Source organism: Pristiophorus japonicus, unplaced genomic scaffold (genome assembly GCF_044704955.1).
Source record: "Pristiophorus japonicus isolate sPriJap1 unplaced genomic scaffold, sPriJap1.hap1 HAP1_SCAFFOLD_33, whole genome shotgun sequence".
Classification (NCBI taxonomy): Eukaryota; Metazoa; Chordata; class Chondrichthyes; family Pristiophoridae; genus Pristiophorus; species Pristiophorus japonicus.
In genome coordinates, this window is record NW_027253106.1 from 9,165,814 (window position 1) to 9,237,902 (window position 72,089).

The following is a 72,089-nucleotide window of genomic DNA, read 5'->3' on the forward strand; positions in this document are numbered from 1 at the left end:
TTTTGAAATTGCATCAAACTTTTGCAAAGAAGGACTTGCATTTCTGCAGTGCCTTTCAGGAACACATGACGCCCCAAATTGCTTTACAGCCGTTGAGTTATGTTTGAAATGTTGTAGTTTGGGGAAATATTTGCCCTGATCACCAAACATGATCCTCAAATCTTTGCAAAGGAGTTTGGTGCAAATAATCAGGCGTCTCAGGGACTTGTACTTTCTTTGAATAAGTTTTGCTTTTTCCCGCATTCAAGCTTGAAACAGAAACTGGTCGTCCATCTCATGGGAGGTTTGAGGCTGATGTGTTTCGCTTTCAATCTTTGAAATTTCACCAAGCAAAGAAACGGTGAATCCAACTGTCCCTGGAAGCATTATTTCCCGTTTAATCACAGGAATATCCGCAGTCAGGAGATGAAAAGGAATTAAAACCTAATACCGGCTTCAGGACAATCAGAATACTTTGTCACAGACAAGGCACCGGAAGGCTGGAAGGTCGATTACACCGGTTGCGAGAGAGCTGGTTGGTGGTGACATGGAAGTGTCTGCAGTGTGCGGGATCAGATTGCTTCCACGCATCCAGTATGAATTTCCCTCCAGTTAGTTGGGAAATGTCCCACTGAGAGTGAATAAGTTCCACACCATTCGGAGAAATCTGAAGCTTTAACTGACAGACACCCTGGTTTTAGATGTTTGCACCTGGTATCTCCATCAGTCTCTGTGGCGCAATAGGTTAGCGCGTTCGGCTGTTAACCGAAAGGTTGGTGGTTCGAGCCCACCCAGGGACGAAGTATTTAACTGGTTTTCCCCGAGAATTCGGTGCTGCACAGTCCCAGGTTGTCATTGTCATTTTTGGCTGCACGAATCCATTCCGCAAATGTTGCCAGCTGTGCAATAATCCAATTGGTTCCCACTCCAATATTTTATGAGCATTCTGTTCCATTAAAACGATAACAATTTTTTTCATGGATCATGTTCCTCCTTCCAGCCCACAAGAAATAAATTATGTTAATGGGTTTAAAGAAACTGGTGGAAATTGATTCCATTGATACATATTTTGAACTGGAACTTCGGTCTCAAGTGCTCCTCCTATCAAGAATCGGCACATACACAATCAATGGTTTTGCAACTGAGTCAAAAACACTTACAAATTTAAATCATTCCCATACAGCGTATAAATGAGATAGGGATAAAACTTCATCACATGTAAAGAGAAAATGAATGATTGAAGATACCACTGTTCCTCAGTCATTATATTCTTAGTTGTTTCATTCTGAAGAAGGTTATAGGCTAATTAACGGTGATTAAAATAATTCTTACTTTTGCACGTTGGCTGCATGTCGTCAATTTTTAGAAGGTTTTGAATTAAAAAATGGTGTTACAAACGTTATCGCCGAGACCTGGAATCAAAACTGTTTGTCGGTGGCATAAGGAATCGTTTTAGCCAATCATTAAAAGATGATTTCAAAGAATCATGTGGCGTTAAATTCACATCATGGTTACCATTTGTTTCGGTGTGAAACAAGTGGATTGAAAAGGACCATAATGTTAAATACAGAATAAAGCTACCACGACACAGTCACATCAAAGCCTCCCAGGGCAGGTACAGTACGTGATAGATACAGGGTCAAGCTTCCTCTACATTGTCCCATCAAACTCTCTCAGGACAGGTACAGCACGTGTTCGATACAGAGTAATGCTCCCTCTACTCAATCCCATCAAACCCTCTCAGGACAGATACAGCCCGTGTTAGATCCAGAGTAAAACTCCCTCTACACTGTCCCATCAACACGCCCAGTGCGGGTACAGAACGGGTAATATACAAAGTAAAGCTCCCTGAACAATGTCCGCTGAAACTCTCCAAGGGCAGGTACAGCATGCGTTAAATACAGAGTAAAGATTCTTCTAAACTGTCCCTTCAAACGCTCCGAGGGCAGATGCAACACGGGGTTAGATATAGAGGAAAGCTCCCGCTACATTGTCCCATCAAACTCTTCCAGGGTAGGTGCATGTTGCATATGCAATAACTCAGTAGGCTTACTACAGTGAACTCAATCTGGTGCATCCTGTACTTACTTTTATAGCTGTCGAACTAAGGATTAAACATGGAGGCTTTCTTTATATACAAGGGTTGCATGTGTGTGCCTGTGGCCCAATGACCTTCGACGGCGGGTCCCCCTGGTGGCACGTAAACCCTGGCATATATACATTACAGTGCAGCACGTGTTTAAAACAGAGTAAATCTCTTTCTACACTGTCCCATCAAACCCTCCCAGGTAAGGCACAGCACAGGAAAGATACAGAGCAAAGCTCCCATTATACTGTCCCATCAGACAGGCCAGGGCAGGTACAGTACGGATTAGATACAGATTAAAGCTCGCCCTACATTGTCCCATCAAAGAATCACAGAGCATGTACAGCCCAATTAAGATATACAGTAAAGCTTCCTCGAACCTGTCCCATCAAACCCTTCCAGGGCAAGTACAGCATGGGTTAGATACAGAATAAATCTCCCTCTGCACTGTCCCATCAATTTCTCCCAGGGCAGGTATAGCACGGGGTTAGATACAGAGTAAAGCACCCTCTGCACTGTCCCATCAATCTCTCACAGGGCAGGTCCAGCACGGGGTTAGATATAGAGTAAAGCTCCCTCTACACTGTCCCATCAATCTCTCTCAGGACAGGTCCAGCACGGGCTCAGATACAGAATAAATCTCCATCAACACTGTACCATCAAATCCTCCCAGGACAGATCCAGCACGGGGTTCGATACAGAGTAAAGCTCGCTCTACACTGTCCCATCAATTTCTCACAGCACAGGTCCAGCTCGGGGTTAGATACAGAATAAATCTCCATCAACACTGTACCATCAAATCCTCCCAGGACAGATCCAGCACGGGGTTAGATACAGAGTAAAGCTCCCTCTGCACTGTCCCCATCAATCTCTCCCATGGCAGGTACAGCACGGAGTTAGATACAAAGTGAAGCACCCTCTACACTGCCCTATCAAACACTCCCAAGGCAGGTACAGCACGGCGTTAGATACAGAGTGAAGCTCCCTCTACACTGTCCCATCATTCTCTCCCAGGATAGGTCCAGCACCGGGTTAGATACAGAGTGAAACTCCCTCTAAAATGTCCCATCATTCTCTCCCAGGGCTGGTAGAGCACGGGGTGAGATACAGAGTAAAGCTCCTTCAACACTGCCCCATCAATCTCTCCCAGGACAGGTACAGCACGTGGATAGATACAGTGTAAAGCTTCCTCTACACTATCCCATCAATCTCTCCCAGAACAGGTCCAGCACGCGGTTAGATACAGGGTGAAGCTCCCTCTACACTGTCCCATCAATCTCTTTCAGGCAGGTCCAGCACGTGGTTAGATACAGAGTGAAGCTCCCTCCACACTGTCCCATCATTCTCTCCCAGTGCAGGCACAGCACGGGTTATGTAAGCACAAATGTTTTCCTGGAAGAATCACTCGACACTCGGGGTCAGTTCCAACGCCAAAATGGCCTTTATTACACCGGCGAGGAAGAAAGCCTCTGGACCAACTCCAGGCACTCCACTCCACTAAACAAAGAAATTCATCGATATTTATATGTTTTAACAACAGTTTATTACAATTACTTAGCCCATGTCGGCTGGACACAATCTAATCATAACGACTATAAATTACAAATCGATTCCACTGGGTCAATATAATTGGCCACCAGGCACCAGGGGACTGCGTGATCAACTCATGTTTTAGCTGGGGCTTATTCATGGCCTTGTGATATTCTCCAGAAACCCTTATCTTTACTGTCTTTGGGTTCTGTCTGCACCGCACCCCCTTATCCTTACACAGTCACAGGAATTTCTTTGTTCAGTATTTTGCTAGGACGTCTTGTCTGTGGTTTATTTGTTTAAGGTCGTTCTGCTGAGCTCGCTCTTTCCAGTGTTCCTGTACAGAGAACTGCACTGTCATCAGCTACCCAAAAATGTAGTCAAGCTAACTGTTAGCTCAAGTCCCCTAGTGCTATGCAGAATCCCTGGCAGCCATTTTATACTGGCGACCATTTTACACATACATATATGCATACATATATTCAGAAGGTGCCTTTGCCCTACAACAACCCCTCCTTTCGGTAATGGACTGATCCAAGTCTCCTTTAACCGACAACATAAGTTGTTGCTCGACTTATATTTTTATGTACCACCCGATAATTCCTGCCTCAACGCACTGGCCAGTCACGTGGTGTCAGAAGTCCCAGTTGCTTCGATCAAATTGATATAGTTCAGATTCCACTTTCCCTCTGCTGGACAAGTCTCTTTATTTACTTGAGCCCTTGTTCTGATACTCCTTTTCGTGCATAATGCCTGCAGGATCGACAGGCCGTGACTCTCCATGTTAGTGCTAAGACCAGCTGTATCCCTCCCAGTATGTGTAATATTATTGCAATCCAGGGGTAGATGTTTACGTTCATGCCCCAGTCCCAGACACTCCTCCACCAACTCTGGTTTTGTAACTCTTGGTCAGTATCCTTCTCCAGTATTTTAATCTTTGTCTGATAGAGTCTGACACACTGGCCTACTCTGAGTCTTAGGTCCCTTAATACTTCAACTAAAAGTGGGATTGGGGCCAGCTCTGGCTCGTCATAATCCTGCAGGTGATCGTGGAGCTGATCGCTGGCGTTAATGATTTTGGGCCTTTTTCTCGAACCTGGATAATGCGGGCTTGTCCTATTGTGATGGGTCGTCGGGGTGTGAAGCAAAAGTTTGGTTGTGAGATCTGGCATTGTAAGTCATTGTACCGATATGAATGTGCCGTGGTAGAGAAACACTATTTCTCTTTGCCCCCGTAACCTGTTCTGGCAAAATGTGTGGGGGCAGGTATTATTACCAATACACACCCATCGGTTGGATTAAATCCACATTCGACTAGTTCTCCCTGTCCCACCGGGTGAGGGTACACCGTAATGTCACCCATCTGCTTGCATCCCATCAGGAAGATCCCATAGAGTGTGTTGTCTCTGCGGATAGCAGGAGCTGCAATCAGACAGTAATGGAGGGAGGTGTTTTCCAGTATGATCCCGAAATTCTACAGTTGATAAAGGGGAAACGGTCCTGAGTCTCATGTGACTATAGGTATCATCAGGACTATTACCGCTCCGGCAGCTTTGCCCATTCGACAGTTTAGGATCACTGGACATACTCTGGTTAGTGCCTTCAGAGTGCAATTATCCAGTGTCCCCTTCAGTTTGGCCAACTGAGCCAGATGTGGGCTGTCTATCCAGTCTGGCAACTCCCCCCTTTGGATATGATCGAGATTGTACCGTATCTGTCCCACCATACATAGGCTATAAGCGTGACAGAGTTGTCCCTGTCTCAGTTCTGCGTTATCTTATCAAACTCTGTCGATAAGTTGATTGATTGTTTTTGCCTGAGCTTCCAGGACCGAGAGGCCATCCAATTGCATTTCGGCACCCTCTCTTCCGAGTTTGGCTTGATTGTCCTGATTCCGCTCTGCCCGTTCTAATAATCCCTTCATCACCCCTTTATTCTGCTCCACTCTTTCATTTAGCCTTTGTATGTCCAGTGAGTTTACTATGGAGGTTCCAGCATTAAAACCGGCAGCAACATCATTAACTATTTCCCTATTAGTCCTATGCACTGGCTCCTGTCCTCGGAATCTACTGGCACCTATGGCATCGGCAGCCTGCTGCATTACAACTTTACTTAATACATTAGACATTTTTCTTGCCAGCTCTGTAGAATATTCCGGCATCTGTATACCTGAGATATTGATCAGGACAGGCACAATTTCATGCTTAACATTATCATACAATCGTTCACCCTCGTTGGACAGCACGATCCCATTTTCTGGTCCCCTTGTAATTGTTGGACATGGCAATTCCATGGGCAGTGTGGTGGTTCTTATCGGGCGCGGTGTCCGAATGGGTGAGAAGCATACATACAACCTAATTGCGGCAGCCTCTAACTGCTCATAGTATCCACACAGCTCCACCCCATTTTTGTGGGTGACTAACGGTTGTGGCTGGGCAGGAGGCGCGCAAATTATTCCAAAGATACATTCATCGGGCCCCCCCGGCCTCCCTTCATCTAATGCTTCTTGTGCCCGTGGAGCATTGCACACAATCTCTATTCTTATCCGGATTCATTTGCAGCCATGCGTTAAAATCAGTTCTGTCCATGCTCCAGTCCTTGGTTCCTGGAATGCATATTCCGTCAGTCAAAGTAAACAAAACCCCATCGTTGATGCAGTTGTGTCTTTCTTGCGTGTGCTGTATCTCTCGTAGTCCGTCTGTATTATCCAATGCTTGTGTGGGCCTCAAGGTTCCCAGTATCATGAGTACCCAGAGTCGAAGTCCCCGCTGTGGTCCCATCTCGGTGATGGTTTATCTGCAAATTTTAAACAGATAGCCTGGTCGTCACCAGGTGATAGGTTCTGGTCTACTTGGGTCGTGGTCACTCTGTGAAATCGGAGGTAAGGGTTAGGTGATCCATATTCTTTATAGTCGTAACATCTCGATCACTTCATGTCCCTGTCTGGGCTGCCGTCGGTTTTGTATTTGAGCCTGCTGTGCTCGAGCCTGCACGATGAAGCATCGAAATATTATGCAAACTCTAATTAACACCACTATTCTTCCAAACATCGCAGTCTGCTTTACTGTTTAGTTGGGTTTGTGGACTCGACCGACCCACCGTGGGATACATTGGCTCGATTGCCATAGGTGATGGTGCTTTGTCGGCACAATGCACTATCCGTCTGGTCCTGTTTTTTAAATCTCTTCCAGCTTATTTATCTTAGCTTTTAACTCTTGACCAGCTATTTCTGTTTTATTTTTATTCTGACTATCCCAGCATTTCCACTGTCTGTCAGGTGAGTCTTCTCCATTTTAGTAAGAAATTCAAATTACTAAGTTCCAGTGTAAAACAGCTGTCAATGGAAATGGTTAACTCCTTTACAGGTTTATAAGAAAGCCTGATGTCATTACGTGACTTCGCGTAGTCATCCAAATCTTTGTGCCTTCAAGACTTGCTTAGAAATTAGGAATCCGTTAAAACAGCAGAAATCATTAGTAAAGTGGTCATAAAAAAATTTTCTCTTCGGGAAAGACAGCATTTTAGATTAAACTCAATTTTTTTCCTTAACATCTAATTGAAGTACTTGCCAAAGATTTTTTTTTAAATGAGAGCACATATTTTTAATAGCTATATTGTTTCCAGAAATCCAATTTTCACACAAGCCGGAAACATGCCAACATTTCGGTTTTTTTTAACGGTCCCGTTCAATGGGCAAATCTTGTGTTTTATTTCTCTCTCTGCTGAGTTCGCATAGCTTATTTATTTTCTCCTCGTTATTTTCAAAACCCTCCTGCTTGTTTCGACTGTTCGTGACTTTTCTTGAATAATAACGTCTATTCTGGAAATCTTTTCAAACTGCAGTGAAACTTTCTCGTAATTTCAAATCATGAATTTATGAAAGGGAAATCATGCTTAACGAATCTTCTGGAATATTTTGAAGATGTAACCAGCAGAGTGGACAAGGGATAACCAGTGGATGTGGTGTATTTGAATGTCAATAGGCATTTGACGAGGTCCTACACAGGGGATTGGTGTGCAAAATCAAAGTGCATGCTATTGGGGGTAATGTACTGAAGTGGGTAGAGAACTGGTTGGCAGACAGGAAGCAGAGATTCGGGATAAAAAGGTCCTTTTCAGAATGGCAAGTAGTGACTAGTGGAGTGCCGCAGGGCTCAATGCTGGGATCCCAGCTCTTTACAATATACATTGATGATTTTGATGAAGGAATTGAGTGTAATATCTCCAAGTTTGCCGATTACACTAAACTGGGTGGCGGCGTGAGTTGTGAGGAGGACGCTAATAGGCTGCAGTGTGAATTGGACAGGTTAGTTGAGTGGGTAAATGCATGGCAGATACAGTATAATGTGGATAAATGTGAGATTATACATTTTATGGGAAAAAACACAAAGGCAGAATATTATCTGAATGGCGATAGAGTTGGAAAAGGGGAGGTGCAACGAGACTTGTGTCATGATTCATCAGTCACTGAAAGTTGGCATGCAGGCACAGCAGGAGATGAGAAGTCAAATGGCATGCTGGCCTTCATAGCTAGGGGATGTGATTATTGGAGCAGGGAGGTTTTACTGCAGTTGTGCAGGGCCTTAGTAAGGCCTCACCTGGAATATTGTGTTCAGTTTTGTTGTCCTAATCTAAGGAAGGACATTCTAGCAATTGAGAGAGTGCATTGAAGGTTCACCAGACTGATTGCAGGGATGGCTGGACTGTCATATGTGGGCAGAGTGGATCAACTGGGCCTTTATTCACCGGAGTTTAGAAGGATGAGAGGGGTTCTCATAGAAACGCATAAGATTCTGACGGCACAGGTTAGATGCTGGAAGAATGTTCCCGATGTTGGGGAAGTCCAGAACCAGGGGATATAGTCTTCGGAGAATTGGAGAAACTTATTCACTCAGAGAGTTGTTAACCTGTGGAATTCCCTGCCACAGAAAGTTGTTGATGCCAGTTCATTTGAATATATTCAAGAGGGAGTTAGATATGGCCCTGAGTGCTAAGGGGATCAAGGGGTATGTCGAGAAAGCCGGAAAGGGGTACTGAGGGAATGATCAGTCATGATCAGCCATGATCTTATTGAATGGCGCTGAAGGCTCGAGGCGCCTGCTCTTGCAACTATTTTCTTTGTTTATATGTTTCTATATTACACTCAATTCCTTCATCTCAATCGATAAACTATATTTAACGCCCTGGGGTCCCAGCACTGAGCCCAGCAGCACTCCACAAGTCACTGCCTGCCATTCTGAAAATGATCCATTTATCCCGACTCTCTGCTTGCTCTCTTCTAACCAGTTCTCTATCCACGTCCGTACATAACCCCCAATACAATACGTTTTGATTTTGCACACCAATCTCTTGTGCGGGACCTTGTCAAAAGTCAAAATACACCACATCCACTGGTTCTCCCTTGTCCACTCTGCTGGTTACATCCTCAAGAAATTCCAGAAGATTTGTCAAGCTTGATTTTCGTTTCATAAATCCATGCTGACTTGGACCGATCCTTTCACGGCTTTCCAAATGCGCTGCTATTTCATCTTTAATAATTGATTCCAACATTTTCCCCATTACTGATGTCAGGCTAACCGATCCATAATTATCCGTTTTCTCTCTCCCTCCTTTTTCAAAACGTGGTGTTACATTAGCTGCCCTCCAGTCCATAAGAACTGATTCAGATTCGATAGACTGTTCGAAAATTATCACCAATGCATCCAATATTTCTGGGGCTACTTCCTTAAGGAATCTGGGATGCAGATTATCAGAGCCCGGGGATTTATCGGCCATCAATCCCATCTCTTTCACTAATAAGTATATCATTAAGTTCGTCCTTCTTACTAGACCCTCGGTCCCAATACATTCGGACGGTTATTTGTGTCTTCCTTCGTGAAGACACAACCGATGTATTTGATCAATTGGTCTGCCATTTCTTTGTTTCCCATTCGAAATTCACATAAATCGACTGCAAATGTCTTCACTAATCATATTCTCTTCACTTATTTACAGAAGCTTTTGCAGTCAGTTTTTATATTGCCTGCAAGCTTCCTCTCCTACCCTATTTTCCCCCGCTTAATTAAACCCTTAGTCTTCCTCTGTTGAATTCTAAATTTCTCCCAGTCCTCAGGTATGTTGCTTTTTTATGCCAATTTATATGCCTTTTCTTGGTTTTAACACCATCCTTAATTTCCCATATTAGCCACGATTGATCCACCTTCCCCGTTTTATTTTTACTCCAAAAAGTTGTGCACAGTTGCTAAAGATCATCCATGTCATCTTTAAATATTTGCCATTGCCTATCCACTGTCAACCCGTTAAGTATCCTTTGCCAGTCTATTCCAACTAATTCACGCCTCATACCGTCGAAGTTACCTTTCTTTACATGAAGGACCATTTTTCCGAATTTACTGTGTCACTCTCCATCTTAATCAAGTATTCGACCATATTATGGTCACTCTTCCTCAAGTGGCCTCGCACAACAAGATTGCTAATTAGTCCCTTCTCACTGCACATCACACAGTCTCGGATGGCCAGCTCTCGAGTTGCTTCCTCCACATATTGGTCGAGAAAACCATCCGTAATACTCTCCAGGATATCCTCCTCCACTGCATTGCTACCAGTTTGGTTAGCCCAATTATTTTGTAGATTAAAGTCGCACATGATAACTGCTGTACCTTTATTGCACACATCCCTTATTTCTTATTTGATGCTTTCCCCAACCTCACTACAGCTGTTTGGTGGTCTGTACACAACTCCCACTAGCGCTTTCTGCCCTTTGGTATTCCGTAGCTCCACCCATACCGATTCCACATCATGCAGGCTAATGACTCTCCTTACTGTTGCATTAATTTTCTCTTTCACCAGCAACACCACCCCGCCTCCTATTCCTCTCTGCCTATCCTTGCTAAATGTTGAATACTCCTGGATGTTGAGTTCCCAGCCTTGATCATCCTGGAGCCATGTCTCCGTGATGCCAATTACATCGTAGCCGTTAACTGCTGTCTGCACGGTAAATTCGTCCAAATTATTCCGAATGCTCCTCGCATTGAGGCACAGAGCCTTCAGGCTTGTCTTTTTAGGATTTTGCTGTCATGTGGCCTTTTTTGTTTTGTGCCTTGAGTTTCTCTGCACTCCAATTTACTATTCTCCTTTCTATATTTTGCTTCTGCCCCGATTTTAGTTCCCTCTGTCTCCCTGCATAGGTTCCCATCCCCCTACCATGTTAGTTTAACCCCTCCCCCTCGGACATTGGTTCCGGTGCTGCCCAGATGCAGACCGTCAGGTTTGGACTGGTCCCACATCCCCCAGAACCGGTTCTAATGTCCCAGGAATTTGAATCCCTCCCTTGTGCACGACTGCTCAAGCCATGTATTGATCTGAGCTATCCTGCGATTCCGACTCTGACTAGCACGTGGCACTGGTCGCAATCCTGAGATTACTACTTTTGAGGTCCTACTTTTTAATTTAGCTCCTAGCTCCCTACATTTCTCTCGTAGGAACTCATCCCGTTTTTTAACCATATCGTTGGTACCTCTATGCACCATGACAACTGGCTGTTCACCCGCCCTTTTCAGAATGTCCTGCACCCGCTCCAAGACGTCCTTGACCCTTGCACCAGGGAGGCAATATACCATCCTGGAGTCTCAGTTGCGGCCGCAGAAACGCGTATCTATTTCCCTCACAATTGAATCCCCTATCACTATCGCTGTCCTTCCCTTTTCCTGCCCTCCTGTGCAGCAGAGCAACTCATGGTGCCATGAACTTGGCTGCTGCTGCTCTCCCCTGATGAGTCATCCCCCTTAACAGTACCGAAAGCCGTGTATCTGTCTTGCAGGGGGATGAACGCAGGCGACCCCTGCACTACCTTCCTTGCACTGCTCTTCCTGTTGGTCACCCATTTACTATCTGGCTGGGCTGTGTACCCTTTACCTGCGCTGAGACCATCTCATTAAACGTGCTATTCACGTCATTCTCAGCATTGTGGATGCTCCAGAGTGAATCCACCTGCAACTCCAACGCCGCCATGCGGTCCATCAGGAGCTGAAGGCGGATACACTTCCCGCATACGTAGTCGTCAGGGCACCGGAAGCTTCCCCGATTTCCCAGATAGTACAGGAGAAGCATCACACGTGTCCGAGCTCTCCTGCCATGAATTAACCCCGAGATAAACTTAATTTGGCAACAACAATGCTAAAATTACTGACTGATAGAGAAAAGAAAAAAGAAAAGCGATTCACCAATCACCCCCTTGGCTGTGAAGTAACCTTTCGATTTCTTTCTACTTATTTTTTGCCTTCTCACCCAGCTGCAGCTGCACCGGCTGGGCCGTTATAGGCCTCTCGCCTCACAAACTCCCACATCCCAACTCTCTCCTCGAACTATTGGGCCGTTGTAGGCCTCTCGCCTCACGAACTCCCGCCTCCCAACGGCTGCCTCTCTCCTCGCACTGTTGAGCCTTTAAAGGCCTCTCGCCTCACGAACTCCCCACTCCTGACGGCCACCTCTCTCCTCGAACTGTCGGGCTTTTATAGGCCTCTCGCCTCACGAACTCCCCCCTCCCGTCGAATCAGAACGACACGAGGACCAGGCTATGATTGTCCATTTCAAAGAAAGAGTGGCTGAGCTGGAAAAACATGTACAGACATCGAAAGCATTGATACGGGAGGATAGGAATGCATCTGACCAGGCTGCACAGAACGAGGTGTGTGTGATGTACGGGGCATGTTAGTTGGGCGAGTGCCGTAACAACCTGGACGATTTAAAACAAGGTTTACTCCCCCCCTGAATCATTAACATGCACCTCGCAGCCCTCCACCTACACGGTAATTCACGAAGCCCATGCCAGCTCTGCCGAGCTTCTGAAGCCTACAATGTCCCAGTAGATTGCGGGCGTTTTACTCACACCATCATGGGGAAAGTACTAAGGATGCCGGTCATGGGTGTGACAGCTCGACCCGCACCGGTATAGAGAGTGGGGAATATTGGAGTCATTCAAGGAGATGCACACTATGTCCTAAAGTGGGAGCACGCGATGATGGGTACTGACCTCTCCGGGTGACGGAGCAGGGGTGCACACATAATACTGTATCCCCAGCACTTGAACGTCGATTTGAAACCACACTGCGGGTTTAAAGCTGCAGCCTATCAACTGTACAATGGAGGTAATTGCACAAGACCATGTCCCTCCACAAGTAGCATACATAGGGGCTGCGAACTACTATGTCACCACCAGTACGCCCCACTACCAACATGGACACTTCTGGTGTCCGGTACGTGACAGCAGTTTCTGCTTCAAACCTGAGGCATCGGTTCAAGTGCTCCAGGAATGTTTGTCCCCATTGCTGAACCCTCCACTGTCCACCTCACTGTGAAGGAAAATATTACTAACCTGCCGGATTTTGTTGTACATTTGGATATGCAATTCCAGCTCTACCCGAAAATCTTACCGCTCTGCTAAAAATTGTAATTGTCTCACAAAAACACTTCTACACTCTAGAACAGAAAACCATTGAGATAGGGAAAAGGATTCTAGAGGTCACCATTCCGCCTTGGTGGGACATTTTCAGAAATATAGAAGTCCCAGTCTGGATCCAAATCGCTTCCCACATGTTAGTTATTTGTCAACTCGCGATTATCCTTGACATGGTCTCACTTGCTGAGTGAAATGCAGAGGTCGTCAGGTCAGGCAGCAAAGTGTGGTGTACTCTCCTTGGCCGAACTTGGGAATCGCGCAGGGAGGGGTGACATCATACTGCCATGTTTAATTTGTGTTTGGTTTTACCTGCTGTAAACTGCAACATCGCGACTGTTATAAGAATGTTACTTAAAATGTTTTGACTATGTACCTTTATTATTACTGAACTTAAGAATGTGTTTAACTATGTGCTTTTATATTATTCTTCTTAAATTGTGTTTGACTGTATACCGTTATTATACTGAGAAAACCGATTGAAGGAGGGGCATTCCCTCTATACTATAACCGAATTGTAATAATTGTATTCACCTGCATATTGCATTGCATTTAAATGGGGGATGCAGGGTAATGTTTAACTAGTGTAAATGCTGGGAACGTTGACACTCGGGAGCAGGAATTTTGCTTACATTCATTGACACTCAAGTGTGTAATGTCAACAGGGGGGACTGAAGAGGGTGCAAAATTCACAAGAACTGCCACTCCCCTGTGTTTGGGCTGATTCGAAAGGAAATTTAATTTGGAACTACCTCCCAAAAAGTTTGGAACCCTAAAGTGATTATGGAAGAAACTAGTAACTTTAATAGAATTTTGAACTCATACAAGGCAAATTCAAGGCTGTGGGCAGGACGAAAAGGACTGACAGAAGACATACTGCTTAGTGAGACTACCTGGGTGAGGGGACTAAATTAACCGTTCTGGAGAAATGGCTATTCGAGAATCCTTCTCCACAAGAGACATATACATTACAAAATGGCCCAAAGATAGCTATCCATGAACTTGAAACTGGAAAATCATTTCAGCATATATGTCACAAAGATGCCCAAGCCAGCGTGTATGCGAAAAATTAAGCATAAAAGGACATTGCAATTAACAAGCTAATATTTCCATCAGGAAACAGTTTTTGATCATCAACCCACCCAAAACATATCAACTTTTAACAGGCCTACCAAAATATTACAGTGAAGAGTCAAGCCTACCAAATTTAAACAAAGAATTCTGAACTGATTTGGCGCCAAGATTAGAACCACTCAAACCGTATAACTGGCCCCCTCTTTCAATAGAGGATATGACACACTTTGCCATACAACGCGTAGCACCTTACTACGCTTGTGTCATCAAGACAAGGAGAGAAACCAACACTACAGCTGTAAACTAACTTCTCCAGCCTCGAAGTCCTGAAGTCCTGGAGGAAGGAAGAATATCACCATCGCGCCAGCAACCGACCACAGCCAACGTGGTATCAACGAAAAACCAACCGATCGACCTAACTCAAAACAAAACTCCAAAAGGGAAAAACCGAAGAATTGATAAGTTTCCACTCTACAATCTAATCCCGAACTACCAATGGGTAAAACATTCCCTAAAATACTGTACAAATCTTTTGTAACAAAAGGAAACCTGATACTTACCCCATAGATCCAAAACGCGCATTACCACATCAGCGGACTCAACCCAACTGAAGATTGTGCAGCAAGCAGTTTTCTCCGACATTTGGGGTACGGCAAGCAGACCCTGCCGCAACCAGCGAACCCTGAAACCGAGATCCACCTCTAGCTGTCAAAAGAACTGGGAAGCATAGTCCCTGCCTGCCTTGGAGTCTAACCTAGCTAGAATTAGGTATTGGGCGGTGGGAGGTGTAATTCTACTGTAATCCCCTTTGAATGTAATGTGTTGTTCTCTATTATAGTCATTATAAGCGATTATAACCCCCTCTGAGTGTGTAAGGTATTGTTCATTAATAAGTTTAAAGAGGTTATGACATTGTACTTTGTTATTAGAGGAATTATAAGTTGGTAATTTCTTGACTGTAATAAAAACAAAGTTCTTTTGCATCAAACCAGTGTGCTTTGCACTTTGTCACACTCCTCAAATAAATCCAGAGTCTAGACCCCAAGCGAGCGGGAGCAATTCGAACTGCTCAAGTTGATCAGAAGGGAACCTGACCCCCTCATAGAGACCACCCCCTTACAGTAATGAGGCAGGATTAATAAATTATCTTGTGGTAAAAGATCGTCCAGGAATGAGTGACCATAATATGGGTACATTTCACATTCAGTTGGAGGGTGAGAAAGTTGGTTCTCACACCAGGCTTAAAAAGAGGAGAGTACAAACGTATGAGGGCAGAGTTGGCTAAAGACGACTATACAAATAGATTAAAATAGGGGACGATTAATTCGCAGTGACAGACATTTAAGGACATACTTCATAACTCGCAACAAAGATATATCCCAATGAGAAGGAAAGACTGAAAGAGAAGGGTTCTCATCCGTGGCTAACTATGGAAATAAGAGATGGTATCAAATTGTAAACAAGGGCATTCAATGTGGCCAAAGCTAGTGGGAGGTCAGAGAATTGGGATATTTTGGGACAAACAAGTGAAAGACACCTGGTGCTGTTGGGCAGTTTTGATGCCTTTGTCATTGATGCTTGATCTCCAAGTCGAGTTGTCAAATCGTGTGTTCAATCAGCAATTACCTGTTTCAAATCAGCAGATCAGAAAACAGTTTGGTGTCTAATGCTGCATTTGCCTGCACAATGTGTGCTGAGATTATCTGTGCAATATGCATTCCGCAGGATGAATAAAAGTAACGTTTTTTGAAATACAGGCACTGTAGGGGGTGGTCTCATGGTCAGGTTCACCTCTGACCTTCTGAGTGGTTACAATCGCTCCCACTCCCGGGGTTCTAGACTTTGGATTGATTTGGGGATGTGACAAAGTGCAAGAGATAACTGGTTTTGGTGCAAGAAACTTTGAATTTATTCAGGAACGATAAGTACAATGTCCAAACTTACAATATCTAGAATAAGGAACACTTTTTTGCACCTACAAAAGGCGTTCCAGAAAATAAGATACCTCCCACCTCCCAATACCTAAACCTGACTAGGTTAAACTCTAGGGCAACAGGGATAATGCTCACCAATCCTCTTATTGACAGTTAGTGCTGTTTCGCGGTTTTGTGGTTCGCTGGACTCTGTAGATTCTGTTTGCCATAACCCGAACGTCGTGGAAGACTTCTTACTGTGTTGTCTTCAGTTGGGTGGTGTCCGCTGATGCGGTAGGGTGCATATTGGAATTATAGGTGAGTAAATACTTTCTTCATTCAGCAGTAGGTTTCAAAGTTCTTTTAGGTAATGTTTTACCCGTTGGTAGCTCAGGGAGAGCTTGAAGAGTGCAAACAGCTTGCGAATCTGCGGGTTTTCGTCGAGTTGACTTCGGTTTGGAAATCGTTGGTCGTGGTGGATCAATATTACCAATTTGGCTGCTGGTAATATCTTGGAGGTTGATTCATGAGCTCCTTGCTGCCGCGGCTTGCTTGGTGTGCAGGTTGTTTGCGATGCTGTTTTGGTCGATGTTCTGAAGAACCAGGTTAACGAAAGCTGGTGTGCTGATCTCAAAGTCTGCCATTTCTAAAGTACACGGAGCTGGTGCAGAAGCAAAGTCTGATCTTTGGCTGTAAAACGGGGCCTCAATTATACCTTGAGAGTCTTTCTAATCTGTGCGCCAAATCAAACTCGATTCTTTGTCTTAGTTTTAGCGGGCTTGATAATTCTTTGTTAAATTTTGGCGGGCTCGTTAACGATAACTTTTTCAGGATGTGTCGATCTGTTGGATTCCAGTTGCCATATACGAATTATTTTTGGTGCTTACGTTGTCTGCCAAGGCCTGGGTTTTCCATGCAGGCCGGATAGGTGATTAACATTATGCATGTGCTGAATGGGTTTCATGCTTCGAGTTGCAGCGGGCAATCTCTAGTTCAATTGTTGCTATGTTAATGTCTCCTCGGGAGCTGAGTTTTGGAGTTTACACAGTTCCCCAGACAATTTGTTTAGCTCCAATATCCCAGTCAGCTCCAATAACCAAAGACTGGCTTTTTAAGAGGTTCGTGGTCCCCTGGTTTGCAGCTCCATTTCGCCTGAAGACCCATGCATATTTTCAAATCCCAAAGTTCATTTTAAGCGCATCCAAAATGATCCTTCATTAGGGTTTCTTCACACAGAGGGGATATGTTTGAATTTTGAGAAAACTTCGAGTTTTACACAATAAATAGCAAATGCTGGAAATCTCAGCAGGTCAGGCAGCATTTGCCAGCAGACAAAACTCGCCTCTGATTGTTCATCCACAGCAAGTTTAAACATAATGCTCCTGGCTGGGATCGAACCAGGGACTTTTCACGTATAAAACAAACGACGGAAACCTCTGTCACAGCTGGCACAACAGAGGGGAGCTGACCAGTGCGCTCCCTCTGTGCGGATCACCACTGATTTTTAATGTGGAAGCAAGACACCCTCGACTCCGGGGATTACCGAAGAAGAGAGCAGGATCAGGAATGTGTTGGCTCAACTGAAACAACTTCTGTCCCACACTGAAAGCTCTCAATCCTTCTCCTCCGCTGCCCTTTACAGAAATGTCACGGATCACCCACCCACCGTGTTCACTTTCACATCCTCACAGTGGTGCTACAGAGGTTCCTACCGTCTCCCCAAGATCAGCGAACTCACACAGTTTTTAAAATTAAACCCCGAACAAGTGTCCCACAAAGCGCAGGAGAAACATGAAAATATATAAGCTCGGTGCGTCACAGAAGCAATGGGGATATTCATGGTGATTACAGCAATTTCTCATCGTCACACTGAACTCAATTATTTTTATTTGATGAATTGACCAAGAATCGTTATCAGTTTAGTGCACTGGACTTAACCCCTCGACCACCAGGGAACAGTTATGATACATTTAGATACATTTATATATATTCAGATATGAACCTGAATATCAATGGCTAGCTGCCGAGGATTCATGGTGCGACGGTCGTGTATCTAACTTTGAGTGAGCGAAATTGTTCCACAGTGCCGCCCATTTCATATTTTGTTCCCTTTTAAAAACTAGAAGCTGAGGCAGGGGGAATAAATAGAGAAACCAAAACACAGGGATACAGTCAAGAGGAAGAGAGAAGGGAAAACACTCTCCCCAGCCAGAACCAATGCAGAAACTCCTCTGCTGCGCTCGGTGTGGCCACTCTCAGCCTGGATACACTAACGTCACTGATTCGGTTTCATGTGCTTCTCTGATCAAGAATAACAACACACAAAAAATGCTTCTAAAATGGATACATATTATCTGCACATTTGTCACGCAGTCGGCTCGTTGGTCGAGGGCGAAGATTCTCAATTCGGGTTTGTTGATTTAAATATGGGAGAGGTACCGGGTTAAAATCCCGGACGAGGCCTTGAATCTGCATGGAACTTTTGCAAAGAAGGACTTGCATTCCTGCAGCGGCTGGTTAGAGAGTGCGGGGTCGGAATGTTGCTGCTTGTCCCGGCCTAACTCACTCTGGAGCTGGGGACGAGCGATTAGTCGATGGGTTGTTTGCGGACTTGATCTGCTGTTGTGAAGTGAGGCGGCGCTGCAGGATCCTTTAATAATCTCTCACAACTCAACTGAAAGCAGCCGGAATGTGCAGCTTTGAGACGGGCTTTCTGCACCGTCAGGACTGGAAACGGGAGGGAGTGAGAGACACTGTGGAGAGTTTGTGTGTGTACAGAACTGTACAGAGAAACAGCAAATGTAACAGGGCTGTGGGACACTGCACTTTGTTAACATTGAACAACTAATGTGAATTATTCCGTTTTTTCTAATATTTAGTTGAACAAGTTTTCAAAATGTTAGCACTGAGTTTCAAATCAGGAATTTTTCGCTCATTGGCCAAATGTGATAACCACTACACTACGGAAACACTGCAGTTGAAGTCCTGGTGGGAACATAACCAGAGCTTTTCCAACACAGCTGGCCGATACTTCAAGGAGCTGGTTTTATGAGAATGAATTATGGTGCTATATTTAGGAAAGCTGTGAGTGTGGCAGGAATTGATCTCGTGTTTCCCATTATTACAGAAAGGAACAGGATGTGGCCATTTAGCAGTGAGTGGTTAGGTTCTGGAAAGGACTGCTTGAAAGTGCGGTGGAGGCAGACTCAATATTCTCTTTCAAACGGGAGTTGGATAAGTGTCTGAAGGAAAAACAATTGCAGGGCTACGGGGAAAGCGGGGGGGAGTGCGACTCGCTGAGTCTGGCCTTCCGTGCTGTCACCATTCCATGATTCTATAAGTTAGTGGCACATTTCATAGTGTGGATGGAAGCAGAACATTGCAAAGGGACATGGATTGAATCGGCAAAACTAGTGGCATCTGTTTCAGGAGATTCGGGGGGCGCGGAAATTAAGGAGTTTAATGACTTTGAAAGGAACATTTTTGTTTTGTGCAGTTTCGGTCAGAGAAATGTTTGTGAAAGGATTTTTTTGCACAGAGGAATGTAGCATTTAATCTTCTGCCTTAACATTTCTTTCTGGGTGTCGGGGTCACATTTCTTTTCTATGTCATTCTTCTCGAATTTATAATTCCTTTGGTGTTTCACAATAACCAGTCTCTTGCTCTAAAGTTAGTCTCACTTTTTCCCCAGTCTCCTGTTGATGTTACCCGCAATGAAGATTTTGAACCACACCCCGAATACACAGTGTGTAAAATAGTTTATGGTTGAAGAGTTCACTTGCAGACCACAGAAGAAACGATTCAATTATGGACTCTCCTTCAGCTAGCATTTCTTTCATTGTGCAAAAGAAGATCATGGATTAATTAATTATGTTTTTCCGTCAAAGTAATATAAAATTTAATGAAAAGTTATCACCCAACGTGGGACTTGAATCACAAATGCTAAAAACTAAGTGTCTCATGCTCTACCAACTGACCAGACTGCACTGCACCTGACATTTGTGAGCTCATCCTTTATATTCAGGTTTCTCGCCCTTTGATGTGCTGAAGTGCAGCGGATATCAAGTTGGCCTCACACGCGAATGGTCCCCGGTTGATCCGTTTTCTCTCACTGAAAGTTATCTAGTTATTGAAGTGAAATAAACAGCAATTAAGGAATCAGGTAGCCCTTTTGCCAGGAGAATAAATAGCAAATAAAAACAGCAAATGCTGGAAATCTCAGCAGGTCAGCCAGCATTTGCCAGAAGACTAGACTCACCTCTGATTGTTCATCCACAGCACGTTTAAAGATAATGGTTCTGGCCAGGATCAAATCGGTGACATTTCACGGATAAAGCAAATGTAATAATCACTACACTAAGGAAACCTCTGGCACAGCTGGCAGAACAGAGGGGGGCTGACTTGTGAGCTCCTACTGTGCTGATCACCACTGATTTTTAATGCAGAAGCAAGTCATCCTGGACTCCGGGGATTACCTAAGAAGAGAGAAGGATCAGGAATGTGTTGGCTCACCTGAAAAAACTTCTGTCCCACAGTGAAAGTTCTCAATCCTTCTCCTCCGCTGCCCTCACAGAAATGTCACGGATCACCCAGCCACCGTGTTCACTTCCACATCCTCACAGTGGGTTCACAGAGGCTCCAACCGTCTCCCCGCAAACAGCGAACTTGCCAAGTTTGTAAAATTTAACCCCGAACACATGTCCAGCAACGGGCAGGAGAAACAAGAAAATCTGTGAGCTCGGTCCGTAACAGAAAGTAATGGGGTTATTTTTGGTGCTTACAGCAATTAATATTCGTGTCACAGATCTCAATTATATTTATTTGACGAATTGACCGAGAATCGTTACCAGGTTAGTGCGCCGGAATTTGCCCCTCGATCACCAGGGAACAGGTACGGTACTTGTCGATGGATTTATATATATTTATATATGAACCTGAATATCAACGGCTAGCTGTCTAGACCTCATGGAGCAACAGTAGTGCATTTACCTTTGAGTGAGAGAAATTGTTCCATCGTGGCAGTCATTTCATCTTTTGTTCCCATTGAAAACTAGAAAATGAGACAGGGGGAAAAAATAGAGACACCAAAGCACAGGGATACAGACAAAAGGAAGAGAGAACGGGAAATCCTGTCCCATCGGGAACGAATGCAGAATCCCCTCTGCTGCGCTCGAGGTGGCCACCCGCAGCCTGGATACACTAACGTCCCACAGCTCATTGACTGTCGGAGTGGGACCGTGCTGCGCTTCAGAAGACAGGACGAAAAAGCAAAGTCACTGATTCGGTCTCATGTGCTTCTCTGATCAAGAATAGCGACACACAAAAAAATACTCTTGTAATGATTATCTCCATATTGTCAAACAGTTGGCTTGTTGGTCCCGGGGTATGATTCTCCCTTCACATTTGTTGTGAAAAGTTTTGGGTTCAAATCCTGGATGAGCCCATTATGTTGCTGATAATTTTGAAATTGCATAGAAATTTTGCAAAGAAGGACTTACATTTCTGCAGTCAGGAACTCATGACGACAAAGCGCTTTACAGCCGTTGAGTTTTGTTTGACGTGTTGTAGTGTGGGGGAAGATGTGCCCATATCATCCCACACGAACCTCAACACTTTGTGAAGGAGTTTGGTGCAAATAGTCAGGTGCCTCAGGGCCTTGGACTTTCTTTGAATGAGTTCTGCTTGTACCTGCATTCAAGCTTGAAACAGCAACTGGGCTTCCATCTCACGGGAGCAGCTTGTTGTGGTTAGCTAGTCGGTTGACGAGGTTTGGGGTTGAAGTGCATCTCTTTCATTCTTTGAAATTTCACCAAGCAAAGATTTGATGTATCCAACTGTCCCTGTAAGCATTTAGTTCACGTGTCATCACAGGAATATCTGCAGTCAGGAGCGGAAAAGGAATTAAAACCTAATAACGGCTTCGGGACAATCAGAATACTTTGTCGCAGACAAGGCACCGGAAGGCTGGAAGGTAGATCACACCGGTTCTGGGAGAGCTGGTTGGCCGTAAAATTGAAGTGTCTGCAGTGTGCGGGACCAGACTGCTTCCACACATCCACAATGAATGTTCTACACTTTATTTGGGAAAAGCACAACTGAGAGTGGACAAGTTGCATCCAGGTCAGAGTAAAGTGAAGCATTAAATGACTGACACCCTGGTTTGGGATGTCTTGCAACACATGTTTAAGTTAGTTTCTGTGGGGCAATGGGATAGTGCGTTCACCTGTTGATCAAGTAGTTGGTGGTTCGAGCTCACCCAGGGACGAAGCCTTTAACTGTTTTTTCCCCGAGGATTCGGTGCCGCACAGTTCCAGGTTGCCATTGTGCATTTTGGCTGCATCAATATATTCCGCAAAGATTGCCAGCTGTGCTGTTATGCAGTGAGTTTCAACTCCAAAACTTTTATGAACATCTGGTTCATGTAAAATAATAACAATTTTTTACATGGATCATGTTCCTCCATCCAGTGCACTCGAAATAAATTCTGTGATTGGGTTTAAAGGAGCTGTTGGAAATTGCCTGACCTATCGTTATGGCTTTGCTCAGAATCTGAGTTTCAACAGTCAACAGTTTGCAAAGGATTACCTCATGGCCAATGACAAGCATAAAAAAGCCTCTCAGCAATTGTTTTGGAACACTTCATAATTTGCAATGTCCTGCGAGATGCCTTCGTTCTGAGACATCACTCGCCACTACCTGGCCCTCTGACCATTGGCACGTGCAGAACCGATACCTCGCCATCAGAACGCTTTCTTTAGGATTTAGATGCTCCCAGACCAGCGTACACAATTCTTCATAGGATTTAGTTGCTGGTTTTACCTGAGCTGGAAGATTGTTCATGAGGCCATAGGTTGTAGCCCCACAGACTGTAAGGAGGATCGCCCTTCATTTGGCAGCGTTCTCGTCCCCTTCCAGCTCGTTGGCCACAAATTATTGGTCGAGTCTCTCCACGAAGGCTTCGCAGTTCTCCCCTTCTGAGAACTTCTCCAGGATACCAACTGTTCCTTGCATTTTTGCGCGGTTGTTCGTTGTCTCATCGCCAATTGATACGGTCAAAATAAAGGATGAAACTGAGTACTGTGAACAATGAGTAAGCGTGACATTAGCTCCTTTCATAAGACTCCAGAGTGCAGGTAACTCATGGGTGGCCTGCTTATATACCGTGATCGCAAGGGATGCTGGGATCACTTGTGACTCCAACAGATAGGCCCTCTGGTGGCGGTGTGATACAGGTTGCCAAGAATTAAATAAATAAGACAAGGTGTGCACAGAAATCAACAATCAAAAGCCCTTTCATTAAACACAGGAGGTTCCTGCAATTTTCTGATCGAAAAAGCTTTTAGTCTTTGTCCTTAAAATTGCAAATATGGAAATTGGGGAGTTTAATGAATTTGAAAGGAGAACATTATTGTTTGTTGATGTTCTGGGCAGAGAAATGTTTGTGAAAGGAACTTTTTGCAGAGAGAGGCATTGAGCATTTCAGCTTGTTGCTGAACACCTCTCTCTGAGCACTGAGCTAAGTAACAGTGTCTGTCGTGTCGTGGTTATCACATTTCCGTCACACGTGAAAGGTTTCCGGTTCAAGCCTGCGCAGAAACATTATATCTCAAGCAAAAACTTGTCTGCAATAACATTGAATACAAGCTGTTTTGGATACCTTGTTCCATGAGCAACGAACATTTAAAACCAGTCTCCTCAAATACAGTTGCGTAAAATCAGATCGGGGATAAAACTTCATCAAGGATTAAAGTTTCATGAATTATTAAAGTTCCGTGATTGAAGTTTTGAATGTCTCTGTTAGCGTTGTTTCTCAGAATGAAAGAAATGCTATCGGTTTATACCAGCAGATCTAAGCTGCATTTGAAACCGACAAACAACTTGGTAATTATTCGCTCTTCCCCAGTTCCAGAGCTCAGAGGTTTATTGTCCATCCCAGGGATGCAAGCAACCTCAGAGCTGCGCCAAAGCTCGCCGTGCTCCGAGCAGAGCTCAAGAAAACCCCGGGGGAGAGGATACCCCGGTCACTGGGCCTTCCAGCAACCCTGAACAAGCACCCAGTCTAAAACTTTCCAGAGTAATAACTTTTAACTGGAGCATCTAACAGTACGGACGGCCGAGCGGTCTGAGGCGCTGCTTTCATTATTTGATTAAATTATCAACATTCTGAGTTCGCATTTTTATCATTGTGCGAAAGAAGATCATGGGTTCATTAATGATATTTACCCGCGAAAGCAACATAAAAGTAATCGCCCAACGTGGGGCTCGAACCCACGACCCTGAGATTAAGAGTCACATGCTCTACCGACTGAGCTAGCCGGGCTTTTCAGCATCCATCCTGTCGATGCCCTTCAGAATATTGTCCGTTTCAATGAGATCACGTCTCTTTCTTCCAAACTCCAGAGAGTATCGGCCCATTCGACACAATCTCTCACCAGAGGACAGTCCTCTCATCCCAGGAATCAATCTGGTGAACCTCCGTTGTACCACCTCCAAGGCAAGTGTATACCTTCCTCAGATAAGGAGACCAAAACTGTGCGCAGTACTCCAGGTGTGGTCTCACCAGGGCCCTGTACAATTGTTGCAAGACTTACTTCCTCTTGTACTAGGGGCTATCTCTGAAATGCTATTGGAAGAATAGCCTCTTTATCTGCTGATTCTTCGGTTGTATAAAAAGTTATTAAAATTCGACAGTCGCTCGGCAAACATATTTGAATTTCCTTCAGTGTGCTACACATGTGGATGGATTAATGATGAGTGAAACAATTATTCAGTCTCTCACAGACTTAAATTATTTTTGTCAACTTGCTCTGTAAATATTATTTCCAAACCGGGAATCAAACGCATACCATGGCAGTGAGAGCACCAAATCCTAACCACTAGACTACCAGGGAATACTGCTCGCAGTTTCTGCGATAGTTTTAAATATTGTCAGCTTACCAGCACAGCTGAGAATTGTGCGGTGAAACAGCATGTAACTGGATTTGCTCGGAGCATCGTGGAGGTCCCGACCTGCGTGCGAACACCAGTGGCAGTTCGGGGCCATAAAACGAGCGTTGACCGGCGGCCTGGGTGCAGCGTGGTGGTGTACCACGGCAAGGCACAGTGCGAGCTGGTGCAGGAGGGCGACGGTCTAGAAGAGTGACGTCATCAAAGTCCAGGTCTGTGATTGGAGCTTGGGCAGGTACAGCAGGAGCTGAGAAAGACTATCGAGGGATGTAATCGGGGATCATTGGCGGCGTAAGTTCTGGGCCAGGGGCCCAGGGGCAGTACGGGCCGGCTCACACTGCGATATGTGTGCACACTGGGTCCGTGCAGCAGAGATGGTCTCCAGTCGTCTTGGATAACCATTGACTCTGGACCAAGACCTCACTCTGTCAATCCCTTGTGATGGCGAGGGTGCAAGGGCCACCACACATTAAAACAATCCACACACAGACATCTTCCACCCTTCAACATGCAGTTCCGGACCTGGAATATTAGGTCCATCATTGAAACACCTGTGAACTCATCCGTTTTTGGCGCGGAAGCAAGTCATCCTCGCTTCGAGGGACTGCCTATGATGATGATGAACTGCATTTTCTGCAGTCCGCGGGCAGCAAGTGATGAAAGCGGGCGTGAGAGGGTAAGTGACAGGTGGGCACTGCTTCTGATGCTTTCTGACTCACTGTGCGAGTGGCCGGGGATTTTGAAGCCCTTTCATTGCACCAATGCAGGGTAAATGAAACTGTGTTTCAGGAACCTTCATGAATACAAACATGAGCACTCTATACTGTAGACCTCGTGGAGCAACGGTAGTGTGTCTGACTCCCGATCAAAAAGCTGCCTATTCAAATCATGTTGGGGTCATTGTTCTTCCAGAGTTGAGAATTTCTTTGCTGTTTGGCAATAACCCGACCCTTGCTCCAAGGTTTGTCTCACTGTTTCCCCGATGTCAGGCACAGAAATGCCAGATATCATCATTTAATGCATGTTACAAGACACAAAAGTTCAAAATTTAATTTAACTTACAGTCCGGATGGCCGAGCTTTCGAAGGTGCTCTGTTCACTTTTCAATCTGCTCTTAAAGAGTGGTTTCAAATCCCTTTTCTTCTTTTTAGTATTTAAGCGAAAGTAATTTGCTTGGTACCACGAACAGCTCCTTAAAAGTGGGATTCAGCAGTTCACCTGCGCGCTTAACATGTCCAGCTGACCGGGTGCTGAAATTTGAAGATTTTTCCGCAGTGCAGTGGTTAACACGTTCGCTTCACACGCGAAAGCTCACCAGTTGGGAATATTTTCTGGAGCTTTTTCCTCGTACATGCTCAGAGGTGAGTTTGTTGCCCTGTGAATGGTCTTAAGATGATAAGCATGTAAGGATCAGGGGCCAGAGTAGGCCATTCAAGAAGATCCTGGCAGTTCCTCGAAAGCAAGTTTAAACATCTGGGGTGGAGCCAACAGGCGCCTGGTTGGAATCAGTGACAAAAATGTGAGCTTTAGCGGAAGCCCGACTAACACAGTTGATAGAGCATCAGAATTTTAATCTCAGGTTCTCGGGTTAGAACACCAAGTTTGTTGATTATTTTTTAATTACATTTTATGTTGCTTTCACGGGAATACATCGTTAATTAACCAATGATCTTCTTTTGCCCAAATAAAGAAATGCTAACTGAAGGAGAGTCCATAATTGGATAATTTATCGATGCTCAGCAAGTTAACTCTTAAACCATTTTACACACTGCTTTCGGGGTCGGGTTCAAAATGTTCATTGCTGGTAACATCAACAGTGGACTGGGGAAACAGTAAGACAGACTTTAGAGCAATGGTCTGGTTATTGTGAAACAGCAAAGGAAATATATATTCTAGAAGAATAAATTAGAAACGAAATGTGACCCTGAAACCCAGAAAGATGTGTTGAGGCAGAAGATTAAATGCTGGATCCCTTTCTGCAAAGAATTCCTTTCACGATCATTACTCTGACCGAAACTGCAGAAAACAAAAATATTCCTTTCAATGTCATGAAACTCCCGAATTTCCGCGCCCCCCCAATCTCCTCAATCAGATGCCTGCAGATATGCCGATTCACTCTATGTCCCTATGCAATGTTCTGCTTCCACCCACAGTATGAAATGTGCCACTAACTTATAGAATCATGGAATGGTTATAGCAAGGAAGGCCATTCGGCCCGTCGAGCCCGTGCCGACACTCAGCGAGTCCCACTCCCCCGCCCTTTCCCGTGGCCCTGCAATTGCTTTTCTTTCAGACACTTATCCAACTCCCCTTTGATAGATAAGATGGAGTCTGCCTCCACCGCGCTTTCAAGCAGTGCATTCCAGAACCTAACCACTCGCTGCTAAATGGCCACCTCCTGTTCCTGTGTGTAAAGTCTGGGAAACACTTGATCAATTCCTGCCACACTCATAGCCGTCCTAAATATAGCACCGTCTTTCTATTCTCATAAAACCAGTTCTTGCAGTGCAGGCCAGCTGTGTAGGTTATGGCTCTGGTTATGTTTTTAACAGTATATAACCTCAGCATTTTCATAGTTCAGTGGTTATTTCGTTTGCCTAATATGCGATGTGGTTCGAAACTGTGCGAAATCATTTAAAAAATGTGTTTCTTTCAATATTAGTAAAAATTTAATAATTCACAGTAGTGGTCCAATCTTAACAAAGTGCAATCTCTCACAGCCCTTTTACATTTGCTGTTTCTCTCATACAGTTCTGCACACTCTCAAACTCTCCCCAGTGCCTCTCACTCCCTCCCGTTTCCAGCCCTGATGGTGCAGAAACCCCTCTCAAAGCTGCACATTCCGGCTGCTTTCAGTTGAGTTGTGAGAGATTAATAAAAGATCCTGCATTGCCGCCTCGTTTCTCAACAGCAGATCAAAGCCGCAATCAACCCATCGACTAATCGCTCGTCCCCAGCTCCGAATCACTGGACCACGAGGGAACGCTGCATTGCTGCATCGCTGCAGCGTAATGACTGATGTCATTATTGTCCTTTTCAATCCACTTGTTTCACATTGTAACCGTGATCTGAATGTAACGCCACGTGATTCTTTGAAATCACCTTTAAATGATTGGGTAAAACCAGTCCTCATGCCACCGAAAAAAGCTTCGATTCCAGGTCAGGTCAGTAACTTTTGAAGCACAGTTTCTAAATTCAAAGCCTTATAAAATTGACGACATGCAGTTGATGTGAAAAAATCAGAATTGATTTCATCAGCGTTAATTAACCGACAACCTTATGCAGTATGAAAGAAATAATACTATACTTACTGAGGGACAGTGGTATCTCCTATCATTCATTTTCTCTTTACATGTGATGAACATTTATGCCTATCTCATTAACATACTGTATTTTATGAGAATAGTTTAAAATTGTAATTGTTAATGACTCAGTTATAAAACCATTGATTGTCTGTGTGCCTATTCTTGATAGGAGGAGCACTTGAGACCGAAGTTCCAGTTCTATATATGTATCAATAGTATCAATTTCCACCAGTTTCTTTAAACTCAATAAATTAATTTATTTCTATTGGGCTGGATGGAGGAACATGATCCATGTAAAAATTGTTATCCTTTTACATACACTGAATGCTCATAAAAGTATTGGAGTGGGAACTCACTGGAAGACAGAACAGCTGGCAATGTTTGCGGAATATATTCATGCAGCCAAAACTCACAATGACAACCTGGAACTGTGCGGCACTGAATCATCAGGGGAAAAAAGTTAGAGGCTTCATCCGTGGGTGGGCCCGACACACCAACCTTTCAGTTAACAGCCGAACGCGCTAACCCATTGCGCCACAGAGACTGATGCCATTGCATGTTGCAAGACATCCAAAACCAAGGTGTCAGTCAGTTAAAGCTTCAGATAGATCCGACCGGGATGGAACTTGTCCACTCTCAGTTGTACTTTTCCCAAATAAATGGAGGCACATTCATTGTGGATGCGTGGAGGCAGTCTGGACCCGCACACAGCAGACACTTCCAAGTCACCGCCAACCAGCTCTCCCATAACCGGTGTGATCTACATTCCAGCCTTCAGGTGCCATGTCTGTGACGAAGTATTCTGACTGTCCCGAAGCCGGTATTAGGTTTTAATTCGTTTCAGCTCCTGACTGCGGGTATTCCTATGATTAAACGTGTACAAAATGCTTACAGGGACAGTTGGTTTCACCGTTTTTTTGCTTGGTGAAATTTCAAAGATTGAAAGCGACGCACATCAACCCCAAACCTCGTCACCTACTCCCTAACTTGACAAAATGTTGAATTCTGTTATCATGGCAAGCATTTTGGATTAATGCATTAAAATGCCAACGTACTTTTTACCTGGCAAGACTGAAGTACAAGCTGTGATGAACAGAGTGATATAGTGGAGGGGGTAGTGTGTGGGGTCAGTTTGCCTTCCTGACCAAAACGGTTGTGGGTCACTCCCACTCCCTGGTTCTCGAGGCTGGATTTATGAATCAGGGTGTGATAAAGTACAGCAGACAACTGTTTTGTACAAAGAAGGTTTGGGTTTTATTCAAGATAGCAAATAACACAAAGACACACCAATAACACTGTAAAATCTTACAAAAGCTTCTGAACAATGGGGAATACTTTGTTTCAGGTGATAAACACAACAGAAATACCTCCGACCTCCCACTTAATCTCGAACTAAAGTAGTTTCGAGGGCAACAGGAATAATGCTCACCAATCCATCCTTTCACAGTTAGTGCTGTTTTGTGGTTTCCGGGTTCTTTCTTTACAGCCGGTTTACCTTGCCATAACCCAGACGTGGCAGAAGACCTCTGCTGCGTATTGAAGCCATTGGGGCAAATTCTTTTCTCCAATAAAGCGATGTTTCTTCCTGCGTTTTCTTGCCATGTTCTCTCGATCTTGTTGTTCCGAAGTTCTTGGTCAGAAAAGTTCTTTCTGTGATGGTCAGAATAGAGACAGCTCTCTTGGTACGATAGGCCATTAATTATACTCGGAGAGCCTGTTTAATCTTCGCGCCAAATCTAACATTTCTTTTGTTGAAGTTTTGCTGCCCAGCTAATTGAAACTTGATTCAATTTTAACCTGGCGTTGATAGACTTTTCTGAATTGATGAGCTCTTATCCATTGTGATAGCACTGCTTTTTGCTTCGGGTAGTCTGGCCTGAGCCAGATATTTCTATGCCTGTTGAAAAGGTGTTGGAATATGTATGTGACATTTGGGTCCTCTGGGTGGGGTGGATAATGTTTCTTCAGTGGTCGATACTTTAAATGCTATTGTTTTCTGGGGGCAGGATTCGAGTGTAAACAGTTCCCAGACAATTCGATTTACTCCAATGTCCAAACTGGCCTTTGAGAGATTGACCTCACACCTTTCCTTGCAGACCAAACATTCAGCATTTAAAAGTCCCAAACTTGGTTAAAAACTCGTTGATTTCTTCCATAAGCATTTTAGGATCTCAAACTTTCTGGTTGATATTCCCAAATTAAATTTCCTAAACAATGAATCCAAACACTGATTGATTTTCCCAAGAATTTTGCAACGCTGCAGTCCCCCCTTTGACACTCTACATACTTGAGTGTCATGTTAGGTGACCAAAATTCCTGACACCCAAGAGTGAACCTTCCCCTGTAATTACCGAGCTGAACCCAAACATACATTCGACCTTGAAATATATCACTGTTTACAGGTAAATACAGTCATAAGTTACATTACAGCATAGAATGGGTCCAACACACGTCCATTACTCCAGTTAGTTTCACAAAAATACACAGTAAAACACACACAGTAAAACCCTTTTACCATTTGACCTCTGTGTTTTTACAGCAGCTGGAATCTAAACCGGACGTCACCGGGTGACTGCGATTTTACTGCAGTGTTATATCATATTTTGTGTTTCCCTCCCTGATACAATCCTTAAGTACTGCTCGGGCTTGTCCAGCTGAGACCGAAGACCTCGGCCCCTCACCCTGCAGGTAGTACACCATCAATAAAAAATCATCACGAGCTGGCGGAGCACTAAAACGTGGGAAGCTATTCTGATCCAGGAAAGGAACTCTATATTTCTGAAAATATACCACGAGGGTGGAACTATGATCTCTGAAATTTCGCCCCCTATCTGATTCGATTTTTGTTCGAGAGTATGGGAATGTTTCTGTGATACTTCTGTAACTTTTAGTAGGGCGGTAAGATGTTAGTTAGAGGGCTGATTTGTTAACCAAAATGTATGACATAATCCTGCAGATTGGTGCTGTTTTCACTTTCAGTGAGGTGAACAGTGGGGTGTTCGGGAATGGGAACAATACATTCCTGGGCCACTTGCAATTCTGCCTCAGGTTTGAAGCAAAAACTGCTTTCATGCATCCGACTCCAGATGTGCTGTCCGTGCTGGTAGTGGGGCGCACTGGTGGTGAAACTATATGTCCCAACTGTGGAGGAACATGGTCTTGTGCAATTACCTCTATGTTACAGTTGATAGGCTGTGCGCCAGCAGCTTTAAACCCGCACTGTGGTTTAGAATAGGTGTCCCGGTGCTGGGGACACAATACTATTTGTGCACCCAGGCTCCAGCACCCAGAGAGGTCAGTACCCATCATAGCTTGCTCCCACTTTATGACCTGCAGCGGGACCGATGTGAAATGAACGTGTGCACCCCCTTGAATGAACCCAATGTTCTCCACTCTGTATACCGGTGCGGGTCGGGCTATCCCACCCATGACCGACATCCTCACGACTATTCCCATGATTGTGTAATTGGAACAGCCGCAAACAACTGGGACAGGGTAGGCTTCAGAAGCTAGGTGGAGCTGACAGAAGGTTCGTGAATTACTAAATGTGTGGAGTGCTGTGAGGTGCTTGTAGCTGATCCAGGGGGGTGTAGGCAGACTAACCATATTTCTTTCTCCACAGAGCGCTTTTGGTTCTTACTCTCAGTCCATTTGACTGCAGCGTCCACAGGACGCTCAGCGCGAAATAGGTTCAGTACCCATTTCTTTGTTATATTGCCTTTCTTGAATATGTAAAAGGAAATCCTCTCTTCCATTTTGCTTCTTTCGTCAAAAACAGTGCTGACTGCATCACACCCTTTTGTCCAAGGTCCTGCCGCGGTCGCCATTCTGTCGGGGGGGGTGGTGGGTTTGTTAGCTTGCCTTCCTGACCAGAGCGGTTGTGTGTCGTTCCCACTCTCTGGTTCTCGACCTTGGATTATTAATCAGGGGTGTAATAAAGTACAGCAGACAACTGTTTTGCACAAAGAAAGGATGGACTTTATTCAAGAAAGCAAATAACACAAATATACTCCAATAAAACTGTAAAATCTTACAAAATGGGGAATACTTTATTGCAGGTAATAAACACAACAGAAATACCTCCTAACTCCAACTTACTCTCTAACTAGGTCACACTCTAGGGCTCCAAGGATTCATACTTGGGGAAGAGTGACCATAATATGGTAGAATTCTTTATTAAGATGGAGAGTGACACAGTTAATTCAGAGACGAGGGTTCTAAACTTAACAAAATATAACTTCAACGGGATGAGGCGTAAATTGGCTAGAATAGATTGGCAAATTATACTTAAAGGGTTGACAGTGGATAGACAACGGGAAACATTTGTTGATAACAATGATGAACTTCAACAGTTGTACATCCCTGTCAGGAGTAAAAATAATACAGGAAAGGTGGCTCAACCGTGGTTAACAAGGGAAATTAAGGATTGTGTTAGATCCAAGGAAGAGGCATATAAATTGCCCAGAAAAAGCAGCAAACCTGAGGACTGTGAGAAATTTAGAATTCAACAGAGGAGGACAAAGGGTTTAATAAGGAGGGGGAAAATAGAGTACGAGTGGAAGCTTGCCGGGAACATAAAAACTGATTGCAAACGCTTCTATAGTTATGTGAAGAGAAAAAGATTAGTGAAGACAAACGTTGGTCCCTTGCAGTCGGAATTAGGTGAATTAACAATGGGGAACAAAGAAATGTCAGACCAATTGAACAAATACTTTGGTTCTGTCTTCACGAAGCAAGACACAAATGACCTTCCAGATGGACTAGGCGACCGAGGGTCTCGTGAGAAGGAGGAAATGAAGGATATCCTTATTAGGCGGGAAATTATTTTGGGGAAATTGATGGGATTGAAGGCCGACAAATCCCCGGGGTATGATTGACTGCATCCCAGTGTACTGAAGGATGTGGCCCTCGAAATAGTGGATGCATTGGTGATCACTTTCCAACAGTCTATCGATTCTGGACTGGAGAGTAGCGAATGTAACACCACTTTTTAAAAAAGGAGGGAGATAGAAAATTGGAAATTATAGAGCGGTTAGCCTGACATCAGTCGTGGGGAAAATGTTGGAATCAATTATTAAGGATTAAATAGCAACGCTTTTGGAAAGCCGTGACAGGGTCGGTCCAAGTCAGCATGGATTTGTGAAAGGGAAGTCATGCTTGACAAATCTTCTGGAAATTTTTGAGGTTGTAACTTGTCGAGTGGTCAAGGAGAGTCAGTGGATGTGGTGTATTTGGACTTTCAAAAGGCCTTTGACAAGGTTCCACATAAGAGATTGGTGTACAAAATCAAAGCACATGGTATTGGTGGTAATGTACTGACGTGGATAGAGAATTGGTTGGCAGACAGGAAGCAGAGAGTCGGGATAAACGGTTCCTTTTCGGAATGGGAGTCAGTGAACAGTCGTGTGCCGCAGGGGTCAGTGCTGGGATCCCAATAAACATTAACGATTTGGATGAAGGAATTTGAGTGTAATATCTCCAAGTTTGCAGATGACAGAAAACTGGGTGGCGGTATGAGCTGTGATAAGAATGCTAAGATGCTGCAGGATGATTTGGACAGGTTCAGTGAGTTGGAAACTGCATAGCAGATGCAGTATCATGTGGATAAGTGTGAGGTTATCCACTTTGCTGGCAAAAACACGAAGGCAAAATATTATCTGAATGGTGGCAGATTAGGAAAAGGTGAGGTGGAACAAGACCTGGGTGTCATGGTTCAACAGTAATTGAAAGTTGGCATGCAGGTAGAGCAGGCGGTGAAGAAGTCAAATGGCATGTTGGCCTTCATAGCTAGGGGATTTGAGCACAGGAGCAGGGAGGTCTTACTACAAAAGTACAGGGCCTTGGTGAGGCCCCACCAGGAATATTGTGTTCAGTATTTGTCTCCTAATCTGAGGAAGGATGTTGTTGCTGTTGACGGAGTGCAGCGAAGGTTCACCAGACTGATTCCAGGGATGACTGGACTGACAGATAAGGAGAGACTGGATCAGCTGGGCCTTTCTACACTGGGGTTGAGAAAGATGAGAGGGGATTTCATGGAAATGTATAAGATTCTGACGGGACGGGACAGGTTAGATGTGGGTAGAATGTTCCCGATGTTGGGGAAGTCCAGAATAGTCTTAGGATAAGGGGTAGGCCATTTAGGACTGAGTTGAGGAGAAACTTCTTCACTCAGAGAATTGTTAACCTGTGGAATTCCCTGCCGCAGAGAGTCGTTGATGCCAGTTCATTGGATATATTCAAGAGGGAGTATGGTATGGCCCTTATGGCTAAAGCGATCAAGGGGTATGGAGAGAAAGTGGGAAAGGGGTACTGAGGTAATGATCAGTCATGATCATATTGAATGGTGGTGCAGGCTCTAAGGGCCGAATGGCCGACTCTTGCATCTATTTTCTATGTTTCTATGTTAACTGGCTAAAAATCCAGTGCTCCAGGGATTCATGCTCACCAGATCCTTCCTTTGACAGCTCGGGTTGTTTCACGATTTCGTGGTTCTTTGATTTTTGCCGGTTTGCCTTGCCGTACCCCGGATGTGGAGGAGGGCCTTTGCTGTGTATTGAAGCCAGTTCGGGTGAGCTCGCTGATGTGGTTAGACATATTTTGCATTAATCTCTGGTGAGTACCCAATTTACTTTGTAATCAATAGGGTTTAAAGTTGTTTAGCTAATTTTTACCTGCTGGACAGTCTAGGCACAAATTGTAGAGTGGGAAACTTGCATGGACCCCGGTTTTCTTGGTCGTTGATTTTCCTGGTTAGTTTCATCAGTCACGGTGGTCCGGTTGATGGCTGTTACCTCGTCAGTTGGAATTGGTGTTCCAGTGATTGTTCTTTGCATTTCTTTTCATCGATGTCGTGATGTCTCTTCCTGTGTTTTCTCGCCGTGTGCTCTCAATCTTGATATTGTTGTTCCAAAATAATGGTCAGAAAAATAGACTGCTCTTGGTACGATAGGCACCCAGTTATACTCTGAGAGGCTGCTTAATCTTCGTGCCAAATTTAACGTTTCTTTTGTTTGAGTTTTGCTGCCCATTGCTTTTAAGTGGTCTTCTTTCTGTAAGTTTTGGTGGGCTAGCTAACTGACACTTGATTAAATGTTTTAATCCTGTGTTGGTAGACTTTGGGATGGCGATTCTTCTTATTTATGAACCAATGAATTCTTGTGCTTTGTAATAGCACTGCTTTAGCTTCGGGACGTCTGGACTGAGCCAGATATTTCTATACATGTTGAAAATCTGTTGGAATATGTATGTGATATTTGGGTCCTGTGGGTGGGGTGGATAATGTTTCTTCCATGTTCGATTGTTTAAATGCTAATGTTTTCTGGGCGCCTGACTATGGTTAAAGAGCTCCCCCAGACAAAGTGATCAAGCTACAATACACAAATTCTAAGTCCCAACCCACTGTCACTGCAGCTTTCCCAACAGGCCCAAACTTGCCTTTTAAAATCCCAAACTTGGTTAAGACTCGTAGATTTCTTCCATCTGCTTTTTAGGATCCCAAACGTTACGTTTAATAGGCCCAAATCGAATTTCCTTTTCAGTAAGTCCAAACACTCGGGGGTTTCCACGAATTTTGTAATCAACATAGGCAGTCCCTCGGAATCGGAGAAGACTTGCTTCCACTCATAAAGTGTGTTCTTTGGTGGCTGAACATTCCAATACGGGAGCCACACACCCTATCACAGGTGGGAGAGATAGTCGATGAGGGAAGGGATGGGTGGGACAGGTTTGCCGAACGCTCTTTCTGCTGTCTGCACTTGATTTCTGCATGCACTCGGCGTTGAGACTCGAGGTGCTCAGCGCCCTCTCGGATGCACTTCCTCCACTGAGGGTGGTCTTGGGCCAGGGACTCCTGGATGTCAATGGGGATGTAGCACTTTATCAGGGAGGCTTTGAGGGTGTCTTGTAGGGTTTCTGCTGCCCACCTTTGGCTCGTTTGCCATGAAGGAGCTCCGAGTAGAGCACTTGCTTTGGGAATCTCGTGTCTGGCATGCGGACTATGTGGCCTGCCCAGCGGAGCTGATCGAGTGTGGTCAGTGCTTCAAAGCTGGGGACGTTAGCATGAATAAGGTCGTTGATGTTGGTGCGTCTGTCCTCCAAGGGGATTTGTAGGATCTTGTGGAGTCATCGTTGGTGATATTTCTTCAGCAACTTGAGGTGTCTCCTGTACATGGTCCATGTCTCTGAGCCTTGCAGGAGGGCAGGTATTATTACTACAGCCCTGTAGACCATAAGCCTGGTGGCAGTTTTGAGGGCCTGGTCTTTAAACACTACTTTCCTCAGGCGGCCGAAGCCTGCACTGGCGCATGGAGGCCGTGTTGATCTCATCGTCGATGCCTGCTCTTTTTGATAGGAGGCTCCCGAGATATGGGAAGTGGTCCACGGTGTCCAGGGCCGCGCCGTGGATCTTGATGACTGGTGGTCAGTGCTGTGTAGTTAGGACAGGCTGGTGGAGGACCTTTGTCTTACGGATGTTTAATGTAAGGCCCATGCTTTCATACGCCTCAGTAAATACGTCGACTCTCTCCTGGAGTTCAGCCTCTGTATGTGCGCAGACGCAGGCCTTGGTGAGGCCTCACCTGGAATATTGTGTCCAGTTTTGGTCTCCTAATCTGAGCAAGGACGTTCTTGCTACTGACGGAGTGCAGCGAGGATTCACCAGACTGATTCCCAGGATGGCAGGACTGACATGTAAAGAAAGACTGAATCAACTGGACTTATATTCACTGAAATTTAGAAGAATTAGAAGGGATCGCAAAGAAACATGTACAGGTCTGACGGGATTGGACAGGTTAGAGGCAGGAAGAATGGTCCCGATTTTGGGGAAGTTCAGAACCAGGGGACACAGTCTAAGGACAAGGGGTAAGTCATTTAGGACCGAGATGAGGAGAAACTTCGTCACTCAGAGAATTCTGAACCTGTAGAATTCTCTGCCACAGAAAGTTGTTGAGGCCAGTTCGTTAGCTATATTCAAAATGGAGTTAAATGTGGCCCTTACGGCTAAAGGTATCAAGGGGATGCAGAGAAAGCAGGAAAGGGGTACTGAGGTGAATGATCAGCCATAATCATATTGAATGGTGGTGCAGGCTCGAAGGGCCGAATGGCCTACTCCTGCACCTGTTTTCTATGTTTCTATGTTTCTATGTTTCTATGCAAAGCACTGAAAAAAATGGTTGAATTATCGACTCTGCCTCAGTTAGCATTTCATTCATTGTGCAAAAGAAGGTGAGGGGTTAATTAATGATGCTTTCCCATCAAAGCAACACAAACGTTTAACAAAAAAACATACGGTGACTGGCAGGTGAGCGCTGCTTCTGACAGCCGGTGAGAATGGGCGGGGATTTTAAAGCCCCTTGTATTGTGAAACCTTCATGTCGCCAAACATTTCCTATGTGCTGTATAGACCTCGTGGCTCAACGTTAGCACGTCTGACCCCAGATCATGTCGAAGTTTCTGTTCTTCAGGATAATTCGGGAATTAATAGTTTCTTTGCTGTCTCTGAATAACCATATCCTTGCTCCAAGCGCTGTCTCACTTTTTCCCCGGAATCAGGCAAAAATACGCCTGCTGCCCTAATTTATTTCATGTGACAGGACACAAAACTTCAACATAAACCTGCAGTTGGTCACATATATCCCTAAATAGTCAGGTTGGCCGAGTGGTATAAGGTTGTGTATTTCGATTGCAGTCTCCACTGGAGGTGTGGGTTCACATCACACTACTGACACTTCCACTTTTTAAACATTAAGTGTATTTAATTGTTTGTTTGACACCACGACCAATTGCTTGAAAGTGGATTCAGCAGTTCACATGCTCGCTTGACACTTACGTCTGACCGGGTGCTGAAAGTGGAGATGTTTCTGTAGTGTACCGGTTAACACGTCCGCCTCACACGCGAAAGCTCATCGGGCGGGAATATTTTCTGGAGCTTTCTCCTCATGCATGCTCAGGGGCGAATTTGTTCTCCCGTGAAAGGTCTTAAGATCATAAACATGTAAGAATTAGGGGTCGGAGTAGGCCATTCGGCCCCTCGAGCCTGGTCCACTATTCAAGAACATCCTGGCTGTTCCTCGACAGCAAATTTAAACATCTGGAGTGGAGCCAACAGGCGCCTGAAACAACGTCTGTCCCACACTGAAAGTTCTCAATCCTTCTCCTCCGCTGCCCTTTCCAGAAATGTCATGGATTACCCAGGCACCGTGTTCACTTCCACATTCTCAGAGTAGGGCCACAGAGGCTCCTACCTTCTCCCCACGATCAGCGAACTCGCCCAGTTTAAAAAATTAAACCCGGCACACGTGCCCGGCGAAAGGCAGGAGAAGTCAGATAGTCTGTGAGCTCGGTCTGTCACAGAAAGAATCGGTATTCATGGTGATTACCGCAATTATTAATCGTCTCACAGACCTCAATTATTTTTATGCGATGAATTGATCAACGATTGAAACCAGGTTAGTGCGCCGGATCTTAACCCATCGACCACCAGGGAACAGTTATGATACATGTCGATATATTTATATATATTTATATGTGAACCTGAATATCAACGGCTAGCTCCCTAGACCTCATGGTGCAACGGCAGTGGGTCTAACTTTGAGTGAGAGAAATTGTTCCCAGTGACATCCATTTCATTTTTGTCACCATTTAAACATGAGAAACTGAGACAGGGGGAATAAATAGAGAAATAAAAGCCCAGGGATATAGATAAGAGGAAGGGAGAAGGGGAAATATACTGTGTCCACCCAGAACTAATGCAGAAACCACTCTGCTGTGCTAGGGGTGGCCACCCGCAGCCTGCATACACGAACGGGAGTAAACCAGCGGCAGGACGGGGCCATAAAAGGAACGGCGAGCGGCCCTGGGAGCAGCTTGGAGGTCCCGGCAGACTTTCCACGGGAGCAGCGCGAGCTGGTGCAGGAGGGCGGTGGCTGCGAAGAGTGACATCATCAAGGTCCAGGCCGGTGATTGGAGCGTGGGCAGATACAGCAGGAGCCGCGAGATCGGGGCGAAGGAGCGGCGAGAGACTGTGGAGGGACGTGATCGGGGCGAGGGAGGCATGAGCTCAGGGCCAGTGTCCCAGGGGCAGCACGGGCCAGCCCACACTGTGATATGTGTGTGCACTAGCTCCGTGCAGCAGATCTAGTCTCCAGTCATCTTGGTTAATCCTTGCCTGTGGACCAAGACCTCGCCCTGTCAAGCACGTGTCATTGCTGCGGTGCAATGGCCCCCACACGTTAATAAAATCCACGCACAGGCATCTTCCACCCTACAGGATGTAGTGCGGATCCTTCATTGAAACAACTTTGAACTCATCCTTTTTCGGCGTGGAAGCAAGTCATCTTCGTTTCGAGGGATCGCCTATGATGACGATGATGGATACATTAATGTCCCAACAGCTCATTTACTGAAGGAGTGGGACCATGCAGCGCTTCTGAAAACATTTCGAAAATGCAAAGTCACCGATTTCGTCTCATGTGCTCCTCCGATCAAGAATAGTAACACATACTAAAAATGCTTCAATAATGATTACATGTTATCTCCACATTTGCTAAGCACGTTGGTCTCGGGGTATGATTGTTGCTTTGGGGTTGTTATGGAAATTTTCGAGAGATCATGGTTTCAAATCCCAGAGCAGCCTTGAATTTGCATCAAACATTTGCAAATAAGGACTAGCATTTCTGCAGCGTTTGTCAGGAACTTATGACGCCCCAAAGTGCTTTGCAGTCGTTGAGTTGCATTTGAAATGTTGTCACGTGAGGAAAGATGTGCGCAAATCACATCACACGCACCTCAACTCTTTGCAAAGGAGTTCATTGAATCAAAGAAGTTTACAGCACGGAAGGAGATCATTTCGGCTCATCGTGTCCACGCCGACCAACAAGAGGCTCTCCAGCCTAATCCCACTTTCCAGCTGTTCGTCCATAACCCTGCAGGTTACGGCACTTCAGGTGCATATCCAAGCACTTTTTAAATGTGGTGAGAGTTTCTGCCTCTACCACCCTTTCAGGCAGTGAGTTCCAGACCCCCATCACCCTCTGGGTGAAGACATTTCCCCTCTAATCTTTCTACCAATTACTTTAAATTTATGCCTCCTTGTTGTTGACCCCTCTGCTCAGGGAAATAAGCCCTTTCTATCCATATATCTGGGACCCTCATAAATTTATACACCTCAATAAGGTCTCCTCTCAGATTCTGTTCATTGGAAAACAAATCCAGACGATCTAATCAGTCCTCATGGCTAGGATTCTCCACTTCCGGCAACAGACTTGTAAATCTCCTCTGTACCATCTTCAGTGCAATCACGTCTTCCTGTAATATGGCGACCACAACTGCACGCAGCACTCCAGCTGTGACATAACCTGCTCCATCGACTCCATCTCTTGTATTCTATGCCTCGGCTAATAAAGGCAAGCATTCCATATTCCTTCTTAACCACCTTAGCTACCTGGCCTTCTACTTTCAGGGATATGTGGACATGCACTCGCTGGATTCTGGGGAAGACTTAGTAGATTGGAAGAATGCAAATGTAATGCCCCTATTTAAAAATGTAGGCAGAAAAAATCAGGAAACTATAGACCAGTTAGACTAACATCTGTGGTTCGGAAAATGTTGGAATCCATTATGAAAGAAGCAGTAGCAGACAATAGAATCATCGAAACATAGAAAATAGGTGAAGGCGTAGGCCATTCGGCCCTTCGAGCCGCACCACCATTCAATAAGATCATGGCTGATCATTCAGCTAAGTACGCCTTTCCTGCTTTCTCTTCATTCCCCTTGATCCCTTTGGCCATAACGGCCACATCGAACTGCCTCTTGAATATATCTAACGAACTGGCATCAATAACTCTGCGCCAGAGAATTCCACAGGTTAACAACTCTCTGAGTGAAGAGGTTTCTTCTCATCTCAGTCCTAAATGGCTTACCCCTTATCCCTTAGACTCTGACATCTGGTCCTGGACTTCCCCAACATCGGAACTTGTCCAGTCCCGTCATAATTTTATATGTTTCTATGAGTCCCCTCTCATTCTTCGAAACTCCAGTGATCTCTCGATCCCTTGATTCCCCGATACTCCAAAAATCTATCTCACGCAGCCTTGAATATATTCAGAGACTCAGCATCCACAGGCCTGTGGGTCAGAGAATTCGAAAGATTCATAACCCTCTGAGTGAAGAAATTCCTCCTCATCTATGTCTTAAATTGCAGAACCCTTAATCTGAGTCTGTGCCCCATGGTTCCAGAAACTCCAGCCCGAGGGAAACAACCTTTCAGCGTCTACTCTGTCAATCCCCTTTAGAATATTGTGTGTTTCAATGAGATCACCTATCATACTTCTAAACTCCGGAGAATATCGGCCCATTCTACACAATCTCTCAACTTAAGACAGTCCTCTCATCCCAGGAATCAATCTGGTGAACCTCCGTTGTACGACTTCCCAGGCAAGTATAACCTTCCTTAAATAAGAAGACCAAAACTGCGTGCAGTACTCCAGGTGTGGTCTCACCAGGGCCCTGTGCAATTACAGCAACTCTTCCTTACTCTTGTACTGTGGTCTATATATTAGGTACTATGGGCCGAGTGCCCTGTTTTTTTGCTGATATGACGGTTGTATAAAAAGTTATTAAAATTTGACAGTTCCTCGGCAAACATATTTGTATTTCCTTCAGTGTACTACTGACTCTTCAAGGGCTAGATTTTCCCCAAGAAGTTTTGTCGGCGGACTGCCCTCAAGTGAACCGACTGCGTGCTGGAAATGGCGCGGGGAAAACCTTGCCCCATCCTGGCCGCTGTGTACAGTCCCCGGAGTCCTGGCGTGGGTCGATGGTAAAGTGGAGGGCGGAGCCAAATGCCTGCGCCGAAAACACTGCCGGCACCTTCGCGCATGCGCAGTAGGGAGAGAAAATGTGGCACTCTGCCATTGTCAAACAGTGTCAAACGCGATGAAAAGCATAGCAGCTTCTCAGCTTCTCCACCTGCTCGGCCGGCTCTTCCCCCGTCCCACCCCGATAAAACGCATAGCTGCAGCAGCTGCAACGTCTCCGGTCCACAAGCTCACACTTATCCGGTGTGTCTTCCCTCCCCTTTCCCAGGGATACAGGGACCGATTGCAATGGAGCCAAGTTTGCTGATGATACAAAGATGGGTGGGAAAGTAAATTGTAATACAGCAAAGAAAATTTCAATTATGGGAGAGCAATATGGAAAAGTGCAGTGACGCCGACGTGATATAAACACGCAGCCTTCTGATGTGCAGTCAGACACACGACTTTTTCACCACGAGGTCTACAGAGCAGAGTGTCCATGTTTGTGTCCATGAAGATTCCTGAAACACAGTTTAATTTACCCAGCATTGGTGCAATTAAAGGGCTTTAAAATCCCCGGCCTCTCCCAACGTGTGTCAGGCAGCATCAGAAACAGTAATTACCTCTCACTCGCCCTCTCACACCCGCTTTCTCTACCTGCTGCTCGCGGACTGCAGAAAATCAAGTTCATCATCATCATCGGCAGTCCGTCGAAGCGAGGATGACTTGCTTCCACGCCGAAAAAGGATGAGTTCACAGGTGTTTTAATGATGGACCTAATATTCCATGTCCCAAACTGCATGTTGAAGGCTGGAAGATGCCTGTGCGTGGATTTTTTTAAAGTGTGGTGGCCGTTTCACCCCAGCTATCACACGTGCTTGACAGAGCGAAGTCTTGGTCCAGTTTCAAGGGTTATCCAAGACGACTGGACAGCAGCTCTGCTGCACGAACCCAGTGCCCACACATATCGCAGTGTGGGCTGGCCCGTGCTGCCCCTGGGCCACTGGCCCTGAGCTCACGCCGCCCCTGGGCCACAATCACATCCCTCGACAGTCTCTCGCTGCTCCGGCTGTACCTGGCCAAGCTCCAATCACCGACCTGGTCTTTGATGACTTCACTCTTCGCTGCCGTCGCCCTCCTGCACCAGCTCGCGCTGTACAGTGCCGTGGTACACCACCACGCTGCACCCAGGCTGCCGCTCATCGCACCTTTTATGGCCCCGACCTGCCGCTGGTGTTCTCACGCAGTTCGGGGCCTCCACGCTGCTCCCAGCAAATCCAGTTACACGCCCTTTCACCGCACAATTCTTAGCTGTGATGGTAAGCTGACTAGATTTAAAGCTATCGCAGAGACTGCCCGCAGTGTTCCCTGGTAGTCTAGTGGTTAGGATTTGCTGCTCTTACTGCCATGGTCTGCGTTTGATTCCCGGTTTGGAAAATAATTTTTACAGAGCAAGTTGACAAAAATAATTCAAGTCTGTGAGAGACTGAATAATTGTTTCACTCATCATTAATCCATCCAGATGTGTAGCACATGAAGTAAATTCAAATATTTTTGCCGAGCAACTGTCGAATTTTAGTAACTTTTTATACAACCGTAGAATCAGCAGAGAAACAGGATATTAGTCTAATAGCATTTCATATATAGCCCATAGTACAAGAGTAAGAAAGTCTTGCTACAATTGTACAGGGCCCTGGTGAGACCACACCTGGTGTACTGCGCACAGTTTTGGTCTCCTCATCTGAGGAAGGATACACTTGCCTTGGAGGTGATACAACGGAGGTTCATCAGATTGATTCCTGGGATGAGAGGACAGTCCTCCGGTGAGAGATTATGTCGAATGGGCCGATACTCTCTGGAGTTTGGAAGAAAGAGACGTGATCTCATTGAAATGGGCAATGTTCTGAAGGCGATTGGCAGGGTAGGTGTTGAGAAGCCCGGCTATCTCAGTCGGTAAAGTATGAGACTCTGAATGTCAGGGTCGTCGCCTCGAGCCCCACGTTGGTCGATTACTTTTATGTTGCTTTCGCGGGTAAATATCATTATGAACCCATGATCTTCTTTTGCACAATGATAAAACTGCAAACTCAGGGCTGTTGATAATTTCATCAAATAATGAGAGCAGCGCGTCAGACCGCTCGGCCGTCCGTACTGTTAGATGCTCCAGTTAAAAGTTATTACTCTGGAAAATCTTAGACTGGGCGCTTGTTCAGGGTTGCTGGAAGGCCCAGTGACCGGGATATCCTCTCCCCCGGGGTTTTCCTGAGCCTCTGCTCGGTGCACGGCGAGCTTTGGCCCGGGTCTGAGGTTGCTTCCATCTCAGATATGGACAATAACCCTCTGAGCTCTGGAACTGGGGAAGAGCGAATAATTACCGAATTTTTTGTCGCTTTCAAATGCAGCTTAGATCTGCTGGGAAAAACCGATAGCATTTCTTTCATTCTGAGAAACAACGCTAACAGGGGCAGTCAAAACTTCAATCACTGAACTTTAATAATTAATTAAACTTTAATCCTTGATGAAGTTTTATCCCCGATCTGATTTTACACAACCTGTATTTGAGGAGACTGGTTTTCAATGTTCATTGCTCATGCAACAAGGTATTCAAAAAAGGTTTTTTTCAATTTTATTGCAGACAAGTTTTTGCTTGAGATGTAATGTTTCTGCGCAGGCTTGAACCGGGTACCTTTCACGTGTGAGGGAAATGTGATAACCACGACACGACAGAAACTGCTACTGAGCTCAGTGCCCAGAGAGAAATGTTAAGCAACAAGCTGAAATGCTCAAACCCTCTCTCTGCAAAACGTTCCTTTCACAATCATTTCTCTGACCAGAACTGCACCAAACAACAATGTTCTCCTTTCAAAGTCATTAAACTCCCCAATTGCCACATCTGCAACTTTAAGGACAAGGACTGAAAGCTTTTTCGATCAGAAAATTGCCGGAAACCTCTGTGGTTAATGACAGGGCTTTTGCTGGTTGATTTCTGAAAACACCTTGTGATATGTATTTAACCCTTGGCAACCTGTATCACACGACCATCAGAGGGCCCACCTGTTGGAATTCCAAGTGATCCCATCATCCCTTGGGAGCACGGTATATAAGCAGGCCACCCATGATGTACCTGCACTCTGGAGTCTTATTAAAGGAGCTAATGTCACAATTCCTCATTGCTCACAGTATTCAATTTCATCCTTTATTTTGAGCGTATCAATTGGGGATGAGACACCGAACAACCACGCGAAAATGCAAGGAACATTTGGTATCCTGGAGAAGTTCTCAGAAGGGGACGACTGCGAAGCCTTCGTGGAGAGATTCGACCAATACTTCGTGGCCAACGAGCTGGAAAGGGACGAGAACGCTGCCAAATGAAGGGCGATCCTCCTTACCGTCTGAGGCAACAACCATTGGCCTCATGAATAATCTTCTCGCTCTGGTGAAACCAACAACTAATTCCTATGAATAATTGTGTACGCTGGTCGAGGAGCATCTAAATCCAAAAGAAAGCGTTCTGATGTCGAGGTATCGGTTCTGCACGTCCCAATGGTCGGAGTGCCAGGGAGTGGCGAGCTGTGTCGCCGAACTGAGGCGCCTCGCAGGACATTGCAAATTTGACGGATTCCAAAATGAATGCTGAGAGACTTTTTGTGCTTGGCATTGGCCATGACGTAATCCTTCGCAAACTGTTGACTGTTGAAACTCAGAATCTGAGCAAAGCCATAACGATAGGTCAGGCAATTTCCACCAGTTCCTTTAAACCCAATAACAGAATTTATTTCGAGTGGACTGGATGGAGGAACATGATCCATGTAAAAAATTGTTATCATTTTACATGAACTGAATGTTCATAAAAGTATTGGAGTGGAAAGTCACTGGATAACAGCACTGCTGGCAATGTTTGCGGAATATATTCGTGCAGCCAAAACGCACAATGACAACCTGGAACTGTGCGGCACCGAATTCTCGGGGAAAAAACATTCAAAGGCTTCGTTTTTGGGTGGACTCGAACCAACAACTATTTGATAAACGGCTGAATGCAATAACCCATTGCCCAACAGCAACTAACTTAAACATACGTTGCAAGACATCCCAAACCAGGGTGTCAGTCAGTTAAAGCTTCAGATTGCTCTGGCCGGGATGCAACTTGTCCACTCTCAGTTGTACTTTTCCCAATTAAAGTGTGGGGCATGCATTGTGGATGTGTGGAAACAGTCTGGTCCCGCACACTGCAGACACTTGCATGTCACCGCCAACCAGCTCTCCCACAACCGGTATGATCTACCTTCCAGCCTTCCAGCCTTGTCTGCGACGAAGTATTCTGATTGTCCCGAAGCCGGTATTAGGTTTTAATTCCTTTTTAGCTCCTGACTGCAGATATTCCTGTGATTAAACGTGAAGTAAATGCTTACAGGGACAATTGGATTCATCATAACTTTACTTGGTGAAATTTCAAAGATTGAAAGTGATGCACATCAACCCCATAACCTCGTCACCTGCTCGCTAACCACAACACGCTGCTCCCGTGAGATGGAAGCCCAGTTGCTGTTTCAAGCTTGAATGCAGGTACAAGCAGCACTCATTCAAAGAAAGTCCAAGTCACTGAGGCACCTGATTATTTGCACCAACCTCCTTCGCAAAGTGTTGAGGTTCGTGTGGGGTGATTGGGGCACATCTATCCCCACACGACAACACTTCAAACATAACTCAACGGTTGTAAAACGCTTTGGGCGTCATGAGTTCCTGAATGCAGAAATAGAAGTCCTTCTTTGCAAAGTTTCTATGCAATTTCAAAATTATCAGCAAAATAATGGAATCATCCAGGGTTTGAATCCAGAGGCTTCTCACAACAAAGCTGAAGGGAGAATCATGCCCCGAGACCAACAAGCCAACTGTTTGACAAAAATGGAGGTAACGATTTTAAAAGTATTATTTTGTGTGTCGCTATTCTTGATTAGAGGAGCACATGAGACCGAATCAGTGACGTTACTTTTTCGTCCTGTGTTCTGAAATGCCGCATTGTCACACTCCGACAGTCAATGAGCTGTTGGGACGTTCGTGTATCCAGGCTGCGGGTGGCCACCCCGAGCGCAGCAGAGTGGTTTCTGCATTAGTTCTGGGTGGAGCAGTATTTCCCCTTCTCTCTTCCTCTTGTCTGTATCCCTGTGCTTTGGTTTCTCTATTTATTCCCCCTGTCTCAGTTTCTAGTGTTTAAAGGGAACAAAATATGAAATGAGTTTCACTGTGGAACAATTTCTCTCACTCAAAGTTAGATGCACTACTGTTGCACCATGAGGTCTCGGCAGCTAGCCGTTGATATTCAGGTTCATATATAATTATATATAAATACATCGACAAGTATCGTAGCTGTTCCCTGGTGGTCGAGGGGTTCAGTCCGGCGCACTAACCTGGTAACGATTCTCGGTCAATTCGTCAAATAAATATAATTGAGGTCTGTGAGACGATTAGCAATTGTCTAATCAACATGAATAACCCCATTATTTTCTGTTACGGACTGAACTCACAGATTCTCGTGTTTCTCCTGCCCGTTGCCGGACATGTGTTCGGGGTTTAAATTTACAAACTGGGCAAGTTCGCTGATCGCGGGGAGACAGTTGGAGACTCTGTGGCCCCACTGTGAGGATGTGGAAGTGAACACGGTGGGTGGGTGATCCGTGACATTTCTGTAAAGGGCAGCGGAGGAGAAGGATTGAGAACTTTCAGTGTGCGACAGAAGTTGTTTAAGGTGAGCCAACACATTCCTGATACTCCTCTCTTCTTAGGTAATCGCCGGAGTCGAGGATGACTTGCTTCCACATTAAAAATCAGTGGTGATCAGCACAGAGGGAGCTCACTGGTCAGCTCCCCTCTGTTTTGCCAGCTGTGCCAGAGCTTTCCTTAGTGTAGTGATTATTACATTTGCTTTATCCGCGAAAGGTCACCGATTTGATCCTGGCCAGAAGCATTATGTTTAAACGTGCTGTGGATGAACAATCAGAGGTAAGTCTAGTCTTCTGGCAAATGCTGCCTGACCTGCTGAGATTTCCAGCATTTGCTGTTTTTATTTGCTATTTATTCTCCTGGCAAAAGGGCACCCTTATTCCTTAATTGCTCTTTATTTCACTTCAATAAATAGATACATTTTAGTGAAAGATAACGGATCCACCGGGGACCCTTTGTGTGTGAGGCCAACGTGATATCCGCTACACTTCAGCCCATCAAAGGGCGAGAAACCAGTGAATATAAAGGATAAGTTCACAAATATGATGGGCAGTGCAGTCTGCTCAGTTGGTAGAGCATGAGACTCTTCATCTGTGATTCGAGTCCCACGTTGGGTGATAACTTTTCATTAATTATTATATTACTTTCACGGAAAAACATCATTAATTAATCCATGATCTTCTTTTGCACAATTAAAGAAAGGCTAACTGAAGGAGAGTCCATAATTGAATCGTTTCTTCTCTGCTCTGCAAGTGAACTCTTCAACCATAAACCATTTTACACACTGTGCTTTCGGGGTCTGCTTCAAAATATTCCTTCCTGGTAACATCAAAAGGATACTGGGGAAAGAGTGAGACTGACTTCAGAGCAAGAGACTGGTTATTGTGAAACAGCAAAAGAAATATAAATTCGAGAAGAATGACATAGAAAACAAAGGTGACCCCGACACCCAGAAAGCAATGTTAAGGCAGAAGATTAAATGCTGCATTCCTCTGAGCAAAAAATTCCTTTCACAAACATTTCTTTGACCGAAACTGCACAAAACAAAAATGTTCCTTTCAAAATCATTAAACTCCCGAATTTCCTCGCCCCCCGAATCTCCTGAATCAGATGCCTCTAGTTTTGTCGATTCAATCCATGGCCATTTGCAATGTTCTGCTTCCACCCGCACGATGAAATGTGCCACTAACTTACAGAAGCATGGAATGGTTACAGCACGGAAGGACATTCGGCCCGTCGAGCCCGTGCCGACTCTCAGCGAGTCCCACTCCCCCGCCCTTTCCCCGTAGCCCTGCAATTGTTTTTCCTTCAGACACTTATCCAACTCCCATTTGAAAGAGAAGATTGAGTCTGCCTCCACCGCACTTTCAAGCAGTGCATTCCAGATCCTAACCACTCGCTGCTAAATGGGCACCTCCTGTTCCTATATGTAATGTCTGGGAAACACGAGATCAAAACCTGCGACACTCACAGCCTTCCTAATTATAGCACCATTATTCTATTCTCATAAAACCAGCCCCTTGAAGTATCGGCCAGCTGTGTTGGGTAAAGCTCTGGTTATGTTCCTACCAGTACTTCAACTGCAGTGTTTCCGTAGTGTAGTGGTTATCACATTTGCCCAATGTGTGAACAATTCCTGGTTTGAAACTGAGTGGCAACATTTAGAAAACTTGTTCAACTAAATAAAAAAAAAACTGAATAATTCACATTAGTGGTTCAATGTTAATAAATTGCAGTGAGCCACAGCCCTGTTACATTTGCGGTTTCTCTGTACAGTTCTGTACACACACAACATCTCCACAGTGTCTCTCACTCCCTCCCGTTTCCAGCCCTGACGGTGCAGAAAGCCCCTCTCAAAGCTGCACATTCCGGCTGCTTTCAGTTGAGTTGTGAGAGATTATTAAATGATCCTGCAGCGCCGCCTCGCTTCACAAAAGCAGATGAAAGCCGCAAACAACCCATCGACAAATCGCTCGTCCCCAGCTCCAGAGTGAGTTAGGCCGGGACAAGCATCAACATTCCGGCCCCGCACTCTCCATTCAGCCGCTGCAGGAATGCAAGTCCTTCTTTGCAAAAGTTCTATGCAGATTCAAGGCCACGTCCGGGATTTTAACCCGGTACCTCTCCCAAATTTCAATCAACAACTCCGAAGTGAGAATCATCGCCCGAGACCAACGAGCCGACTGCTTGACAAATGTGCAGATAATGTGTATCCTTTATAAAAGCATTTATTTTGTGTTGTTATTCTTGATAAGAGAAGCACATGAGACCGAATCAGTGAATTTGCCTTTTCGACCTGTCTTCTGAAGCGCCGCACAGTCCCACTCCGACAGTCAATGAGCTGTTGTGACGTTAGTGTATCCAGGCTGCGAGTGGCCACCCCGAGCGCAGCAGAGCGGTTTCTGCATTCGTTCTGGCTGGGGACAGTATTTCCCCTTTGCTTTTCCTCTTGACTGTATCCCTGTGTTTTGGTTTCTCTATTATTTCCCCCTGCCTCAGCCTCTAGTGTTTAAAAGGGAACAAAAGATGAAATGGGCGTCACTGTGGAACAATTTCTCTCACTCAAAGATAGATACACCACCGTCGCACCATGAGGCCTAGGCAGCTAGCCGTTGATATTCAGGTTCAGATATAAAGATATTTAAATATATCTACATGTATCATAATTGTTCCCTGGTGGTCGAGTGGTTAAGTCCGGCGCACTAACCTGATAACGATTCTTGGTCAAATCGTCAAATAAAAATAATTGAGGTCTGTGAGATGAGTAGTATTTGCTGTAAGCACCATGAATAACCCCATTACATCTGTCACGTACCGAGCTTACAGATTCTCTTGTTTCTCCTGCCCCTTATGGGACACATGTTCGGGGTTTAATTTTAAAAACTGGGTGAGTTTGCTGATCGCGTGGAGACGGTAGGAGCTTCTGTGGCCACACTGTGAGGTTGTGGAAGTGAACACGGAGGCTGGGTGATCCGTGACATTTCTGTAAAGGGCGGCGGAGGAGAAGGATTGAGAGCTTTCAGTGTGGGACAGAAGTTGTTTAAGTTGAGCCAACACATTCCTGATCCTCCACTCTTCTTAGCTAATCCCCGGAGTCGAGGATGACTTGCTTCCACATTAAAAATCAGTGGTGATGAGCACAGAGGGAGCGCACTGGTCAGCTCCCCTCTGTTGTGGCAGCTGTGACAGAGGTTTCTGTCGTGTAGTGGTTATCACGTTTGTTTTTTCGTTAAAAATCCCTGGTTCGATCCCAGCCAGTAGCATTATGTTTAAACATGCTGTTGATGACCAATCAGAGGCGAGTTTATTCTCCTGGCAAATGCTGCCTGACCTGCTGAGATTACCAGCATGTGCTATTTATTCTGTAAAACTCGAACTTTTCTCAAAATTCAAAGATTCCCCCTCTGTGTGAAGAAACCCTAAGGAAGGATCATTTTGGACTCGCTTAAAATGAACTTTGGGATTTGAAAAGATGCATGGGTCTGCAGGGGAAAAGGAGCTGCAAACCAGGGGACCACGAACCTCTGAAAAAGCCAGTCTTTGGGTATTGGAGCTAACTGCGATATTGGAGCTAAACAAATTGTCTGGGGAACTGTGTAAACTCCAAAACTCTTCTCCCGAGGAGACATTAACATAGCAACAATTGACCCAGAGATTGCCTGCTATAACTCTAAGCATGAAACCCATCCAGCACATGCACAATGTTAATCACCTATGCGGCCTGCATGGAAAACCCACGCCTTGGCAGACAATGTAAACACCAAAAATAATTCGTATATCGCAACTGGAATCCAACAGATCGACACATCCTGAACAAGTTATCGTTTACGAGCCCACCAAAATTTAACAAAGAATTATCAAGCCCGCTAAAACTAAGACAAAGAATCGTGTTTGATTTGGTGCACAGATTAGAAAGGCTCTCAAGGTATAATTGAGGCACTGTTTTACAGCCAAAGATCAGACTTCGCTTCATCACCAGCTCCGTATAATTCGACGTGGCAGACTTTGAGATCAGCACACCAGCTTTCGTTAACCTGGTTCTTCAGAACATCGACGAAGACAGCATCGCAAACAACCTGGACACCAAGCACGCCGCGGCAGCAAGGAGATCATGAATCAACCACCAAGATATTACCAGCAACCAAATTGTTAATATTGAGCCACCACGAGCAACGATTTCCAAACCGAAATCAACTCGACGAAAACCTGAAGATTCGCAAGCTGTTTGCACTATACAAGCTCTCCCTGAGCTATCAACGGGCAAAACATTACCTGAAAGAACTTTAAAACCTACTGCAGAAGGAAGAACATGGTTACTCACCCCATAAATCCAATATGCACCCTACCGCATCAGCGGACACCACCCAACTGAAGGCTACAAAGTAAGAAGTCTTCCACGACGTTCGGGGTACGGCAAGCAGAATCTACAGAATCTACAAAACCATGAAACACCACTGACTATCAATCAGAGGATTGGTGAGCATTATCCCTGTTGCCCTAGGGTTTAACCTAGTCAGGTTTAGGTATTGGGAGGTGAGAGGCATATAATTTTCTGTAACCCATTTTGCAGGTGTAATAATGTGTTCCTTATTCTAGAGATTGTAAGTTTGCATATTGTACTTATCTTTCCTGAATAAATTCAAAGTTTCTTGCACCAAAACCAGTTGTCTCTTGCAATTTGTCACATCCCCAAATAAATCCAAAGTCTAGAACCCAGGGAGTAGGAGCGATTCGAACCACTCAGAAGGTCAGAGGTGAACCTGACCCCGAGACCACCCCCTACAGTGCCTGTATTTCAAAAAACGTTACTTTTATTCATCCTGCGGAATGCATATTGCACAGATAATCTCAGCACACATTGTGCAGGCAAATGCAGCATTAGACACCAAACTGTTATCTGATCTGCTGATTTGAAACAGGTAATTGCTGATTGAACACACGATTTGACAACTCGACTTGGAGATCAAACATCAATGACAAAGGCAACAAAACTGCCCAACTACTTGTGTCTTTCACTTGTTTGTCCCAAAATATCTCAGTCCTCTGACCTCCCACTAGCCTTGGCCACATTGTATGCCCTTGTTTTCAATTTGATACCATCCCTTATTTCCTTAGTTAGCCACGGATGAGAATCCCTTCTCTTACAGTCTTTCCATCTCATTGGGATATATGTTTGTTGCGAGTTATGAACTATGTCCTTAAATGTCTGTCACTGCGAATTGATCGTCCCATTCTTCAATCTATTTTTATAGTCCTCTTAAGCCAACTCTGCCCTCATACCTTTGTAGTCTCCTCTATATAAGCCTGGTGTGAGAACCAACTTTCTCACCCTCCAACAGAATTTGAAATGTACCCATATTACGGTCACTCATTCCTGGACGATCTTTTACCACAAGATAATTTATTAATCCTGCCTCATTACTGTAAGGGGGTGGTCTCTATGAGGAGGGCAGGTTCCCTTCTCATCAGCTTGAGCAGTTCGAATTGCTCCCACTCCCTTGAGTTCTAGACTCTGGATTTATTTGGGGGGTGTGACAAATTGCAAAGCACACTGGTTTGATGCAAAAGAACTTTGTTTTTATTACAGTCAAGAAATTACAAACTGAGAATTACTCTAATAAGATAGTACTGTGTCAAATCTTATTCAAACTTATAAATGAACAATACCTTAGAGGGGGTTACAATAGCTTATAATGACTCTAATAGAGAACAACCCATTACATTCAAAGGGGGTTTCAGTAGAATTACACATCCCACCTCCCAATACCGAATGCTAGCTAGGTGAGACTCCAGGGCAGGCAGGGCCTATGCTTACCAATCCTTTTGACAGTTAGCGGTAGATCGCGGTTTCGGGGTTCGCTGGACGTGGTAAGGTCTGCTTGCCGTACCCCAAATGTCGGAGAAAACTGCTTGCTGCACAATATTCAGTTGGGTTGAGTCCGCTGATGCGGTAAGGCGCGTTTTGGATCTATGGGGTAAGTACCCGGTTTTCTTTGTTAAAAATAGGTTTCTACAGTCTTTTAGGGAATGTTTTACCCATTAATAGTTCTGGATTAGATTGTAGAGTGGAAACTTTTCAATTCTTCGGTTTTTCCCTGTTGGAGTTTTGTTTTGAGTTTGGTCGATCGCGGTGGTTTTTCATTGATACCGCGTTGACAGTGGTCGGTTGCTGCCGCAATGCTGATGTTCTTCCTTCCTCCAGGACTTCAGGACTTCGAGGTTGGAGAAGTTAGTTCATAACTCTCGCGTTGGTTTCTCTCCTTGTCTTGATGACACAAGCGCAGCATGGTGCTAGACGTAGTTGAAAGTGTGTCATAGTCTGTATTGAAACAGGGGGCCAGTTATATGGTTTGATTATTTCGAATCTTGGCAACAATTCAGTTCAGAATACTTTGTTTAAATTTGGCAGGCTTGAATCTTCTCTGTAATATTTTGGCAGTCCCGTTAAAAGTTGATATGTTTTGGGTGGTTTGATGTTCGAAAATGTTTCCTGATGGAAATATTAACTTGCTCTTTGCAATGTCCGTTTATGCTTAAATTTTCGCATACAGGCTGGCTTGGGCCTCTTTGTGACGTAAATGCTGAAATGATTTCCAGTTTCAAGTTGATGGTTAGCTATCTTTGGGCCATTTTGTAATGTTAATGTCTCTTGTGGAGAAAGATTCGCGAATACCCATTTCCCCACACCCCGGTAGTCTCACTAATCAGTTTGTCTTCTGTCAGATCTTTTCGTCCTGCCCACAGCCTTGAATTTGTCTTGTATAAGTTCAAAATTCTATTAATATTCATAGTTCATTCCATAAGCACTTTAGGGTTCCAAATTTTTTGGTAGGTAGTCCCAGATAAAATTTCCTTTCGAATCAGCCAATAAACAGGGTGGGGTGGGCACTTCTTGTGAATTTTGCAACCTCTTCATTCCCCCCTGTTGACACTACACACATATGTGTTATGAAGGGAAGCACAATTCCTGCTCCAGAGTGTCAACCTTCCCTGCATTTACACTTGCGAAGCATTACCCTGCATTCCCATTTTAATGCAATGCAATATGCAGGTGAATACAATTATTTAAATTCGGTTATAGTATAGAGGGGATGACCCACCTTACTCGGTTATCTCAGTATAATAACGGTATACAGTCAAACACAATTTAAGTAGATTAAAATAAAAGCACAGAGTCAAACACATTCTTAAGTTCAGTAAAAAAAAGGTACATAGTCAAAACATTTTAAGTAACATTCTTATAACACTCGCAATGTTGCAGTTTACAGCAGGTAAAACCAAACACAAATTAAACATGGCAGGATGGTGTCACCCCTCCCAGCGCGATTCCCTAGTTCGGCCAAGGAGAGTACACCACCCTTTGCTGCCTGACCTGACGACCTCTGCATTTCACTCAGCTAGTTAGACCAAGTCAAGGATAACCGCGAGTTGACAAATAACTAACATGTGGGAAGCGATTTGGATCAAGACTGGGACTTCTATATTTTTGAAAAAGTCCCACCAAAGCGGAATGGTGATCTCCAGAATCCTTTTCTCTATCTCAATGGTTTTCTGTTCCAGAGTGTAGAAGTGTTTTTGTGAGACAATTACAGTTTTTGCAGAGCGGTAAGATGTTCGGGTAGAGGAGGAATTGCATAGTCAAATGTACAACATAATCTTGCAGGTTTTTAATGTTTTCCTTCACAGTGAGGTGGACAGTGGAGGTTTCAGGAATGGGGACACACATTCCTGGGCCATTGGAACTGATGCCTCAGGTTTTAACCAGAAGTGTACATGTTGTTAGTGGGGCGCACTTGTGGTGACACAGTATGTATGATACCTGTGGAGGGACATGGTCTTATGCCATTACCTCCACGTTACAGTTGATAGGCTGCAGCTTTAAACCCACAGTGTGGTTTCGAATACGCGTTCAAGTGCTGAGGACATAATATTACGTGTGCACCCTGCTCCATCTCCCGGAGAGGTCAGTACCCATCAAAGCGTGCTCCCACTTTATGACATAGGGTGGGACCGCTGTGAAATGAACGTGTGCATCACCTTGAATGAATCCAATGTTCCCCACTCTGTATACCGTTGCGGGTCGGGCTGTCACACCCATGACCGGCATCCTAAGTACTATCCCCATGATGATGTGATTAGAACGCCCGCAATCTACTGGGACAGGGTAGGCTTCAGAAGCTAGGCCGAGCTGGCACGGGCTTAGTGAATTATTGTTTGGGTGGAGGGCTGCGAGGTGCTTGTTACTGATCCAGGAGGGGACTAAACCTTGTTTTAAATCCTCGAGGATGTTGCGGCCCTCGCCCAACTATCATGCCCCATACAGCACACACACCTCGTTCTGTGCAGCCGGGTCAGAAGCATTCCTACCCTCCCATATCAGTGCATTTGATCTCTGTGCAAGTTTTTCCAGCTCAGCCACTATTTCTTTTAAATGGACAGTCATAGCCTGGTCCTCGTGCAGTTCTGATTACACGGGAATGGGGTGTTCGTGAGGCGAGAGGCCTATAAAGGCCAAACAGTTCGAGGAGTTCGGTGGCAGTCAGGAGCGGGGAGTTCGTGAGGCGAGAGGCCTATTAAGGCCCAACATTTCGAGGAGAGAGGCAGCAGTCGGGAGGTGGGAGTTCGTGAGGCGAGCGGCCGACAACGGTCCAGCAGTCCGAAGAGAAAAGCAGCAGTTGGGAGGCGGGAATTGGTGAGGCGAGAGGCCTATAAAGGCCCAATAATTCGAGGAGAGAGTCGGAATGTGGGAGTTCGTGGGGCGAGAGGCCTATGAAGGCCCAACAGTTCGAGGAGAGAGTCGGGATGTTGGAGTTTGTGAGGCGAGAGGCCTATAAAGGCCCAGCCGGTGCAGCTGCAGCTTGGTGAGAAGGCAAAAAAGAAGTAGAAAAAAATCGAAGGGTGACGTCACAGCCACGGGGGTAAGTGATTGGCTGGTGATTGGTGAATCGCTTTTCTTTTTTCTTTTCTCAATCAGTAAGTAATTTTAGCATTGTTGTTGCCAAATTAAGTTTATCCCGGGGTTAATTCATGGCAGGAGATATCGGAGAAATGTTATGCTTCTTCTGTACTTTGTGAGAAATCAGGGACGCTTCCGGTGCCCTGACGATTACTTGTGCGGGAAGTATATCCGCCTCCAGCTCCTGATGGACCGCATGGCGGCACTGGAGCTGCGGGTGGATTCACTCTGGAGCATCCACAATGGTGAGAAGGACGTGAATAGTGCGTTTAGTGAGTTGGTCTCACCGCAGGTAAAGGGTACACAGCCCATCCAGATAGTAAATGTGTGACCAACAGGAAGAGCAGTGCAAGGAAGGTAGTGCAGGGGTCCCTGCGGTCATCCCCCTGCAAAACAGATACACCGCTTTGGTAAGGGGGATGATTCATCAGGGGAGAGCAGCAGCAGCCAAGTTCATGGCACCGTGGGTGGCTCTGATGCACAGGATGGCAGGAAAAGAGTAGGATTGCGATAGTGATAGGGGATTCATTTTAATGGGAATAGATAGGCGTTTCTGCAGCCGCAACTGAGACTCCAGAATGGTATGTTGCATCCCTGGTGCAAGGGTCAAGCATGTCTTGGAGCGGGTGCAGGACATTCTGAAAAGGGAGGGTGAACAGCCAGTTGTCGTGGTGCATATAGGTACCAACGATATAGGTAATAAAAACGGGATGAGGTCCTACGATACGAATTTAGGGAGCTAGGAGCTCAATTAAAAAGTAGGAACTCAAAAGTAGTAATCTCAGGATTTCGACCAGTGCCACGTGCTAATCAGAGTAGGAATCGTAGGATAGCACAGATGAATACATGGCTTGAGCAGTGGTGCACAAGGGAGGGATTCAAATTCCTTGGACATTAGAATCGGTTCTGGGGGATGTGCGACCAGCACAAACAGATGGTCTGCACCTGGGCAGGACCGGAACCAATCTCCTAGGGGGAGTGTTTGCTAGCGCTGTTGGGGAATAATTAAACTGACATGGCAGGGGGATGGGAACCTATACAGGGAGACAGAGGGAAATAAAATGGGGGCAGAAGCAAAATATAGAAAGGAGAATAGTAAAAGTGGAGGGCTGAGAAACCCAAGGCACAAAACAAAAAGGACTACATGATAGAACAATTCTAAAAAGACAAGCCTGAACGCTCTGTGCCTCAATGCGAGGAGCATTCGGAATAAGGTGGACGAATTAACTGCGCAGACAGCAGTTAAGCGGTATGATGTAATTGGCATCACTGAGATATGGCTCCAGGGTGACCAAGGCTGGGAACTCAACATCCATGGGTATTCAACATTTAGGAAGGATAGGCAGAGAGGAAAAGGAGACGGCGTGGTGTTGCTGGTTAAAGAGGAAATTAATGCGACAGTCAGGAGAGTCATTAGCCTGGATGATGTGGAATCGGTATGGGTGGAGCTACGGAATACCAAAGTGCAGAAAACGCGAGTGGGAGTTGTGTACAGACCACCAAACCGCAGTAGTGAGGTTGGGGACAGCATCAAATAAGAAATAAGGGATGTCTGCAATAAAGGTACAACAGTTATCATGGCGACGTTAATCTACATATTGATTGGGCGTACCAAACTGGTAGCAATGCAGTGGAGGAGCATTTCCTGGAGTGTATTACGGATGGCTTTCGAGACCAATATATGGAGGAACCAACTGGAGAGCTGGCCATCCGAGACTGGGTGATGTGTAGTGAGATGAGACTAATTAGCAATCTTGTTGTGCGAGGCCCCTTGGGGAAGAGTGACCATAATATGGTAGAATACCTGATTAAGATGGATAGTGACACAGCTAATTCGGAAACTAGGTCCTGAATTTAAAGAAAGGTAACTTCGACGGGATGAGGTGTGAATTAATTGGTATAGACTGGCAAAGGATACTGAAAGGGTTTACAGTGGATATGCAATGCAAACATTTAAAGATCACATGGATGAACTTTAGCAACTGTACAGCCCTGTTTGCAGTAAAAATAAAACGGGGAAGGTGGCTCAACCGTGGCTAACATGGGAAATTAAGGATGGTGATAAAACCAAGGAAGAGGCATATAAATTGTCATCAAAAAGCAACAAGCCTGAGGATTGGGAGAAATTTAGAATTCAACAGAGGAAGACTATGGGTTTCATTAAGAGGGGGAAAATAGTGTAGGAGAGGAAGCTTGCAGGGAATATAAAAACTGACTGCAAAAGCTTCTGTAAAAAAGTGAATAGAAAAAGATTAGTGAAGACAAACGTAAGTCCTTTGCAGTCGATTTATGTGAATTTCTAATGGGAAACAAAGAAATGGCAGACCAATTGATCAAATACATCGGTTGTGTCTTCACGAAGGAAGACACAAATAACCGTCCGAATTTATTGGGGACCGAGGGTCTAGTGAGAAGGATGAACTGAATGATATCCTTATTAGTGAACTAGATGGGATTGATGGCCAATAAATCCCCGTGGCCTGATAGTCTGCATCCCAGTGTCCTTAAGGAAGTGGCCCAGAAATAGTGGATGCATTGGTGATCATTTTCCAACAGTCTTTCGAAACAGGATCAGTTCTTATGGACTGGAGGGCAGCTAATGTAACACCACTTTTTAAAAAAGGAGGGAGAGAGAAACCGGATAATTATGGAGCGGTTAGCCTGACATCAGTAAAGGGAAAAATGTTGGAATCAATTATTAAAGATGAAATAGCAGCGCATTTGGAAAGCAGTGACAGAATCGGTCCAAGTCAGCATGGATTTATAAAAGGAAAATCATGCTTGACAAATCTTCTGAAATTTCTTGAGGATGTAACCAGCAGAGTTGACAAGGGAGAACCAGTGGATGTGGTGTATTTGGAATTTCAAAAGGCTTTGGCAAGGTCCTGCACAAGAGATCGGTGTGCAAAATCAAAAAGAATTGTATTGGGGGTAATGTACGGACGTGGATAGAGAACTGATTGGCAGAGAGGAAGCAGAGATTCGGGATAAATGGATCCTTTTCAGAATGGCAGGCAGTGACTTGTGGAGTGCTGCAGGGCTCAGTGCTGGGGCCCCAGGGATTTACAATATAGTTTATCGATTTAGATGAAGGAATTGAGTGTAATATAGAAACATAGAAACATAGAAAATAATTGCAGGAGTAGGCGCCTCGAGCCATCACCGCCATTCAATAAGATCATGGCTGATCATCCCTCAGTACCCCTTTCTGGCTTTCTCTGCATACCCCTTGATCCCCTTAGCCGTAAGTGCCATATCTAACTCCCTCTTGAATATATCCAATGAACTGGCATCAACAACGTTCTGCAGCAGGGAAGTCCACAGGGTTAACAACTCTCTGACTGAAGAAGTTTCTCCTCTTCTCAGTCCTAAATGGCCTGCCCTTTATTCTAAGACTATGTCGCCTGGTTCTGGACTGCCCCAACATCGGGAACATTCTTCCAGCAACGAACCTGTCCAGTTCCGTCAGAATATGACACGTTTCTATGAGATCCCCTCTCATCCTTCTAATCTCCAGTGAATAAAGGCCCAATTGATCCAGTCTGCCCACATATGACAGTCCAGCCATCCCTGGAATCAGTCTGGTGAACCTTCACTGCACTCTCGCAATAGCAAGAATGTCCTTGCTCAGATTAGGACAACAAAACTGAACACAATATTCCATGTGAGGCCTCACTAAGGCCCTGAACAACTGAGGTAAGACCTCCTTGCTCCTACATTCAAATCCCCGAGCAATGAAGGCCAACATGCCATTTGCCTTCTTCACCGCCTGCTGTACCTACATGCTAACTTTCAGTGACTGGTGAACCGTGGCCCAAGTCTCGTTGCACGTACCCTTTTCCAAATCTGTCGCCATTCAGATAATATTCTGCCTTTGTGTTTTTTCCTATGAAATGTATAACCTCACATTTATCCACATTATGCTGCATCTGCCATGCATTTGCTCACTCAACTAACCTGTCCAATTCACCCTGCAGCGTTTAGCGTCATCCTCACAACTCACGCCGCCACCCAGTTTAGTGTCATCTACAAACTTGGAGATATTACACTCAATCCATCATCTAAATCGTTAATGTATATTGTAAAAGCTGGGGTCCCAGCATTGAGCCCTGCGGCACTCCACTAGTCACTGCCTGCCAATCTGAAAAGGACCCTTTTATCCCGACTCTCTGCTTCCTGTCTGCCAACCAGTTTTCGATCCACGTCAGTACATTACGCCCAATACCATGCGCTTTGATTTTGCACACCAATCCCTTGTGCTGGACCTTGTCAAATGCCTTTTGAAATCCAAATACACCACATCCACTAGTACTCCCTTGTCCACTCTGCTGGTTACATCTTCAAAATATTCCAGAAGATTCGTTAAGCATGATTTCCCTTTCATAAATCCATGGTGACTTCGACCGATGCTGTCACTGCTTACCAAATGTGCTGCTATTTCTTGCTTAATGTTTGATTCTAACATTTTCCCCACTACTGATGTCAGGCGGCTAATCGGTCTATAATTACCCCTTTTCTCTCTCCCTCCTTTTTTAAAAAGTGGTGTTACATTAACTACCCTCCAGTCCATTGGAAATGATACAGATTTGATAGACTATTGGAAAATGATCACCAATGCATCCACTATTTCTGAGGCCACTTCCTTAAGTACTCTGCGATGCAGACTAGCAGGCCCGGGGATTTATCAGACTTCAATCACATCAATTTCCCCAACACAATTTCCTGCCTAATAAGCATATCCTTCAGTTCCTCCTTCTCACTAGAACCACTTTCTCCTTGTACATTCGGAACGTTATTTGTGTCTTCCTTCGAGAGGACAGAATCGAAATATTTGTTCAATTGATCTGCTATTTCTTTGCTCCCCATTATAAATTCACTTGGATCCGATTGCAAGGGACCTACATTTGTCTTCACTAATCTTTTTCTCTTCACATATTTAGAGAATCTTCTGCAGTCAGTTTTGATGTTCCCTGCAAGCATCCTCTCGTACTCTATTTTCCCCCTCTTAATTAAAGCCTTAGTCCTTCTCTGATGAATACTACATTTCTCCCGGTCCTCAGGTTTGTTGCTTTTTGTGGCCAATTTATATGCCTCTTCCTTGGCTTAATACTATGCTTAATTTCTCTTGTTAACCATGGTTGAGCCACCTTCCCCGTTTTATTTTTAATCCAGACAGAGATGTACAATTGCTAAAGTTCATCCATGTGATCTTTAAATGTTTTGCATTGCTTATCCACCGTCAACCATTTAAGTATCACGCCTCATACCGTCAAAGTCACCTTTCCTTAAGTTCAGGACCCTAGTTTTCGAATTAACTGTGTCACTCTCCAGCTTAATAAGGAATCCGACCATATTATGGTCACTCTTCCCCAACGGACCGCGCACAACAAGATTGCTATTTCGTCCCTTCTCATTACACATCACCCAGTCGAGGATGGCCAGCTCTCTAGTTGGTTCCTCGACATATTGGTCGTGAAAACCATCCTCAATACACTGCAGGAAATCTTCCTCCACGCATTGCTACCAGTTAGGTTATCCCATCAACATGTAAATTAAAGTCACCCATGATAACTGAAGTACCTTTATTGCACACACCCCTTATTTCTTATTTAATGCTGTCCCCAAACTCACGACTGCTGTTTGGTGGTCTGTACACAACTTCCACGAACGTTTTATGCCCGTTGGAAATCCGCAGCTCCACCCATACCGAATCCACATCATCCAGGCTAATGTCCCTCCGACGAATGCATTAAATTCCTCTTTAACCAGCAACACTACCCCACCTCCATTTCCTCTCTGCTTATCCTTCCTATATGTTAAATACCCCTGGATGTTGAGTTCCCAGCCTTAGTCACCCTGGAGCCATGTCTTCGTGATGCCAATTACACCCTACCCGTTAACTGCTTTCTGCGCAGTTAATCCATCCACCTAATTCCGAATACTCCTCGCATTGAGGCACAGAGCCTTCAGGCTTGTCTTTTTAACACACATTTCCACTTCAGTATTTTGCTGTAATGCGGCCCTTTTTGTTTTTTGTCTTGGATTTCTCTGCCCTCCACTTTTACTATTCTGCTTTCTATCTTTTGCTTCTGCCTCCATTTTAATTCACTCTATCTCCCTGCATAGGTTTCCTTCCCCCTGCCGTGTTTGTTTAACAGCACTAGAAAACACTCCCCTAGACATTGGTTCCGGTCCTGCCCACATGCAGACATTCCGGGTTTTACTGGTCCCACCTTCCCAGGACTGGTTCCAATGTCCCAGGAATTTGAATCCCTCACTTTTGCACAACTCCTCAAGCTACGTATTGATCTGAGCCATCCTGCGATACCTACTCTGTCAAGCAGGTGGGACTGTTAGCAATCCCGAGATTACTAGATTTCAGCTCCAACTTTTGAATGTAACTCTTAGCTCCTTAAATTCAACTCTTAGCACCTCATACCATTTTGTACCGATATCGTTGGGACCTATATGCACCACGACAACTGGCTGTTCACCCTCCATTTTCAGAATATACTGCACCCGCTCCAAGAAACCTTTAACCCTTGCACCAGGGAGGCAACATATCTTCCTGGAGTCTCGGTTGCGGCCGCAGAAACTTCTATCCCCTTACAATCGAATCTCCTATCATTTTAGCTCTCCCACACGTTTTTCTGCCCTCCTGTGCAGCAGAGCCATCCACAGTGCCATGAACGTGGCTGCTGCTGATCTCCCCTGATGAGTCATGCCCCTTTTCTAATGCAGAAACTCCTCTGCTGCACTCGTGGTGGCCACCCGCAGCCTGGATACACTTTTGGGAGAACACCAACGGCAGGGCGGGGCCATAAAAGGAACGGCGAGAGGCCCTGGGACCAGCTTGGAGATCCCGGAAGACTACTCCAGGGAGCAGCGCGAGCTGGTGCAGGATGGCAGCGGCAGCATAGAATGACGTCATCAAGGTCAAGATCGATGATTGGAGCTTGGGCAGATACAGCTGGAGCGGTGCGATTGGGGCGAAGGAGCGACGAGAGACTGTAGAGGGATGTGATCAGGGCCCAGGGGAGGCTTGAGTTCTGGGCCAGGGGCCCAGGGTTAGCACGAGCCAGCCCACACTGCGATATGTGTGTGCACTAATTCCGTGCAGCACAGCTGGTCTCCAGTCGTCTTGGTTAACCCTTGCCATTGGACCAAGACGTAGCTCTATCAAGCCCGTGTGATGGCTGGGGTGCAATGGCCACCACACGTTAAAAACATCCACGCACAGGCAACTTCCACCCTTCTGGATGCAGTTTGGTTCCTTCATTGAAACACCTGTGAACTCATCCTTTTTCGGCGTGGAACGAAGACATCCTCATTTCGAGGGAACGCTGCGATGATGATGATGATGGATACATTAACGTCCCGACAGCTCATTGAATGCAGGAGTGGGATAGTGCGGCGCTTCAGGAGAAATGTCGAAAAGGCAAAGTCACTGATTCCGTCTCATAGGCTGCTCCGATCAAGAACAGCAACACGCACTACAAATGCATCAATAATGGTTAAAATCTCATCTCCACTTTTGCTAAGCAGTTGGTTCGTTGGTCTAAGGGTATGATTGTTGCTTTAAGGTTGTTATTTGAAATTTGTTCGCGATCTTGGTTTCAAATCCCAGATGAGCATTGCATTTGCATTAAACTTTTTACAAATAAGGACTTGCATTTCTGCAGCGTCTGTCAGGAACTCATGATGCCCCAAAGCGCTTTGCAGCTTTTGAGTTGCCTTTGAAATGTTGTCACATGAGGAAAGATGTGCCTGATTCACCTCACACGCACATCAACTCTTTGCAAAGGACGTCATAGAATCAAAGAAGTTTACACCACAGAAGGAGGCCATATCGGCCCATCGTTTCCGCGCCGGCCACCAACAGGCTATCCAGCCTAATCCCACTTTCCATCTCTAGGTCCATAATTCTGCAGTTTTCAGCACTTCAACTGCACATTCAAGCACTTGTTAAATGTGGTGAGGGTTTCTGCTTTTACCACCCTTTCAGGCAGTGAGTTCCAAAACCCCATCACCTTCTGCGTGAAGAAATTTCCCCTCTAAACTTCCTGCCCATTACTTTAAATTTATGCCTCCTTGTTATTGACCCCACTTCTATCCACTATATCTCGGCCCCTCATAATTTTATACACCTCAATGAGGTCTCCCCTCAGGTTCTGTTCCATGGAAAGCAAATCCAGCCTATCTAATCTGTCCTCATGGCGATGATTCTCCACTCCCGGCAACATCCTCCTAAATCTCCTTTGTACCATCTTCAGTGCAATCATGTCCTTCCTGTAATATGGCGACCAGAACTGCACGCAGTACTCCAGCTGTGACATAACCTGCACCACCGACCCCATCTCTTGTATTCTGTGCCTCGGCTACGAAAGGCAAGCATTCCATATTCCATCTTAACCACCATTATCAATCTGGCCTGCGACTTTCATTGATCTGTGGACATGCACTCGCTGGATTCAGGGGAGGAACCAGCAGATTGGAAAATTGCAAATGTAATTCCCCTATTGAAAAAAGGAGGCAGACAAAAAACAGGAAACTATAGAACAGTTAGCCTAACATCTGTGGTTGGGAAAATGTTGGAATCCTTTATAAAAATGCAGTAGCAGGACATCGAAACATAGAAACAAAATAGGTGCAGGAGTAGGCCATTCGGCCCTTCGAGCCGCACCACCATTCAATAAGTTCATGGCTGATCATTCAGCTCAGTACCCCTTTCCTGCTTTCTCTCCATACCCCTTGATTTCTTAAGCCATCAGGGCCACATCTAACTCCCACTTGAATATATCTAACGAACTGGCATCAACAACTCTCTGCGGCAGAGAATTCCACAGGTTAACAACTCTCTGAGTGAAGAAATTTCTCCTCGTCACAGTACTAAATGGCTTACCCCTTATCCCTCAGACTCTGATCCCTGGTTCTGGTCTTCCCCAACATCGTGACCTGTCCAGTCACGTCAGAAATTTATATATTTCTATGAGATTCCCTCTCATTCTTCTCAACTCCAGTGATCTCTCGATCCCTTGATTCCCCGAGACTCCAAAAATCTATCTAACGCAGCTTTGAATATATTCAGAGACTCAGCATCTAGAGGCATGTGGGGCAGAGAATAACACAGATGCATTACCCTCTGAGTGAAGAAATTCCTCCTCATCTGTGTCTTAAATGGACGACCCCTTAACCTGAGACTGTGCCCTCTCATTCTAGCCACTCCAGCCCGGGGGAATCAATCTCTCAGCATCTACACTGTCAATCCCCTTCAGAATATTGATTGTTTCAATGAGATCACCTCTCATTCTTCTAAACTCCGGAGAGTATCGGCCCATTCTACACAATCTCTCAACTTAAGGCAGTCCTCAGATCCCAGGAATGAATCTGGTGAACCTCCGTTGTACCTCCTCACAGGCAAATATTTCCTTCCTTCCATAAGGAGACCAAAACTGTGCGCAGTACTCCAGGTGTGGTCTGACCAGTGCCCTGTACAATTGTAGCAAGACTTCCTTACTCTTGAACTACGGGCTACATATTAGGTAATATCGTGTGAGTGCCCTGTTTTTTGTTGATTCTACAGTTGCATAAAAAGTTATTAAAATTTGACAGTAGCTCGGCAAACATATTTGTATTTCCTTCAGTGTACACCTTGCTCTTCGAGGCCTAGATTTTCCCCAAGCAGTTTTTTCGGCACGATGACCTCAAGCGCACCAACATTGTGCGGTGGAAATGGCTCGGGGGAAAACTCGCCCCATCCTGGCCACTGTGAACAGTCCCCGATGTCCTGGCGTGGCGTCGGTGGTGAAGTGGGGGGCGGAGCCAAATGCCTGCGCCGAAAACACAGCCTCACCTTCGTGCATGCGCAGTATGGAGAGAAAAGTTGCATTCTGCCATTTTTAAACAGTGTGAAACCCGATGAATAGCACAGCAGCTTCTTATCTTCACCGGTTCATCGGCGGGCTCTCCCCCCCGTCCGTCCCCGATAAAACGCACAGCTCCAGCAGCGCAAACTTCTCCGGTCCGCAAGCTCACACTTCTCCAGTGTGTCTTCCCTCCCCTATCCCAGGGATACAGGGACCAAGTGTAATGGATCGAAGTTTGCTGATGATACAAACATGGGTGGGAAAGCTAATTGTGATACAGCAAAGTAAATCTCAATTCAGGGAGAGCAATATGGAAAAGTACAGTGACCCCGACGTGATATAAACACGCAGCCTTCTGATGTGGAGTCAGACACACAACCGTTGCATTGTGAGGTCTACAGTGCAGAGTGTGCATGTTTGTATACATGAAGGTTCCTGAAAAACAGTTTCATTTACTCTGCATTGGTGCAATGAAAGTGCTTTAAAATTTTAGGTCACTCCCACCGTCGGTCAGACAGCATCACAATCAGTGCCCACCTGTCACTCACACTCTCACACCCGCTTTCATCACTGCTGCACGCGGACTGCAGCAAATCCAGTTCATCATCATCATTGGCAGTCCCTCGAAGCGAGGATGACTTGCTTCCTCGCCAAAAAACAATGAATTGACAGGTGTTTCAATGATGGACCTAATATTCCATGTCCCTAACTGCATGTTGAAGTGTGGAAGAGGCCTGTGCGTGGACTTGTTTAACGTGTGGTGGCCGTTGCATCCCAGCCATCACATAGGCTTGACAGAGCGAGGTCGTGTTCCAGTGGCAAGGGCTATCCAAGACGACTGGAGACCAGCTCTGCTGCAAGGACCCAGTGCACACATATCGCAGTGTGGGCTGGCCCGTGCTGCCCCTGGACCCCTGGCCCTGAACTCACGCCGCCTCTGGGCCCCGATCACATCCCTCCACAGACTTGCGCTGCTCCTGCAGTACCTGCCCACGCTCCAATCACCGACCTGGACTTTGATGACGTCACTCTTCGCTGCCGTCGCCCTCCTGCACCAGCTCGCGCTGTACTTTGCCGTGGTACACCACCACGCTGCTCCCAGGCCGCCGCTCAGCGATCCGTTTATGGCCCCGACTTGCCGCTGGTGTTCTCACGCAGATCGGGGCCTCTACGCTGCTCCCAGCAAATCCAGTTACACGCCATGACACCGCACAATTCTCAGCTGTGATTGTAAGCTGACTATATTCAAAGCTATCGCAGCGGCTGCAAACAGTATTCCCCGGTCGTCTATTGGTTAGGATTTGGTGCTTTCACTGCTTTGACCTGGGTTCGATTCCTCATCAGGAAAAGCATTTTTACAGAGCAAGTTGACACAAATAATTCAAGTCTGTGAAATACTGAATAATTGTTTCAATCATCATTAATCCATCCACATGTGTTGCACACTGAAGCAAATACAAATGCGTTTGCTGAGCGACTGTCAAATTTCAAAAACTTTTGAAACAACCGAAGAATCACCAGTAAAACAGGATATTCGGCACATAGTACCTAATATGTAGCCCACAGAACAAGAGTAAGGAAGTCTTGTTCCAATTGAACAGGGCCCTGGTGAGACCACACCTGGAGTACTGCACACAGTTTTGGTCTCCTTATCAGAGGAAGGATACACTTGCCTTGGAGGTGATACAACAGAGGTTCACCAGATTGATTACTGGGATGAGAGGACTGTCCTTTGGTGAGAGATTGTGCAGAATATGCCGATACTCTCTGGAGTTTAGAAGCATGAGAGGTGATCTCATTGAAACGGACAATATTCTGAAGGGGATTGACAGGTTAGATCTTGCGAAGCCCGGCTACCTCAGTCGTTAGAGCATGAGTGTTTTACTTGCAGTGTCGTAAACGTTGGGCGATTACTTTTACTGAAAATTTGATGTTGCTTTATCAGGAAAACATCATTAATGTACCCATGATCTTCTTTTGCACTATGATAAAAATGCGAACTGAGGAAGAGTTGATAATTTAATCAAATAATGAAAGCAGTGCCTGAGATCGCTCGACCATCGTTATTGTTCGATGCTGAAGTTGCAAGTTATTATTCTGGAAAGTTTCAGACCGGGCACTTGTTCATTGTTGCTGGAAGGCACACTGACCGGGATATCCTCTCCCCCGGGGTTTTCCTGAGACTGTGCTCGGTGCAAGGGGAGCGTTGGCCCGGGTCCGAGGTAGTTTCTATCACAGGGATGGAAAATAACCCTCTGAGCTCTGGAACTGGGGAAGAGCGAATAATTAATGAGTTGTTTGCGGGTTTCAAATGCAGCTTAGAGCTGCTGGTATAAACCGATCATGTTGTTTCACAGAATGAAAGAAATGCGAATAGAGACAGTTGAAAATTCAATAATTAATGAAACTTTAATCCTTGATGAAGTTTTATCTCCTATCTAATTTTTCACACTCTGTATTTGAGGAGACTGGATTTAAATGTTCATTGCTCATGCACCAAGGTGTCTATAACAACTTTTCTTCAATTTTATTGCAGCCAAGTTTTTGCTTGAGGAATAATGTTTCTGCCCAGGCTTGAACCAGGAACTCTTCACGTGTGAGAGAAATGTGATAACTACTGCACTACAGAAACTGCTACTTAGCTCAGTGCCCAGAGAGAAGTGTTCAGCAATAAGTTGAAATGTGCAATCACTTTCTCTGTAAAAAGTTCCTTGCACAAACATTTCTCTGACCGGAACTGCACCAAACAACAATGTTCTCTTTTTAAAATCATTAAACTCCCCAATTTCCATGTCTACAATTTTAAGAACAAGACTGAAAGCGCTTTGCGATCAGAAAATTGCCGGAAACACCTGTGGTTAATGACAGGGCTTTTGATGGTTGATTTCTGCATACACCTTGTGTTATGTATTTTACCCTTGACAACCTGTATCACACCACCACCAGAGGGCCTACCTAGTGGAGTCCCAAGTGATCACAGCATCCCTTGGGAGCACGGTATATAAGCAGGCCACCCATGTGGTACCTGCGCTCTGGAGTCTTATTAAAGGAGCTACGATCACACTTAGTCATTCTTCAAAGTACTCAGTATCATCCTTTATAATGAGCGTATCCATTGGCGGCGAGACAATAAACAACCACGCAAAACTGCATGCAACAGTTGGTATCCTGGAGACGTTCTCAGAAGTGTACGATTGCGAAACCTTCGTGGAGAGACTCGATCCATACTTCGTGGCCAACGAGCTGGAAGGGCACGTCAACGCTGCCAAAAGAAGGGTGATTCTGCTGACCGTCTGTGGGACAACAAACTATGGCCGCATGAAGAATCTTCTAGCTCTGATGCAACCAACAACTAAATCCGATGAAGAATTGTGTACGCTGGTCCGGGAGCATCTAAATTCTAAAGGAAGCGTTCTGATGGCGAGGTATCGGTTCCACACGTGCAAACGGTCGGAGGTACAGGAAGTGGCGAGATATGTCGCTGATTAAGGGGCCTCGCAGGATATTGCAAATTTGACGGATTCCAAAACGAATGCTGAGAGACTTTTTGTCTTGGCATTGGCCATGAGGTAATCCTTCACAAACTGTTGACTGTTGAAACTCAGTTTCTGAGCAAAGCCATAATGATAGGTCACACAATTTCCACCAGTTCCTTTAAACCCAATAACGTAATTTATTTCTGGTGGACTGGATGGAGGAACATGATCTATGTAAAAAATTGTTTTAACTTGAACTGAATGTTCATAAAAGTATTGGAGAGGGACCTCACTTGATAACAGCACAGCTAGCAATGTTTACGGAATATATTTGTGCAACGCGCAATAACAACCTGGAACTGTGCAAGAACGAATCCGCAGGTAAACAATAGTTAAATGTTTTGTCCTAGGTTGGGTTCGAACCAACAACTTTTCTATTAAGAGCCGAACACACGAACCCATTGCGCCACAGATACTAACTTGAAAGCACAATTCAAGACATCCCAAACCACGGTGTCAGTCAGTTAAAGCTTCAGATTGCTCCGACCGGGATGGAACTTGTCCACACTCATTTGTACTTTCCCCAAATAAATGGAGGGACATTCATTGTGGATGCCTGGAAGCAGTCATATCCCACACACTGCAGACACTTCCAAGTCACCACCAACCAGCTCTCCCGAAACCGGTGTGATCTACCTTCAAGCCTTCCACTGCCTTGTCTGTGACAAAGTATATTGATTGTTCCGAAGCCGATCTTATGTTTTAATTCCTTTTCAGCTCCTGACTGCAGATATTCCTGTGATTAAACCCGAATAAATTGCTTGCAGGGACAGTTGGATTCATCATATCTTCGCTTGGTGAAATTTCAAACATTGAAAGCGACACATATCAACCCCAAACCTCGTCAAATACTCGCTAACCACAACACGCTGCTCCCGTGAGATGGAAGCCCAGTTGCTGTTTCAAGCTTGCATACAGGTAAAAGCAGAAATCATTCAAAGAATGTCCAATTCCCTGAGGCACCTGATTATTGCACCAAACTCCTTCGCAAAGAGTTGACGTTCTTGTTGGGGTGATTTGGGCACATCTTTCCCCACACTACAACATTTCAAACATAACTCAACGGCTGTAAAGCGCTTTGGGGCGTCATGAGTTCCTGAAAGGCGCTGCAGAAAAGCAAGTCCTCCTTTGCTTAAGTTCTATGCAATTTCAAAATTCGCGGCAGAATAATGGGCTCGACCGGGATCTCTCGCAACTTTCAATTAACAAGCCAGAAACGAGAATCATACCCCTTGAACAACGAGCTCACTTTTTGACAAACCTGGAGATAAGTTGTAACTTTTATAAAAGCATTTTTTGTGTAGCTATTCTTGGCAGAAGGAGCACATGAGACCGAATCAGTGACTTTGCTTTTTCGAACTGTCTTCTGAAGCGCCGCACGGTCCCACTCCGACAGTCAATAAGCTGCGGGTGGCCACCCTGAGCGCAGCAGAGGGATTTCTGCATTAGTTCTGGGTGGGGACAGTGTTTCCACTTCTCTCTTCCTCTTGTCTGTATCCCTCTGCTTTGTTTTCTGTAGTTATTCCCCGGCCTTATTTTATATGTTTAAAAGGGAACAAAAGATGAAGTGGGCGACATTCTGGAACAATTTCTCTCACCCAAATATATCTATTTAGTGAAGTGAAATAAAGAGCAATTAAAGAATAAGGGAGAAGCCACTGTCGCCCTTTTGACAGGAGAATAAACTCGCCCATGGCTGTTCATCAACAGCAAGTTTAAACATAATCTTCATGCATGGGAACTTTCGCGTGGAAAGCAAACGTGAAAATGGCTCCACTGCGGAAACCGGTCTGACCAGAAGTACAGCAGAGGGCAACTGACCAGTGAATGCCTTCTGTGCTGATCGGGAATGTGTTGCCTCGCCTTAAACAACTTCTGTCCCTCACTGACAGCTGTCAATCCTTCTCCTCCACTGCCTTTACACAAACATGTC

General features: G+C 45.2%; 2 non-coding genes across 2 annotated transcripts; one reads left to right on the forward strand and one right to left on the reverse strand.

The window, feature by feature from the left end:
- Positions 1–705: 705 nt before the first annotated feature.
- trnan-guu (transfer RNA asparagine (anticodon GUU)) lies at positions 706–779 on the forward strand. Its single transcript has one exon. It is a non-coding gene; the product is annotated as a tRNA-Asn (tRNA).
- Positions 780–24,283: 23,504 nt separating this feature from the next.
- On the reverse strand, positions 24,284–24,356 carry trnak-cuu (transfer RNA lysine (anticodon CUU)). Its single transcript has one exon. It is a non-coding gene; the product is annotated as a tRNA-Lys (tRNA).
- Positions 24,357–72,089: the final 47,733 nt, after the last annotated feature.